General features: G+C 40.8%; 1 protein-coding gene across 1 annotated transcript; it reads right to left on the bottom strand.

Moving 5' to 3' along the window:
- Positions 1 to 13942: 13942 nt before the first annotated feature.
- On the bottom strand, positions 13943 to 31260 carry FBXO30 (F-box protein 30). Its single transcript, XM_037392360.1, has 3 exons — positions 31119 to 31260; positions 17703 to 19797; positions 13943 to 16848 (listed from the first exon to the last, which is right to left on the bottom strand). The coding sequence occupies exons 2-3, from the start codon at positions 19779 to 19781 to the stop codon at positions 16645 to 16647; spliced, it is 2283 nt and encodes a 760-aa protein (XP_037248257.1). The 5' UTR covers positions 19782 to 19797; positions 31119 to 31260; the 3' UTR covers positions 13943 to 16644.
- Between the last annotated feature and the right edge of the window lie 24557 nt (positions 31261 to 55817).

The following is a 55817-nucleotide window of genomic DNA, read 5'->3' as shown; positions in this document are numbered from 1 at the left end:
ATATATATATATATATATAAAAATTGTTTTCAGAAGTAACTAGGCAGCATAAATACGCAGTAACTTTGCAGTAAACATTACGTGAACACACACAGGAATAACTGTTCTGGTAGGTTTGTTTTTTTCAAAATCCAATAAAGCCATCTCCCATCCTTCCCAGCCTCAAATGTTGTGGGAGCTGGAGAAAGTCCCAGCATATTTCAGCAGAGGGCCCTTTCACTATGTTGTATCAGCCTCATCACTGCCCAGAGATCAACAAAGATCACAGACAAGCCCAGCACGTGGCTCCTGTCCTGTTTTAAAGTGACCGACACAGCTGTTGAAGGGACGCTCCAGGCCAGCCTCACAGATCTGTGAAGCATCTGCAGCAGGGTAATGTGTCCCTAAACAAACCCAGCGTTCTGGGAGCCCTAACAGTAATGGCTGTTCAGCCTGGCACAAAGGGACAGAAGAGAGGCCAAGGATTTACTGGGAGGGCTTGTGTAAACTCCTGTAGGAGAGTAAAGATATGATGATTGCAAAGTACCTTGAGCTTCTTGAGTGAAAAACAGTATGTAACAGTAAATTGTTAAAATGTCAACTCATTATAAGGTACATTGTTTGAAACCAGCCTTTTACCACCATGGTACATCAAGTTTCTCATTAAAATACCTACCTTGGAGGGGGAAAAAAGAAAAACAACAAAGAAAAAGTGTTTCAGCCCTTTTGAAACAAGGCACAGTGTAAAACCAAACACTTGATTTTATGGAATACCAAAACTTCTATTCCATTATTTAGGAAAGTGCAATCTGACCCAAAATTGATGTGCAGTATTGCAGTATGACAGATTAATTTTTTAAGTAGAAGAAGGTGCCTTTTTTTGTGCAGACTTACATAATCCTTCCACTTTCAAAAGCAGATGCACACAGAACCTAGTAACTGTGCTCCAGTCTAACGCACTATCTGTAGCAGCATGGTTCCAGTGTTCTTAGGATGCCCAGCAAATTACTGGTTGATAGAAAGTTCCTGTATGTTATACTCCTGTGACCTTTTTAAGAAAAAGTTACTGTTTCGTGTTCATTATGCAGACTTTCTTCTTGCAGGTGCTTCACGTATGACCAACAGTATTTCAGAAAGTCACACACAGTGTTAGAGGGCAAAACATTTGGCACAGTCTTTTAAGATCACAGCATCACTTACGTATTGTAAGTTACTCATAATTTGCTGTCTTCAGAATATAAATTAATAAATTATTGATCTTGAATTCAGGAACAATAAAAATCCAGTTGCTGTTGTGTAAAAGGTGAGAGAATGCACTTGTTTGTTTGCAAAGCAACCATGGGAAAGGTAAAAGAAGAACAGTTTCTTCTCGATGTGCTCTTAAGCAATACATTTCTAGCTCCAAAACTGACTGGAACTTAATGTACAGCATTAAAAAAATGGAAGCCTTGCAGAAAAGTCTTCTCACTAGATTTTTAAGGAATTCAGAAATAGAACCATTTAATTGTATAATAATTGAATGGCTTTGTTTAAAAAAGAAAGCAAACACAAACTGAGGGATGCTATCCCTCAAGCTGTGACCCATATAACAGAAGGGGGAACAGAGGATGAAATGTACAGAGATGATTATTAAGTATACAAATATATTTTCTTACACTGAAATTGGATTAAAAAAAATATCCAGAAGTTATCTTTAGATCAACAAATTATCTTTAAGGTCTAGGTAAAGTGGCAGCAGAAAGAAAAAAAAAAATCCAGAAACTACCCCGCTTCCTCACCTGACAGTCCCACCATGCACAAAAGACAGAAAGAGGTCTATCATCAGCCACATCTAATGAAGAAGTAGACATAATGTTCAAGTGTGTAATAGCGTACAGAGTATCCACTCTGTTATCTTCTTTCCTTGCACGAGTATGTTGCTGTATCACTGTATCAATCCAACAAACTGCTGCTGCTTCTTCATCTTCTTGTTTTCATGTATTTACCAATTTTTCAACTGTACATTTCTTGTTCCTCTTTTGAAGAAGAATCATCATTTCAGCTGATGTGGCAAGCTTCACTGAATTCACTTACCTGACACACAAATAATCCTTGCTGAGGAACAAACACTATTTTCATCCAGACACAAAGAAACCCTTGAAAATAGGAATTGCAGTCTAGGATGAGCGTGTAAGCAGCCTGAAAACTAGCAACCTTTCACAGGCCGTGGCAATAGCTTGCAGCCAAGAGCCAGAAGATGTGTATGACATACTTTGGAGACTAGATCATAGACGGGGAACTCCTACTACTTAATTTGGTGTGTGTATGTTGCTGTGTACCATGGTGACCTGTTTCCACTTGAGCTTGAGTTCTCCCTCCCACATATGCCTTCCCATCAGCACAGCCAGTCCCTCAAGGTAATCCCAACACGGAAGCCACAGCTGGCTACTCAAGAGCTGTATCCAGCGCTTAAGCCACCATCTGACCACTTCTTGTTTTGTTCTTCACCTGTTTTGAAGGAATAACAAGAGTTTGGAGATCAGCCCCAAAATAGATCAGTCGCGTTCAAGAACAAGATTACAATAACCTTTGAAGTACTGTATGTACTTCAAACACTCTCCTTGTAGAGTTACACTGGTATTACACATACAAATTATGTTGTCTTGAACAGCTGTGAGCACACTTCCATTCTCAAATGACGTCATCTTTTTCAGTACTTACTTTCTGCTCCTTACTGCATGAAAATTCAATTATACAAGCTGTCTGAATCTTTGTATTCTTCTCCCTGCAGAGTGGCTTTAAGCTTACTCAAAAATAGCACCTAGATCTAATTGTCCTACTTAAAGATTCCTTCTAGGTTTACTTCTATACATTAAGTCATCTGCACCCTTACATAGGCACAATATTCTCAAGCCAAGATCATTATGGAAGGCTTAGTGCTATATAAAATATCGTTGCCAAAAGCCTTAAAGCCTTTCCTATTCTGAGATAAACCTAAACAGAAAAGTTACTAGATTAATAGATTAGGAACAGGCACTAATTCAGCCAAAAGGGAGTAATTCTTGAGTATATCACTCACAACGTCAAATTCCAGGTAGCGTGGAATTATTTTCTTAAATTATCAGAATTAGGTTTTGCTTGATAGCCTCTTCCTTGTCTAGGAAACTTGTAGAATAAATCCTGATCTCATCTCTCCCTTTTCAGGTTCCTACCCATAAAACAATGAAATGGAGGTTTTAAAAATACATTTATATACAAACTGTTGGAACTGATGTTGCAAACTTCAAGCCCTCTTTAAGCTTCTGCCTGCCAATCAACTATTCTTCGTAGTGTCTAGTATTTCTTTAACACATGTAGTAAATACCATGTTCCTAGTTCTCAAGATCTTAATCGTGTTTAAAAAACAGTTCTTTACACTGCACACATTTATGATTATTTTTCATTTATTACTGATTACAGCTATCCCAATGGTTAAAATATTTTTAAGGAGGAAAAGGGAAAGGGAATAGAGCTATTAGACTGGTGTGATGGCCAGTCTGGATTGACAGGGACAGCACAGTGAAACACTTGATGAGCAGTCACTAGATTTCCTTTGTAAACATCCACATTTCAGATTACTTAACTGAAAGCAACAATGAAGCTCTGTATTTTCAGTTCTACTGTAAGTATGAATATACAAATAAAGTAAAATTTTTTGCCTTAGTGATCAATGATACTGATAGCATAAATATTCGCTATGCTGACTGCATTAAATGGCAAACAAAATAAACTTCAGCAATTTGAAAAGGTTTAGGTGTGATAACTCAATCTATTGCTTCCGTAATCTGAATGTCTGAGCGTATCAGTCCTGACTGAGTGAACGTGACCGGTGCTGCTGCACAGCTCCTCACCAGGAACAGCAGCATATCAAGCAAGGGACCGCCTGTGTGTTTCAAGTGTAACAAACCACATATTTTACCTTTGCTTTCCGATTACGTTTTTTTTCAGCTATACACCCATTTCCTTCTACATAGATTCTATCAATATATAATAATACACAAGCTAAAATAACTGGCAGTGTTTTCTTCAACTGTATTTCTAAGAAATGATTATGCACACAAAAGGCACATTTAATATTTGCATATTGATCTGCATGTTCCCTTAGCTAACTACAGATACTTGTTTGTCTGTACCTACCACAAGATGGAAGTAAACAGTCTGGCAAAGTTACCAATGCCAATACCTTTAAAAAAAAATCAAGCCTGCTGCTGCATGTGACCAGTAGAACAACCCATGCTACAGCACGCTCCAAGGCAAGCACTGCAGGGGAGATGGCAGCGGCCGACCTATCCACGTACACAACAACCATCTGCGGAGAACAACTTCAGTATTATTTTATTCCAGAAAGATCCTATACTGAACAAGCATGAGAATTTTTTATTTTTTTTTTTTACACTTAATACTGCAGAAGCTGAGCCCACCATTGTTTACGTGCCAAAGCAACTGAGCCAAGGTGGTGTATTCTGCTGGAACAACTAGATTAGATTATCTTCTAATGCTTTTTCTTTTAATATTTTTAAGGAGAGAGCACAAATCAGTATTCATACCATTCTAGTCTCCATGGCTTTGTAGGGAAAGTTAAACCAATCTGTCTTACCAGATGAGTCTCTCTGACATTTTAGACGCTAAATCTTAGAAGGCAGGTGTTTCTTTATTCATCTTTAAAAAGTGTAAAAAAAGAAAAAAACAAACATGCTGTCACTGCCTTCACTTACTAGTAGATTCAAAGGGACTCTAGCAAAAGCATTCCAATTTGGAAGCCTAAAGCTGAGACTTTAATTATTACAATTAGATTTAAATATTACAATTAAAATAAGACAAACCAGTACCCTCTATTGATTTTATCAACGCATGAAGTCCCTCTGGAAATACACCTTTCATTTTCTATGCTTTTAAGCCATCTATTTGGGTATTTAACAGTGCTGCAAGTTTCAACTTGAGACTTTATGAAATTGCAGTTTATAAAACTACTAAATAATGTTCTTCTACATATTTAGGCTAGTTGGACTGCAAATTAGGAGCCTCACTGTGGACAGTCAGTGGGATATTATTTTTAGAACAATGCAAGGAAAATAACAGAAATTAAGAAAAAAGGAATAGTGCAAGGAAACCGTTCACTGTTTGGACTTCATAGACTTGAGAGGCTAATCATTTTTCTGCTGCTGCTTTCAGGCATGCTTTTTGCAAAGCTCTGTGGATTTCATTACAGTTCACATACAATCAGCCCAGCATTTAAAGGGATTAATTAAACTTCAGCTACTGATTTGGATATTATATAATTTTTTTTGAACACTGCAATTCTTCTCTGCCTTTCAGAAATGCTTGCAAATATAACAACTTTTTCTTTGGGGACATGTCATCAACCAGAGAAATACAAAAGTGAAAGCTACTGAATTGTTACTTGGCAGCTGACTAGAGTGATGGATGAATTGCACATTATCAGCTAGAAGGGCTTATTTCAGACTTGGAGAACTAGTACTTTGTTTTAGAATTGAGACATATCATAAGCAGCAACCAGTATGACCTAGATTAGAACAGTTTGCAAATTGTGTGGAAGTCAATTGAATCCACTCATTTCCCCACAAACACATCTTTTATGTAAATTTAGTAATAGTGTTATCATATCCTAGAACATGACTATGTCCAGCACATATATCCCTGTAGCTAAAAACCTTAAGACTGTTCTACTGAAACCAAAAATACCACAAAATCTGTTAAAAAGTTTTATTTACATAACAAATCCAGCTGGCACCACTTTTCAGTCGAGTGCCTCTAGGTCAGATAAACAAGTTGCTGGTAGTCTTTCCTAAGTAAACCAGTTCTGTTTGGTTACTCTGCTAGAGAATGAGTGGGTTTGTATTATGCTTATTATTCTGTATTTATTAATATTTGTTTTGCTGTAGCACATCTTTGTTCAAACATCACTACCTACATAAATCAAGGAAATAGAAACAGACATGTTTGATATATTGATCCAACTAAGCATAAAATGAACTCTACATGAATTTCACAGAATTACTGCAGTCATAGCTTTAACATCTCATTTCATTTCAATGTGATTACATTTGTATGATCTGTAGAGAGCAATAAATAAAAAGTGATTTTTTTTCCCTCACCCAAGTTGCATTATGGATGAGTTTATGAGAACATCCCCTTGAAGCCTAGCAACTTTAAAGGTCTCTCATATAGGCGTCATTTTGAAAAATATCATTACTTCTACTGCTAATGTAAAAAAATCAATAGACTAGTATCTAATGCCACAGAGGGAAACAAGTGGCAGTAAATCTGCTGGGACAGTGCATTTGGCAATGATAGGATCACCGACAGTGCAGGCTAGATTTTGGCTTCTAGCATATCCCATGGCAATTCCTCCATCAAATTATTTGTGGAGTAATGTGTCATTAGCTGAGTTGTGGTAAATTAGTTCTCTCAATCTGCTCCAGCTGCAATCTGTAACACATCTGCTAACACTACCATGATGTCTCAGCTGATTAATGGGTAACTCGTTAGACTGCAGTAGCTTGCAATTACAAGCTATGTTGTCACATGCATCTGGGAGCAGGGAACTCCCTCACCATGGGTGACTCCCCAGATGTGCAGTTAGTAATGTTCCCAGTACTTTCTTTGGTCTCTCCTCAGGTTAGTTGCAGCTTGAGCACAACTGTAAAATTTTACCTCCATGGATGGAAGTAGTCACTCTAACTCAATATACTGCCTCAGACTTTGAAGAAAAACATTCTCCCATGATCTTCATATAACCATCAGGTACATGCTCAAGATCCAAAGTAGCAGAGCGTGCTTCAGTTAGCACTTGTTAACTTTTCCAAGCTCTGTTATGTCACCATAACTGCCAGGAATACTTAAACCACTTTATATGTTATTGTCAGTAACTACCATCATTAACACTAAGTTGCTCATCCAACTTCTGTCCAATTAGAGTTGCTTAAAGTTCAAACAGAATATTCCAAAGGCACGCTGTGCTCCAGCTCTCTCTAGAGCAGTGCTTCTCAAACCCACTTTTGCTGAGAGCCCACCTGTGGTCACAGCAAAAAAGAGACCAGTCACAATTTATCTTGACCAATTTTCAAAGCATAAATTATCCCATATTCTCCATCTATTTTGAAGATTTCTTACTGACATTTTATTTTCTCTATGGATATTCTGTCCAACCTTGTTTAACACACCTATATACAAGGTAACTAATTAATACAGGGTTTTCTGTGTTGCTCTGGGACTATTCAATGTAGTGGAATAATTTAACATAATTCACTCTATGAAGAGAGAAAGAGGAAAGCAAGGGAGAACTCAGAAGCAGCTCTCGCAGTGATTATGATGTGAGAAACAGCACCTTATTACTTAAAGTCCCCTCTCTGCTTGATTTGGAGACAAGACAACCTGAATCTTCCACATACCAAACGCCCTTCATTCAGCTGTTACAATGAGGATCTGCATCTTGCTTGCTTTCTTGACATAAACCATACCAAAAAGTTTGTGTTTCATTCCAAAGCAGAAGGAAAACATACTTTTTTTTTTCCTTACAAGGGAATTATAGCTTTCCAACTGAATGATATTGCTGAGTATCATTAAACCACACAACCTACTTTACTCCATCATTAACACTGCATCCCCGATGACAAATCTAATTAAGGCTTCAATGCCTTACTCTGGATCAAAACCCGTGAGTCAAAACTGTTCAACCACTTGAGTAAGAGGAAACAAGAAAAGTGGCTACTAAGAAGCAAAATCTTTCGAGTGGTGCTGCTGGTGCTAATTCATACTATGAGTACCTATGCATTCAATAATTTTAATCCAAGTACTCTTCAGTCTGAGCCAGGACCTTCATGACATGGTCAGGCCGTTCCTTCTCACATGGAGCAGGGGTGGTGCCCACCTACCTTGCTGAGCCACAGGACCTCAGAATCTCATTCTGGTGCAAAGCAACTCAGAAAGCCTTGTATCTCAGCCTCCCAAGCCCTTCCATGTTTCTTCCAGGTTCCAACCCCCACTGGAAATGGTACAAACATGCATAGGGATGATACATCTCAAGTAGCCTTCCAGTGACTGAAGAACAGGCCTTTTACTAGATGTGTAAGATTTTTCCTTTTGAGTGGAGACAACCACACCTGAGAAACAAATTGCCACAGAGACAAAAGAAGTGAAGTGCTTTCTAATGGGTTTTGTCCTTGGGTTTCATCTTGGCTGGCTGCCAGACACCCACCCTGCCACTCTTTCACTCTCCTTCTTCAACAGGATGGGGAGAAAATTAGATAGAAAAGCTTGTGGGTTGAGATAAGGACAGGGAAATCACTCACCAGTTACCATCACAGGCAAAAAAGAACTGACTTGGGGAAAATCAAATTTAATACCAACTAAAAATAGAGCAAGATGGTGGGAACCAAAGACAAAAACTGAAGACGTTTCCCCCCACCCCTCTCTTCTCAGGCTCAACTTCACTCCCAAATCTTCTATCTCCTTCCCCTGCAAAACTGCACAGGGGGATGGACAATGGGGGTTGTGATCTTGTGATCAGTCGTTAACAGCTCCTGCCTGCATCTCCTTCCTCCTTGCACTTTTCCCCTGCTCCAGAGCAGGATCCCTCCCATGGGATAGTCCTTCACAAGCTACTCCCGCGTAAGTCCCTCCCATGGGCTGCAGTTCAAAACCAGTTCAAAAGCGTGGGTCCTTTCCACAGGGTACAGTCCTTCAGGAACAGACTGCTCCGGCATGGTTACCCCATAGGATCACAGGTCCTGCCAGAAAGCCTGCTTCAGTGTGGGCTCCTTCCCATGGGCCACAGCTCTTGCCAGGAGCCTGTGCCTGTGGAGGCTCAACACAGGCTGCAGCTTCCCTCAAGGTACCTCCACCTGCTCTGATATGGGGTCCTCCATGGGCTGCAGCCAATACCTGCTCCTGTGTGAGCATCCACGGGCTGCAGAGGCACAGTCTGAGTCACCATAGTCTTCTCCACAGGCTGCAGGGGAATCTCTGATCCAGCACCTGCAGCACCTCCTCCTTCTCCTTCTTCACTGCCCTCTGGTGTCTGCAGGGCTGTTTCTCCCACATTTTTGTCACTCCTCTCACAGCTGCTGCACAGTGTTTTTTACCTTTTCTTAAATGTGTTTTCACAAAGGCACCACCAGCTTCATAGATGGTTTTAAGCTTTGGCCAGCAACGGGTCCACCGTAGAGCCATCTAGAACCAACTGTGTTTCGGCATGGGGCAGCCCCTAGCCTCTTCTCACAGAGGTCTCCCCCTCCCACCCTCACCTCCTGCTACCAAACCCTTGCCACATAAACCCAGTACAGTCCTGTTCAAGATGAAGCACGCTTTACACCCTTCAAGGAGGAGGGCCTCAGTCCTGGATACATACACCTCAGGGTGAATCAGGTAGAGTCATCTCCTGATCTCAGTGGCAGCAAGACACGATCCCAGGGAAGAAACTGAAGTACGCACACAGGGCAACATGGGGGAGGGAAGGTACCCTGCATGAACAGAATCTGCCATAAAGCCCGATTTTTCTAACACCATTCAGTGGAAATCATAGCCACCAAAAAGGCTATTAGCTTCCACGGAAGGAGGCACATGCTCAGAAGATATCCTCATGAAGAGACATTAACCTGGTGCTAATGAACAGTTTGCAAGCAGAAGCAGTACATTAAATCCTTGAGTAAATCTTCCTGTGACATGACATGACTGCAAAAACACAGAATGGCCCTTACTGGTGTGCAAAGGGCTACAGAATGCACTTTTACTAAACTTTGCAGAGCTTCCTATTCTCAGACCGTATCAGTAACCAAGAATCACAGGGACTGTGCCATACCTAACACTGAAGAGAAACTTTTCAACTTAAGCAAAGCAGACAAAGTTCCTAGTCTTTTGCCTCCATTTAATTCTTTTGGAAGAGAACTGGCATGCCTAACTCTTTGAACATGAGTTCACCTGCCATGACTCACTTTCCAAAGGACATGAGTGTAAAGAACAGTACCCACGGAACTTCTAATGGCTTAAATCAAGAAGCAGGACTACAGAAAGTTTTAAAAATAAGGCAGGTTTTTGTTTCCTCAGCCAGAATGAGAACTATTTTTTTAGTTGCAATTTGCCTCTCCCCCTACCACTTTGAAAAAAGAGACTTGCTTCAGATATCCTAATCAGGTGATCAGAAAACAAATGTAACGATCCAGAGATTTTTCCTTAGATGGAAAAGATAATGATTTTGATATTGGTTAACATTAATTTGTGATACTCATCTGGCACATGTTCCAAATTCCTTGAACTGTGAACATTCAAGCACAGGGACAATTACGTGTTCTGGCACCTTTTTGTGTCAAACTCCCTGCTAAGTATAAAGGCAGTTTTTCCTATGAAACCCACACAGTATTTGAAATTAAAAAGACATGAAGTACAAAACATTAAATAGATAAGCACTGACATGAGATAAGACTCTTTGTTCAATGTGACTCCTAGAAAACTGAAGAGCTTTAAGATGGTATGGAGGATATAGCTATTGTGAGAATTGTCCTTCTCCCCGATCTTCAATATAGGGTTGAAAAGATCATCCCCTTGCATCTGAGGTATACAATAATCACCAGAATCTTGCCAAAGACCCCCTACAATCATGACAAAGATCAATGATAGAATCCTGTACTTCAAACTGTCTGAGGCCATTAAAAACCTATAATAGTCCTGAGGGTTTTTTTCACCTATTTACATACTTGAATTAGTCAAAGAGAATAAAAACCATCTGGATGATAAAACTCGGATATCATTTAAGCTTCATTTGAAGATCAACGAGACAGTAAAAAGGTGACACTGCCAATCACACAGCTTTTTTTAAGTGCATTTGGTTTTGGTTTTCATTAAAATGATGCACTGTGTTATCTATATGCAGTAGATTTCATTTGAACAAAATACAGAAATTGAGTTTTCTATTTACTTGCCAGGCTGTCCTAACAAACATTAATGAACATTTTATATACAGAAAGAGGACAGAAATCCATCACTAAGAACTTTTCTAGCTGTTGGGGTGGGGTTTTTTGGTTGTGGGGTTTTTTTTTCTGGTTGGTTTATTTTGGTTTTTAACCTTGAACATAATGCTTCTATGTTTATCCAAAATGCCATCAGCTGAAAAATACGATTACAAGTTGCAACTCCAGTTAACTGAAGTCCAAGTCACAGGTCATTTAGACTGAACCTGTTTTATTACAAAATACAAAAGCCATTTTGTGTTGTGTGCAATGCCATCTGTTGAGAAGTTAAGTCTTACCGCACTGTTAACTCAAGAACATCTTACTCATCCACATATCAAAAGCCACGTGCACTGTAAGATACCATATAAAACTCTTCTTGCTTAGAAGTAAAGCCACCTTGCTTAGGCAACAGGGCATCCACTCATCCCTTACTCTTGAAACACATAATGATGTGAAACTCCAGACAGCTGATGCTCATAAACAGCTGCACAGTTCTGAACAGTCATATTTTATCTTAACCAAGGTTAAAATCTCATTAAGCAGCATATTATTTAGTGTTTGCTGCAAAGGCCTCCAGAATTACATGTGGAACACAACTATATAATTACAATGCTAAAGAGTACAAAATATTGGGATTACACAACAAGTAACGATCAAACATTAACACTTCTGAACAAAGTTCAACATATATTCATGCCAGGTCGTTGACCATTCATTTGCTAACCAGCCACATAATCAGATTAGGTTTATTCTGCAACCTACCCATTTGCTGGGAAGTTCATGTCAAAATACTAACACAACGCAACTTTCATCTTGCTAGAATTCTCTCCAATTAAATCCCAATAAGCTTGAAGATAGCTCTTTTGTTACATGCTTGAAAACATACCTTAGGGGGGAAAAAAGCAGATCTTAAATGAAAAATGTCTATTACAATCTATTTCTTGTGTTCCATGTTTTTATACTGCAAAATTCTCAGTTCGATACTACATTATGACTCTGTCAAACTGAAAAAATTTTGTAAGGTCATTGCAACTTCCCCTAGTACTTTTCTGCAGTTCATAATACGATTTAAAATAAGTAATGTCTGCACAGTTAAGGATGAAACTAAGCACCAGAACACTAAAATATCCTCAGGGTAGAACTCATTTTTCTGATTGATTCTACAAATTCAGCCTTATGTGAATTCTTACCTCGTGAAATTCTAACTTATTTTGTATACATTTTGCTACTACCTGAGGCTATAAAGTAGCCTGCATACCTACTACTGCATGTGTTACAGAACCCGGTTTGTCAAAATGGCAGAGGTGTGGACTTCTGCTGTCACATCTCATAGAGCATCAAACGATGATTAATAATGTTTTGTCGACTACCAGGCCATTGGCAAACTATACTGAATACTATCAAGTCTTCTTATTTTGCTCCTTGCATTGTCTAACACATTTTTGTTCCCTTTTTCTGGCAAATACAGAAGGAAACCAAGCAGATGAATTCTCTGTGTCTGAAGGACTTAGTTTTTCTATTATTCTTACCAAATATTGCCTCTGACATCACCAGCATGTAGAACCCATGCTGAATACATAACTTGCATTCAGTAGAGGACCGCATTCAATTTAATTAATACTTGATTGAGGAATGCAGGCAGCACTTGGAGACAGTTTATAACTAAAGTGTATTTGAGCTTAAACAGCAGCAGGGCAACTCCCACTATAATGGAAAGACCAATAAATCATCAGTAAAATACAGCTGAAGCATGCACAAATCAGAAGCTGCCAGCACTCTCACACACAGTCCTTCAGAAGACTCTGTATGCTGGGCCTTCATGTCTTTGTTATTTTAAGCCTACTTCTCCATTCAGTTTTCCTCTCCAGTTTGGATTCTTGCTATAATATTCTTCACATGCCCAACAGTCACACAATGAGAATCCCATTCGTCAAACTGACTCTGCTTTATAGGCCATAACTTTCTTACAAACACTATCTGAATGCTCTTTTTTCCTCAGTGCTGTAAACAACCACTAGATTTTGCTCATCTGAAGATGAGCAAAGATGCCTGAACAGCCATTCTGACTGAATTTAAATCGGCTTTCTGATATTACAGCATTGAATTCTCCACTGAACGTAAATCTCATTTTAGGAAAGTACATTCCACAGGTGAGAGCCTATGAAGATAGTTTTAGCAGTAGTATTCTCAGAAAAGGTAAGTCAAACATACAGGCAAATCCTTTAGCATACTTTAAGCATCAAGAAAGTCAAAGTGAGACAAAAAATATTTCTTTACACAGCAGAATACCATCCATTTATGGAGACAGGAAAACAAAATGTGGCCTGTCTAAAAAAATAAAACAGCCACAAGTTTGTAATGACTGAAATTAAACCATGAGCCACACCATGTTACTTGACACAGTTTATATTAATTTATTATGAGATTTCTGTAGTATAGGTACATTTTTATTTGTAAAGACTATTAGCATACTCATAGTAGCAAATGGCAGGGCAAAAGGTCAATTTCAGGGCAGTATTCTATTTTAATAAGGTTTTGGTTTATGTTTTGCCATTCCACAAACAGTCAGAACTAAAACTATTACCTAAAAACCACCCTAAATTTTTGCTCCTGCACTATTTTAAACAACTTTCTACAGAGACCTTTACTCATGAGATGACACACTGAAAACATTCTTCACAAACCGGTAGCATGTGTATCATATTGATCAGATAATCTTTCCATTATCATGATAGAGCAAAGCAATAAAAATGGGTATATAGTCTAAAAAGGAATGACCAATCCTCATGCTGAAGTGAACGTGAATACATATTACTCACTTCCAAACTATGCAATTTTAAATGTTTGTAAATAGATTTCTTTATGTAACTTGCTCTTCTGAGTACTTACTGTACTCGCTATAGACAGACATTGAGCACCAGTTTGAACACCAGCAGGCTGGAGATAAGCTTTAAAAAAAGTACAATCATACTAAAAGAGAAACTCCAAAAGTTTTATTAGGATTTCAACAGACATTGCAAAAAATATTGCATAATGATTGAAAACATAATATTTTAAACAAAGTAGCAATGTGGTATCAAGTAAAAGAAATACTGGAACAGCTGTCTATATATGCTGTAAGGAAAGAAGTACCAGCAAAGGGATATAACATTTTTAAAAATCAAGGGCAAATGTGAACAAGCCACATTTTGATAGACTGACTGTACACCGTAGATGTTTTACAAACTGCATAGCAGTGTAAAAAAAAAAAATTTATCCTAACTATATTGTATTCCTGCATTTGGAGCAGTTTACAAGGCAGAGATTTTGTTTACAACAATGGTATTTTAATAGCTCTGGATTCTCATAAAAAATAAACTAATTTAACAAAAAAGCCTGTATCTACATTTGAAAACAAAAGTGCATGTACTGAGAAATAGTGTTATTTCTGAAGAACCCCACCGAGTACTTAAAAAGTTCATATGAATAGATCAAAAAATGATGATACTTTAAATGTAGATCTGCGCTGTGCTACATGCGAGATTCTACCGACACCAGTTCCTCTAACTGAACACCCTCTTTTCCCAAGCGACCGAAACACATGCCTGCCTACCACACTTACCAGGGTTCTGGGTAGCTACAAAGAATGCCAAGTACCAAACCCACAACACTGCTGACTAAAAAATACCAGTAACCCAAGAGAGATGTTTTAAAGTAGGTTTAGCCATAAACGCAAGCATCAACTTCTTAACGTTCAGGGTCCTTCCAGGTACACAACTACATTTAAACACTGGAGAGCAGCAGCAAGGAGCCATTAGAGCTAGAAGACAAGAACTGATGAAAGTCTGTCTCCTACCTTGTACTGAAAATTTCTAGGTAATGAGCATTTCAATACACTCAGAGAACAGGGGTGGCGGTTTAAAACCCCTACCTAAAACCCAGTTGGTATAGTCGGATTTGTATATGAATCTAGATTCTCCTTTCCAGATAACTGTGGTAACACCTTAGAACAACCGCAAATACTACTAACTTCTGTAGAGGGTTTAATTCTTTCCTCTCTCCAAACAAAAAAAGAAAGAGAACATGTGGTTTGAAGATTCAGGCAGAACTTCCATTTGAGCTCTTGTAATTACAACTCATGGCACTGAAGAACTAGATTTATTTTTTTTCTGGGCACCTGTAGCACTTGGATAGAAAAAGGCAGCGAATGTTTAGCTGGACTGGACCCAGAATGGAAAATGCACAGATACTGAAGCTGTGCACTGCAGTCAGACTAGCCATAAACAAGTGTCCAGTACAGAAATTAAGAGTAATAAATTTAGCCATTTTTGTAAACATCTCCTCCTTACTAATCTCTTATTTTTTTCCTATAATGGAAATACGTACTGTATTTCTTTGTTCCAAGATCTGGTCTGTTTCTGTTTTAGCTTTGTGGCACAGTTGCTACGTGCAACAGGATAGAGACACCAACATTAATACAAACAAGTTGGAAAGTTGGTTCAAGTTATTACAGTTTTGCTATACCAGGCCATTTTTCATAGCATGGATCCTCTGTTCACAAATGCTTTGTAAGAGCTTTTATTATGGAAGACTGGAAGCAAATTGGAGCTGTTTATTTAACAGATGTGGTTGAACGTACGTTTCTGATATGCCTTATGCAATTAACAAATCATGTCTCATCTTATGAAGATGATACATTTGCTATACATACCAGTAATTTAAAATGCTCCTCAAAAAAGCAGCATTTTATAGACAAATTAACAGAAAATGAGACAATACATCTCACAATACCATAGAACAAGTAAAGCCCTTTCATTAGCTGCATTATAAATCCGTAACTGTCCATCACATACTTTCAATTTCTGACTGCTCAAGCAACTTAACCCTCAGCCAACTGCAGGACAAGGAAAAACATTTTAAACATTTTATATCGATGTCATTGTAGGTGCAAGAGTAAAAACCAGTATTCCATGTTTTCAGTTCCAAAAGTTTTGCTCCCAAAAGTGAAATAACTGTTAATAGTTCAGAAGAAAAATAATCATTGTTGACATGTCAAAAGAAAGTTATACTAAAAATTAAGCTGCTGTAAATCTGAGTTCGCTTAGATCATTCCTAAAAAAATTTTTTTAAAAAAAACCTGATCCTAGATCACCTGTTAACTAGGAAGAGCACTAGAACAATGATTTCATGAGAAAAGATGTGCTTAAAAGCTGCATTTGAGACATCTACTATAAAGTTTTGAATTTTTCCTTATCTTTCAAATATTTGGATTGTAATTTCTTAAAAAAAATAGACCAAATACAGAAAGTATATTTGGTCAGGATTTTCTCTCACTACAATTCAGTGTTTCCTATCTAAACGTGCACACCATTTAGAGGCCATTTTTGAAACATTATCAGTCAACAGCAACATGGGCACCAGTGAATCAGAAAACACACCTTAGGATTTTGTTCTTAAATTATATAAGTTAGATAAAACTACCCTGTCCAGCAAGTTCCGAATTTTTCAAACATTAAGGCAACTTTCATTACTTTCCAGCTAAACAGTATTATAAAAAATAAATGTCACTTCAAACCTTATATACACAGTGACAGAGTAGATTTAGCTAGAAAGTATCTTTAGTACATTAATAAAGTGTCACAATATTACCGAGGTTATATCAGGTGCTTGAGTGTATGTGCAATTGGAGTGGTTGCAATATTTAAAGTACTGGTTTCAAAACAGAGCGCAGTGAACGTCCTTCTTTAGTGAGTTCTCGTGTTACACACATACATGGCAGCGGAACAGCCTCCTCTCTTCTCTCTACAGCATTATAGCTACATTTCTTCAAGTGGTCAGCCATGCTTACGATGTCAGCAAACTTCCACTCATTCACAGTACAGAAGGCTGTACTGAAGCGCCAAACCTAAAAAATAAGTTGCACTTAGGTTCAAAATGTTTTAAGATACCTGAACTCAGAGCAGGAAAATAAATGTTTGTGTTATAATACTTCCAGGCAATGTTTTGCATCTACTATAAACCATACTAAAAATCAACATGACACAAGCATACAATGCTAAATTTTATATAGTCAGTCCCAGGCTGATTCAGATTCCAAGGCAACTCTGAACCCTGGGAAAATATTTTCTGTGTCTACAAAGTAGTTACAATCAGAAGTTAAATAAAGTATTGCATGACCAGTCACGAGAATCCATTTCTGAAACTATCAACTTCAATTCCAAATGATGGCTGAAGATACTCTGCAGTGGAGGGGGAAATGGCGAAAACTGCACTTTGCAAAGGTCACCCAAAGGTTTTAACAATTACTTACTTACTTAAGGCACTGAATATCACGGCAATAGATAGAATCTCAATAGGTTAGCAAAAAATAAAACTGCTGTAAACAGTATAAAGGCAAGAAAAGCAAACTTTGTAGGCAACTTTCCTACTTTCATGGAATATTGATACTAAAGAAAATAACAAAGTAATTATTTAATATTTTAAAATCTAGGGGAAAAAAAAGAGAGGCTAATTTATTTACATCAAGTATAAACTAGACAAACTACTTCAAATTCTACTACTTCAAGTGTGGAGAAGACTGAACCAACCTGCTAGCAATTTTCACTAATTATTATTCTATACAACAATCTGTTTCTTGGTGGGATATTCTATCAAAAAACAGCAATAACAATAGTGATCAGGGAAAATATGAAGGGAAAAAGCAAACACATGACCAATTTAATGCTTTCCCTTTCATCTTCAAAATAGAAAATAACTTACCTTTTCTTTTATCTGCCAAGAAGAACTTCCATCTGGGTACCTTCTCTTCTCCCAGAGCAGGATCACCATCCCACGTGCTTGAAGCAAGCTTCCACACACATCTCTCATTAAACGTGACACTCTTGAAAGCTGACATAAACTAAAGCCATCTAGAAATCTAGCAATGTGCTGCAGAACTTCAAAAGGTAGACTACTCAGATGGTCATTGTGCGGTCCAATTAAGCAGCTTTTTGCTGGTTCTACTAATACTGTGGATATACAAGGCTGAACTCCAAATGACCTTAAGTGGCGATCATGAATAATTTTTGCCCCTTGTGTTGAAGGACAAAACCTTCGTTGGGAATATGTACACCCATAATATGCCAAAGGACACCTCTGCTCCATCCAGCCATTAAGGCCAGCATGAATGTCACCATGCACATTCTTAAAATGCGATGAAAATTCATTCCTCCTAAACAACTGTCCACAAACAAATGTAAACATTGAACGCTGTTTTGTTTGGTATCTAGCCACATATTCCAATACCAAATCCAGTCCAAGGGTTTGGAATGGACTTGGATTTGAGAGCTGTGGGTTGGCATGATCACATGCAGAAGCTGAAGCTATTTCCCCCACCATTGTGTTTGTGGCCAATATAGCAGATGGGAGAGAAAACGTTTGGGTCCCAAAGTCAACGTGATACACATCGACAGTGCGACTTTCTGATATTCCCCTACCTCCAGGAGAGTCTCCTAGGCAAAACAACAGAGCTGCAGTGATAAGATCAATCCCCTGAAGACCCATAGGATCTTCTGTTATCTCCAAATCTGATGTATCAACAGCTTTGTCTTCTTTTGGTGCAGACCAATAGTGGCTAACAAGGAATTTGTATGACCGATGCCGTAAAACTGAAAACGCATCTACATTTCTCAGTCTCTCCTGCTCCACTTGTCTCTCTAACATTTCTTCTTCATTAGCACTACGGGGAAGTAGTACATGATTAACATTGCCATTAACTAAGTGATCATCTGATATTACTTCTTTAAGTTGTGCTGTTACAGGGAAGGAGCTGCAAGGCTGTAATTCTTCATCGTCACGAGATGCAGTACATTCACCATTTGCTACACTGGATGGTTTTGAATTAGACACACCAAGATCTTCATTCTGGTCCAACACCTTTGAACATTCATTTTCTACATGAAAGCCATTACACAAAAGTGAGGAGTTACTGAGGTTTAGATTTAAGTCATGTTTTTGCGTTACATCATAACAAATATCACTAGAACCATTTTGCTCCATTTGTGAATTTTGACTCAGACTATCAAAGTTAATTCCCCCAACTGCTCCTATGTTATCTTCATCTGGATATCCATGGTCAGACTTTTTATCCTGAATAATGCCATTACAAGCTTGTTCTTTAATCTCAGTATCTTCTTTCATTTCATGTGGCGAAATGCAGAGGCTTGAATTTAACATATTAATGTCCCTTGTAGCAGTGTTCAGGATATCCAGAGCAGCAGCTAAACTCCTTGTTGTTTCTACAGTAGCTTGATAAAGTGCACCATACGACTCTTCATCTACAGGCATCAAACCATTTGAATGCACTGTATCTGGGGCACTTGATTTGACAGAGGTTTGCTCTCTGGATTCTGGTATTTGATCACCTGCTTTTGACATCATAGTTGCTACTTTAAGTGATTCTAGTAACATGCGCTGGTCTTGAAGGGCTAAAGCCATGTCTAGCTGCTCCACTTCATCAACATCTTTACTCAGATTTTCGTAAGATTTTCGGTCTGCGTAACTGACTGGCCATCTATTCCATTCCATGGTACAACATACCACACTGGCAGGGCAAACTTCCAGATGATCAGCAATTTTATTTCGGGCTACTATGAAGGGACACCCAAAGCCACTGTTCAAACAAGGCACTCTTTCAAGTGGACATAACATGCGATGTTCCTCAGCTTTACATGAGTGAAAAACTGCTCCACAAACCAACGGGCAGCCAATCAAGTCACAAGAAATGCCAGGCTCTGGTCTGGTCATACAACGACGGCTGACACAGTTCACACAGTGTAAATGTTGCTGATGTTCCTCCATGACTGTAAATCCAGTTCTGAGTGAAGAGAAAGGAGAGAAAAGCATAGAATATTAACTCCATGTTGTTAATATTTACTATTATTTGCAGTTTTGCATCTTCTACATATACAGAGCAATATAGGTCAACACCATCTGAACTGATCAGTAGCCATTTTAAGAGAAAACGTGACATTTTATCTCAAAGAAATGGTGTTTAAAAGTTGCCCTGAAAATTAAGGATACACATTTGTATCAGAGTTCAAGACACACAACCTATGAAATTATTCACCCGGTATAATATATGCAGCTTAGGTAAAAACGTTGTATAATCCTTCCCTCTGAAATAGTTCTTTTCCCCTGCCCATTGCGAATAGATGATTCAATGAAAAACAAAGCATGATTGTTGACTGTGGCTTACTACCTGAAATCATAAACCATACAACTCTACACAGTAGGGAGACAAAATAAAGGAATCCAGGTTCATCCTCATCTCCAGTTCTCTAAATTAAAGTCAGGCAACCTATTCCCTGGGCTGATTGCTACCACCTAAGCTTCTGACACTCTATTCATGCAGGTCTGTTTAAGGCAATCTGCAGCCCTCAGCATGTAGCTCCATCCCCTGTCATGTCCCATTCTCCCCCACTCCATGCTTCCGACAGACAGCAGTCCTTTACAACAGCTCTTACTCTTCTTTTTTTCTTCATCTATAGCCTATAGCTCCTCTCTTGTTTTTATAGTAGCTGCTGCACAAGGGTAGCAATTATACTACACATTAAGTAAGTCCTTTTATTTCATTGAAAACTTTTACATAAAACTGTACTACCCCACATGGTCTTATCTATACGTCAAGTTCAACACACAAAAGGTAAATTTTAGTGCATCCTATGACCATCCTGATTACAATATTCAAAGTATAAGTTCAAAGTATAAGGGTATCACAATAATTTTCCATAACAAGGTCAAAGAGCAATAAAGTTTGAAATAAAATTAATTGCATAATCTATTGTAACACATTGACACAAAACATTCAACCCTTGTTGCAGGGGGGGGGGGGGGGTTTGCGGGAAGGGGCAGGGAAAGAAAGCAAACATTGCATCTTTGTACTGTACTTTGAGAAGCTCTAAAATCCCTCACTAGCTGGAGCGCAGCCCCATGCATGTGACCAAGCTCTCCCCTAAGCTCTAACAAACTCCCTCTCAGAAGTGATACCACCAGGGATTACAGTTAAGAGATACCAGAGAATGACTTGTAGAGAGCCAAATTTCAAAATACTGTGTCAAAAATACATTTCTCAGTTCCATCTTTTCCTTACTGCTCACCCTCCAGCAATTCTTTTGAAAAATAAAACGCTTACAGAATTTCTGATTAATAGAAATGGTTCTTTATCTAGCCAACAAGTGCACTCGTACATTGTCTTCAGACTAAACACTGCAGTTTTAATGCATTAAAACTTCTTAAATTAAAATTACTCTAAACTGTAAAAATAATACGGCTGAATATTATTCCTTTTGTTCAAACTGAAGGTAAGAGGAAACAAAGCTGCCTTTTGGACAATCCACTTCAAATAATTTAAAGCATTTAAATAGAAACCTATGTGACACTTCACTCACTTGTATTCTTTTAATGCTTTGAAATTCATGCCAACTTTAAGTAGCAATCAGTCCGCATCCCCTCATCCGTCGTAACTTGGATAACTCAAATATTTCAGCCACCCACTCTCCTGAACACTTCTAACAAAGAAGCATATGTGCTACACTTAGCAGGCAAAACACAGCTGAATTTTCCCCACCGTACCTTAGTATTTATATACTGAATAACAAGTAAGTTTTGAATTAATTATCAAGTGCATCAATCACTGAACTCAGGGACTGACTGACTCGCTAAACATTTTAGCAACCCTTTCCAGCACACAACCTGCTTTCAACTTGCATATTATGTCAGATAGCATCTACTGCAAAGAGCTTAAATATGTTCAGTAAAGAATGAAAAAAAAAATTATTTGACTTCTCTGAGATATTCTTAGTTCTTTCAGCAAAACCTTCTCTAAGTAATTCCTGCCAAATACAGCAGCCTACCTATTGCTAGACGAAAGAAAATTTCAATGTCTTGCGGCAATACTGAAATCAAACTTTAGTTTTCAAGTCAACAGGTGAGCAGAGATCAAAAGGAAACTCTCAGGTTATTTATCTATTTTGAAGCACTTAACACAAAATGGAAATAGCCCTGAAAAATACAATTGGTAGTTTATAATGCAAGAGCCCTCATAGAGCCCAGCCCGTGCTTCATGTATCTAAACACAGTCCTGCTCCCGTAAAATAAACAATCTGGTAGCAGTAAGGCTTAATTTAATCAATTACCCACAGTTACACATTAAAATAAATAATAAATAATTAAGGAAAAAAATTGTTTACCTACTTTGCAAGAAGCTATGCACCCTGCTCACTTTAAGATGGCCAGAAGCGAGCAACTTCTAGTGCAGAAGGCAGGTGCGTTAGCCAGTGCCCGCTGCTGTGCCTGCACCATTCTACTGCTCTAGGACAAGGTGGCCCACATGCAGACAGCTCAGAACACAGTCAAACCGAGCTCAAGTTTGCCTGCACCATTTGTGTAGACATACCCTAAATTAGTCAACCATCATTAAATACTAACTTTAGATAGCCTACATGAGCTTACACAGAAGAACATTCTATTAAGACAGTAAAATATCCTCATCCCTAGCACACTATCTTGGTCACAAGTCAGGTTGTGAAACCCAAGGTGCATGATGATACTGGCTTTTCTCAGGCTCCTGGACTCCTTTCACACACAACTAATATTCATCAAAACAATGATTCCATACAAGCAAATGAAATTTTGAAGTGTGTAAGGAGGAGACAAGACATGGTGAAAACACCAAATATCACTAACTCACAGCATATGCATGCCAGCGAAGACTCTAAAACACCACATTTTACCAAAGGTAGATGCTAGTTTAGTTCTATAACAGATGCTTGCAATCATTTTTATACAGAAGCAGTTACGCACACAATCAAATAAATAGCTGAAGTAACCTATTCTCTCAGTTCCTATAAATAACAAGTCTATTGGTCGCTAAGAAGTTTGATATTAGTTCCCATTTCTCTTAAAATTCAAATCCTTTTGCACCTTAACTAAATATATAGTTTAAAATCTCTTTGGACATCAGTAGACCATCAGCAGGACATTCACTAAAATTCCGTGTCCTGCTTACAAGCCTTAACTTCACAGCACCTGCTGCAGAATTTCAATTTAGTCAAAATGTCACATTTAATTTATAGGTTACTACAAAGTCTTTTTATTTATATTAAAGGTCCTTTTCTATATTTTTAATTTTAATACCTGGACTTCAAACTCAACAGCTGTTTGGGGCAGTCATGAGTTCCTGGACTGCTTAAACTAGTTAAGGCTTTTGATACAATTCAATTATCAAATTGCAAATTAAGTTCAAAGGCAAAAAACAAAATGACCCTACCAAACTGGTGAAATAAATGGGTAAGACCTCAAGAATTAGCACATTCATTAATCAACAAATGGTCATGACTCACGCTATTTTGTAAGCTAACATTGTGAACCACGGAACTTGGCACCTCTTTGATTCATTAAGAGGATCCACATATGAATCATTTTCCTTTAAAGAACTAAAATTAATATATCGCTAGTACTACACTAAGAACAAGAACCACCCTCTTCCCAAACACTGCCTTGTAAAGGAAAAAACTGTTGGGTAAAGGGGAGAGAAAGAAAACTCTTGCTGGAAGTAACAAAGTGCTTTAATTTCCTCTGATACAGAAAATTGAAAGGGTTAGCAAAGTGTCATTGCTGACCTGAAGAAAAATACCTGTCATTAAAACACATACCAACACTATTCACAGTGTTTATGTCCCACTGTGTTCCTTGCCATAATTTCGTGAGAAGACAGTGTCAGATCAATGGCCAGAGCAAGAACAAACAGCTGTCCTTTTCTGACAGTGTAGTGTCAGCAGCTAGCTTCAGTTCATATGAGATGCTGAAGTACACACACTTGACTGTTACTAGCAGAGAAACCTAAAAATACATCCCGTTCCACTGAGGTGACCACTGCTCTCAGAATTTGTGTAATCACTTGATGTTATTGTACATACTATACAGTCAGCTGACCAAATCAGCCAGAACATGCTTTGAAAATCTGTCATAATTAAAAGGATTAAGATTCCAGCTGCTACAGCCACATGCTTTTAAGTTGCTGTTGTAACACAAACATTAAAATAGCATAATAAGGGTTTCAGTCACCACCATACTTCAGCCGCATGTGAGAGCTCCCACTTCCTTCTACACCACAAAGTATAAGCAGCTGTACTTAGTATTATCAAGCTCAAAGTCTACTTACTTACTCTCCCCTATATGAGTTCTTTGGCGCCCATATGATAGGAAAACAGCAACTATTACTGCTGTTGGAACACTTGCTACTCAGCCACTTTCTATTCACCAAACCTATAAAGCTCAACTATCTTTGAGACTCTTCCTTCTATCAAATTTGACTAAATAGGCCAACGGGTTCTTAAATTACTGGTTCAAGGAAGTAGAAGAATAGAGACATACAAGCAGTACTACAGGTTTAAACTCCCAGGAGCATCCAAATTCACCCACAGGCAGCCAAATATATGCAAACCATTCTAAAAAAATCCCTTTTGCTTTGCAGATTGTGGAAGAGGCTGCCATATTTCTGAATCTTCCATTTTTACCCAGGTCCCTGGCTAAAAGAATGGCTAACGACTCTGGTAAGATGCAGAAACTTTCAGTGAGGAAATGACCAAGTTAGAGAAAGGTTTAAGTGATAGCTGGCTAAAAAAAAAAAAGAAAAAAAAAAAAAGGTAATGAAAAATAGAACAAGAGGCAGAGAGCAGTATAAAAATTAAAAAAAAAAAACCCAAACCAAAAACCAACCACAAAAAAAAAAGGGGGGGGAGAAAAAAGAGCTTTAGAATATTCTGCCAAAATAGAATTGGCAGCACTATAGATATTTATTTAACAAGCTATTTTATTTTTCTATATCCCACCATGCATGGCAGAATAATTTTCATTCGCCTTGACTAACAGGACTATCAAATGCTTTAAACAAGCTTTGCTGTCTTCTAGAAGGTAAGCTTTTCTTTACTTGTCATACCTATCCTGTGCAAAAAGTGTAGCAGTTTTTGTACCCAAAACTCAACACCTCAGTCTATTATTACAATAGCATGGCCACTTCAACTTTCTGTGTTATGCTCCCTTTTTGGGTTTGGGGGTGGTAGAGTTTGGGTTGGTTGGTTTGAAGTCTTTTTTAATTCATCAGTTTTCAAATAACCAATGAAAAACATGAACTGGAGGTTCAGCAAGGTGTCTCTAGCACCATTTCAACTGACGAATGGCAAGTGCCACCACTAGTTGCCATCCCTGCTTGAGGATGCTCTAACTCTACTCCTCAGGACTCCACAAAGTCTAAAGTTAAACAGTCCCATCCTGAGGCTCCTCCAAAGCCAGTACAGCCATTGTCCTCATATTAGGGAGCTGGGTACCTCAAATCCTGCTTAAATGTCTCTCCACAGCACTGGGAAGGCAGGAAACGGGGGCATACAAAAAAGTTAATCTAATGCTATACTAATTTCTAACGACTCTTTAAAATGGTAAATTCAAAAGAAAACAACATTACAAACTGCTAGTTATTAACATGAAATGGCATGACTAAGAGCTGACAAATGTAAAGGTATATGCTCCAGTTGCACAAGTAATAAGGTAGTACATGTGGCCATATTTTAGCATCTTATATACCAGGCAATTTTTCCTTTTGTATACATTTTTTCTGACTTGAAAGAGAAGCTACTAAATAGAACTTTGTGAAGCCTTGTATCTCTTCAAACTAGTTTACATCAGACATACTTTTAGGAAGCAGAATCCTTTTGGATGCCACACTTAAAATCTCAAACTTATGGGTCACAAATTACCATCTCCCACCCGCGAGTTCATCAGGACAAGCCTGGATTCTGTTACAACTGGGCAGAACAGGGAAGTTAAAGCTAGATTCAAAACATTTGGATAGACAAGTTTTCACTGCGTTCTCAAACAAAATTCATCCACAACAAAGAAGAGAGCATCTTCCCTGCCTGGTAGTGACTGCACATATTTGACACACTAGGATGAGTCTATTTTTTTTGTTGTTGTTGTTGTTAATCACTGCACACATGAGAAGGAGTTTAAATTACTAAAGCCCAAACTATTATACAAGTAGGATGCTACTTCTACCATTATCATCATTGTCCATACAATTTATATGAATTACACAAAAGAGGGAGAAAAAGGTCAGGCTCAAAACATGGCCTCTTCCTGCAAGAAAAAAACTTTAGGGGTTTCCATACTTCTGGAAAGATTCTAGTTTTATCAGTGATCTGCCTTTGAAGAAGTATGTACTAACTGCTTTTTGAAGCATAAATTAAAGTTATCCATCTACCTCAAAAACAAACCAGACCAAAACAAAAAGAACCTTCTAACTACAGCAAAAATAGTGAGCATTAGAATTCTAAGGAAGCGCAACTTTTTATTGTCAACCTTAAAAAGAAAAGCTTTTCCATGTCTACTCCTGCCTCAAGCATCTTATTACAGGAGCTGACCTGTACTTTGCATTCTTTTGAATAACACTTTAGGAGTTCCCCTCTCCCTAGTGGCAAACCACCTTCCTCCCATTCAGACAATTCAGTGAAGTATTTCCTCCCAAATCACTGTGGCCCAAAAAAACCAGAAATCAAGGGGAAAATGACCCAAAGCAAAACACTGCTTTGACTGAAGTGGACCCTCCACTGATGCCCCATGCATCTGGCTTTGTCCCATTTTAGAATAGAAGCCCTGATGGAATGATAGAACACCTTCTTCTATCACTATTAAACACTGGGAGTGTTAAAAATCAAAACCAAAACTACTAGGTTTTTCCTTAGAGTACTTTTGTGACAGATCTGCCATGCATTTTTTTCTCCTTGACACATTTCCCCAAAGAAGAAACCCAAAGGCCTTAACTTGCCTCTGGCCACACACTGACACAGGACAACCAAACTAGGAACACCTACACTTGCTGCATGGCTCAGGCACAAAAGCACTCTACCTGTTGAGATGGTGACAGGGCAGAATCAGCTAGAGAGCCAGTAGATTTCATGTGTAAAGCACTTCTGAACTTGAACTCAGTGTGACTTCTCGATTCCTGCAGACTCTGCAAGAACTGAGATCAGAAGGAAGGTTTCATTTCAGGTGTACATATTGCTTTCTATATGTACAATACTCTGAAAAGGTCATGTGCTTACACTATCTGGAGATACAAATTTTGAAATATTTTGCAGGTTTTATGGAAAAATAAACAAGCTTTTACAAACTTAGCAAGTGCAACCTACGTTTTGTCATTTTAGCTTATTGCTAGCTGTTAAGTCACGGTAGATGGTTACCTGTTTATATTTAAGGCTAGAAGATATTATTAAAAGTTATTATTCTGACCTACTTCACTCAATTCTTTGGTTTGGCCCAGCAGGAGCCACTTAAGGAAAAAAAAAACCCAAACCTGAATTAAAGATTGCAACAGCTGGAGAACTAAAAAAAAAAATAATTTAGTTTGCTTCTTTTATAAATGCATTTTAGTCTAGTTAGAATTTGTCCAGCGTCAGTCTTCAGACATGCGAACTTATTAAGCAGTTGCTTAATATTAAAAAGCTCTTTACTATTACAAGCTGCTTCTTCCATGTGTTCATGGAACATTAATAAATAATTCTTATTACATATTTTAATTTGTACATGTTGCCACAGAATTCCTGACCTCTATATATACAGAGATCAGGCCAAACATCTTGTTAATATACTGTTTCAGGTCTTAACCAGTTCCCATAGCAAAGTAAGAAAACAAACTTTAAAGTAAATGGAACACAAACACAACTTCTCTCCAAGATACTAGACTGAAATGTAGATTTCATGTACTCTGTATATATAAGGTTACTTTTCCTATTAAAAATACACCCTTGTTAGTAGACAATGGCCTGACCACCATACAGTAAAAACAGACAGCAGACATAAAAAACCTGACCCATGGAAATAGTAAAAAATACCCAGTTTTAAAAAAAACTTTTCTAAACAAAAACTCAATTATCTCAAACAGTTGATGACAGGTAGCTGGGAATATCTCTCATAATGAACATGTTATACCAGCTCTTTCAATATGCTTTTAACTGGAATGAAGAACTAGAAAACACAAAGATCTGCACTACAAGTTTGTGCACGGGTTTAGGATGTACAATGAGTCATCAACTTCTGATCTCTAGTATCATTTAAGCTGCCTTTTCCAAATGTCAGTGGGCTTGATGCTATTCTTTTTTCCCCCAAAGACCCCAGCTGAACATTCCCATCCAAACACATTCCACAGCCGATGACAAGTGACTTGGCCAAAACAAGGTTTTGTAAGAGCATTACAGCTATGTCAATAAAGGACACTCTTAAAAAGATCCTATTTGAAATGAATCTGTCACTCCAACAAATTTCTCTGTCACATAGGACTTTTGAAAAACTACATTTCTACTAGAGATGCTTCTAAATAAAGAAATACAAAGCTTAAACTTCAACAAACACCAACCACCTTCCGGCACCTATGTAACCAAGTCTGAACCACATGCCACTACCCAATGATCAGCCTGAAATCACTACCTTAAGTTTTATATGAAGAGCTGTAACTATGCCAATCAGAATTTTACCTCACCATGCCTCTCTTTCTCATGCCTTAAGTTTACACCTCTCAGTTGCTGGCTCAGAGGCCAACAACTACTCAATTAGATGTTCCACAGACAGTAAGGGCCTGCAGGGTATTGTAGATTCAAGTAGCATTAACAGATTAGAAGAAAATTAAAGTAAGACATGGTGTCACTTCAGAAACTATTAAAAACAGTAGCTTGCAAAGTAAATCAGAATCTAGAGGTCCCCTGCCATTTTAACTCGCCTGGTTTAGACCAGCTTGTATTATAAGATTTTTTCAGTTTCCTTCATTCAGTGTTGAGACTAGACACTGCCCAAACACTTCGGACAGCTTAGGTAGGATTTCTCTGTAACTCTCAGAAATGTAACTACCCATTTATTTGTGGTCTGTTCAGGAATACTTTCTCTTTATACAATCTAACCATCTCACCAACAAATACGCATGTAACCTTTATTCTTATTGTGCAGGTAAGGAAACTGAAAGAGAACTGTCATCAGTATAACGATCACTAGATAGATGATTCCCTACTCCCATCTCTATACCACTGGATCTCATTGCCAGAGGCAAACAGCATTTTCCTCATTTGAAACAAAACTCACCAAAGAAACAGGCCTATCAATATGAAGGTTTTATTATTTTTAGTTCAACTGGGCTGAATACAAAACAAAGGTTTGTTAGGAAGCTGCAATCCACAGCAGCTGCAGGACCTCCACTTGAAGACTAATAGAAATATGCTTTCTTTCTCACAAAGGTACTACAAGACACTCCTTACGACCTATGTCAAAAACTCAGCTGTCCAAAACATGCAGAAATCTTGCCCAGAAAGTTTCCAAGCAGGTATCGCTAGTTAAACTCTGCACTTGTTTTGCCCACGAGACTTCTAACAACAAAGTTGGAGGCAAGTGAAATATAATCCAAGTTTAAGAAGTTAATTGAGTAGAAGAAGAATTTAGTGTAAAAGAAAGAACATTCAAGAAGTAAAGTAAAACCACTGCTTTTGCGTAACCTTTGCCCATTCTGCTGGGATTCTCCTGTTCTCTAACACCCTCTAACTTTGGAAAACAACAACACAGAGACCCCAGAAAAAGTCTCAGCTTGCAATACAACCCCAATTCACCCTTTGAATCTATTTCTTCTCTGGATGAAACTTGACCACTATGAGGAAATTATGAACAGGTATTCACCTCCTATAGAGTGGAAAACAGATAAAAGTTGCCAAGTGTATTTTTCAGTCTTCCAGGTATTTAACTTGCTTACCAACAAAAGTTCTTTTAATAATAGTTTTGTACTTTTGGGAGAGGGGTACATCATAAATAAGTGTAATTAACATCCTCATCAGCAGGGATGCATGAACCTTAACCCTCCAGATCACAGCACAAGTCAAGGTGTATGACATTAACATGCAGCAGAAGGCAGCAGCTATCAGGGAAAGAATTTAACCATCAAGTGCTACACACCAATTCTAGAGAAAGCAGAGGAAGCTCTCTTGCCTGAGGTGCTAGCACAAGCAAGGTGATGATGATCTTGCTACAGCAGCACAGGCCGTATTGGATTAGTATGTTAACACACACTTATTCTGGCATATTAACGACATAATCAGCAAAAGGAAAACGAGGATTATGAAAAGCTTCTCAGCAAAATCCGAATAGAACTTTACAGGACAAAGGAAAGCCACCTCTCCAGCCCAAGGGTTTTTTCCCTGGAGAACTCAGACCTGCTGCAAACAACAGCGATGCTAGAACTTCTGGAAGTGAGGCCGCACGACTGTTTCAGCAAGTGTGCTGTTCAACAAGCTGCTGTCACCTCCCTGCACACTTCCGACGGCCGACCTGCGGGGTTACAGGAGTACAGCCACACAACTTTCTTTACCTTCATAAAGGAGGCAAGGAAGGGCTCCCACGCACATCAATAATAGCCATCAAGAAGATGGGAGAAGCGACAAACCACCGCCCCTTGCATGATGTGAGCACACCTACCGGCAACACCTGGGCAGGGGGGCTTAGCGCAGGCTCTCAGCAATACCTCCGGACGACTTGCTCGCTCTCCCTCTCCTTCCATGCAGACCGGAGATGCCCCGGCTGCGCCAGGCCGGCCGCGGCCCTGCCCGCTCCCCCGTGCCACCGCGGCGCGCCGGGCAGCGCTGCCAGCCCCGCGGGGTAAGAGGAAGCGGCAGCGCTGGCTCCGCCGCCGCCCGCTCCCGGCGACCGCGGCTCGCCGAGCGGCCTGCGGCGGGGGGGTACGGCCGCCCCCCACGGCACGTTACCGCCGGCTCACACGCAGGACTTCGGGCCCCGCGGGAGCCGGGCAGGGAGGAGGGGACGCCGGCGAAGCACGCACGCCGACCCCCCCGCGGTCCCCTCCGGGGGCTGCGGACAGCGCCGACCCCGCCTCCCGGCCGGGACCCGTCAGAGTCGGCGGGGAGCCGCGACCGAGCCGCCGCTGGGCCCCGGCCGCCCTCGCCCCGCAGCGACCCCGGCGCTCGCCCCCGCCGGGCCGCCATTTGTTTACCACCCGGCTGCCAGGCAGCCGCCGGCGGCCAGGAGCGGAGACGCAGCCCCGCCGGGGACGCCAGGCCCGGCCCGCCCCGCCGGTCGCGGACAGCTGTGGCTCACCCGTCCCCGTCGCTAGGCAGGCAGGAGGGCGCGGGAGACTGCGCGGCGCCTCGCCCCTGCTCCCGCCGCCGCGGCGCTCGCTTCGTCTCCCCCGGCCTGGCCTGGCCTGGCCTCGCCGCCCGCCGGGCTCCCGCGCGGCCCCGCTGCCGGCCGCGCCCCCAACGGCCGCGCGGACGGGCGGGCGCGCGCGCCAGGGCAACCGAGCGCGCGGGGCGGGGCTGGGCGGGGCGGCGGGCACGGGCCTCCCTCGCGCGGCCCAGGGGGCGGGGCAACGGGCGGAGGGCGCGCGCGGCGCCGGCGCGGCCAGGTTACCTCAGCGGCTGCGCGGCCGCCCGGGCGGGTGCCCGGATGTCCCCGTGTGCTCGTCCCCCCGGCAGGTCCGCGCTGGCGGCGGCGGGTAGGCGGCCCGGGTCCGTGTCCCCGCTGGGCACAGGGCCGCTGGCGTAGGGCGACAGGGAACGCGGGCCGGGCCGGCCTGCGAGGGAGCGGTGCCTTGGGGGCACCGGGGCCCGGCCCGGCCTGGCAGCCGGCCCGGCCCGGCAGTGGGGCTGCCGAGTGCGAGACTCCCCTGAGGCCGAGCGGGGCGGCCGCCGCCGCTGCCGGTGTGTGAGGCAGGGCCTGGGCAGAGCGCACAGCTGCCGCTTCGCGGCCCACCGGCCCCCTCGGCTCCCCCGGTGAACGCCATTACCTCGCTGAGGCCTCCCCTCGGCCACGTTTCCTGCCAGCCAGTTGGAAATGTACCTTCTGGTGTTACTGGCCGTGCTTGGCTAACACCTTTCCTGGTGCATGTTCGGCCTAGGGTCACCCTGGAGGCTCCTGGGGCAAGCACTCTGCAAGATGGGTCAGTTTTTTATCCAGAATCCTGAACTTGCTCGCAGAGGTGCAGGGTATAGAGGCAGCCTCTGCAGATTCTGCTCTTTGTGGAAACCAGCTGCTGAGGGGGCTGTAGCTAGGCAGGGATTATGTGGAGTGTAAGGGTCCTTAATCCTGATACACATGTCACGTTTTGAGGGGATGCAGTGCACCTTGTGGTCCTGAGAGAAAAGCTGTTTTATTTAGACCATACCCTTTGCTCAGAAGGAACAGACTAATGTAAAGATATTTTGTGGCTATGGAAGATCCAGATCGGTTTCTTGATTTGTGAGGCATAATGTACTTAACATTACACTTCCAGTTGAAAACCTTGTTTGTCTGCACCCAGCTTCCAGAGACCTCATTTCCTTGCAGCTCATGTAGATTTGTGTTTGAGAGAAGTTGTGGAGGTTTTAAAGCAAGCCAAATAGATTTTCTAAGTTTACCACTTAACCCAGGTTCGGTGGGAAGTAAGTGAAAGATACACGAAAAAGGTAGTTGCAAGTTTGGACATTCAGCGTCTTGGAAGATTCTTACCTTCTCTTACTCTAAAAATAAGAGAGCATGAAAGAAAGCTGTATGCCATCATTTTCATGTTAGGTATGCAAGACAAAGCATAAGATGACCTTAATGTGGGGCGTCGTTGCCAGCTCTTCCTATAATAAGCACTCTCAGGTATGCTCCACCCTTACACTACAGCCTTGATCTTTCTTGATCCTGAGGACAGGCCCTTTTTTTCCTTCATAGGTTTGATTATAGGATCAGGACATAATAATCTAGCCAAGTGAGCTCCAGAAGATGGTAGGGATTGGCTTCATGACTCAGAGAAGCCAAACAAAATCATTTCATCTGCTCAGCAGGCAATTATATAAATTGCTGGGCAGAAGCCATGTAGGCAGTCACTGGTTTCCACAACTGCTCTTATTGGAAATGTCTGTGAGACAGGTGAAGTTTGCTGTGCATCTTATTCTCATCAGAGTGGAATATACTCTGTGGCTGACTGACATCAACCTAGTGCAAAGGTATTAATTACATAGGGTGTTGCAGTGCTTTTTCTTCGGCTGACTGTGTGCTGGGAGTGGACTTCTATGACAGAAGTGGGCCTTTTTATTTTAATTGCTTCTTTTGAGTAAGGACAGTGAACTTCTGTGGCTTGGGCTTCTTTTCTCATACCTCAGCTGAGACTGCTCTGGCCACTCAGGGAAGAATCTGCTGCTTCTCTAATATTTTAGTGCATTTTCTTTTTCATGGTCCCAGAGCTATCCCCTTCTACCCCACCTGCCAATCATTATCTTTCTCATGAACTGCTATTTAAGGTAATTAGGCAAGTTGTAATCATATAATTTGTCTTAGTACCATTGATGTACAAGCCAGAAAGTCTTTGAGGATTCAGTGGGTGAACAACTGGAGAGGCTATTTTCTACTGGCTTAAATCCAAAATGAATGAAACTTCATTCTGGTTACTCATAAATGGAAAATGAGTGTCCATGTCTGGTCCACTGTTGTTCTGTACATGACACTGTCACTGAAGTCAAGAGGAGAGTGAAGTGTAAATTGATTCTTGAGTCAGTGTAATTTGGGTCTTTCCCCTTGATACAGATGGGAAAAAATTACAAATGTTTCCGAAATGCATTTGCAAGTAGATTTACTAATGCGTGAGCATTCGTATTTAGCAATGGGTAAAAATAAACAGCTGAGATCTGCCCACAAAGCCGCATATGCAATTTGCACTGCACAGCTTTGGGAGCAGGATGTTTCCAAACAACAGAGACCTCAGAAGAAGTTTTTTGCGCCTCCTGGGTTTGTATTTTCAATCTAGGCCCATCAAGAGATCTGACACTTACTTTAATGCCTTTACGTTTACTTTCCAAGCAAAGATACCTCTTCTGTCATTAAAAAAGCCTGCAGCTAGCCTAGAGACTTGAAGTAGCATAGTAATCAGATTCTCTTTTGTAAAGCTTTTTGATAGTAGCAACACTTGATCTTTTAGAACATGTGGAACATGAATTATAAAAGAAGCCACTAGAGACGCTCATGTGAATTTTACAGTTTGGTGGTGTTTTGTCATATTCAATATTTAACCTGAGAAGGGTTTTTTTGGGTAGGAAAATCCACCCTAACATCAGGTCAGATGCCTCAATGTCAGCATAACTGCCCACCTACTTAGTTACAACCATGAAAACTGTGGTGGGTGGGTGCCACGTAGGTTTTGTGGGACTTTTTGGTGTTCTATATATACCAGATACTGGGGCATAAATAGAACCAAATCAGTAAAGTTTTGATCCTGCCAAAGTGGACTCTCTTGGTTAGTTCTAGACCTATGAAGCAGCAAGATAAAAAGGATCAGTGCTTGCTTTCAGAGTGGAAAAAACTAATGTGCTATTTCATGGAAACTTGTAAGTCTTATGAGTGTATGTATTCCTGAATACTTTAGTATGTCATTATACTCTTTGAAACAATCCCATCAGTGTTTTGAATCACTGTCCCAGGACTTCAACAGTCATTCAGCATTGATTTCACACAAAAACACCCCTTTTTAAGGCAAAGGTGAAAACTCAGATAATGGTTATGATTGGAGTACTTTTTTGTAGGTAAAAATCCATACCACAATATACCTGTAATAAATTACAGTTTATATTTTATTTATGCTTAGTAAACTATACTGGTCTGAAAGGAAACATTAGTTCTCTGATATCTTCAACTATCTCAAAATGAAAACCATGAACTTAATGGTTAATTAGAGGTGGCACCCTCTGATCTGTTGTGATAGTAGACCAAAGACATTAAGAAATTACAGAGGAATCCACAGATGGTGAGGCTGTTTCTGAATTATGAAAATGTCATGGTCAGCTGCACTGGTGTAGAAGGGTTTGTGCTTCTTAGCTGAAATAGAAGTTCTCCGAAGATTCCAGTTATGATTAAAACTGCCATCAGTGCTCCCCCAAGAATTAAGCTTTCAACTAGCAGAAGTTTGGGTTTGCCTGGAGAGAAAATGATAGGCAGTGTTTTTTTACAGAAGAGGCTCTTGCAATGACATCTAACTGATAGTAAATTATGTTGGTATAGATGAGGTTTCCCCAATTCAAAAGTATTTATAAAAAAACATTTCTGAAGAGAAGTGACAGCACAGAAACAATGTGTACCAGTTTGTTTAACTTGGAGAAAGGGTAGGTACTGCGGCTGAAACTCTGAGGAAGCAGTTAGTAATATAGAACAGTGTGCAAACTGATGCAAAATTTATTTATTTGTGACTTACTGGGCTCTCTTCACTTTTACTTCCAATTCTCATTCAGGCAGGAGGAACAGAGCAGGATTGTTAAAGGAGCCAAGCAAGGGACAGCGGTGGTCTACATAAAAGATACCCAGAACACTTTTGTGCCATACACACGTGCAGGATACAATCATCTGGGATATGATAATGCCCCTTCAACTCAGGGGTTGCCTTTGTGAGAAGGAGGCTGTTTTCAGTCCTGTGGGTCTCCTGTTGTTTCACAGAGGCTTCATCCTCCGTGATGTAGCTGAGAGGATGAATTAGTCTCCAGTCTGAGGGGAAGACTCTGCACCACATGGTGCTGCATCTTCTATTATGGGTGGCAGCTAGGCTAGACAGCACTTCAGCACTGAATTCTTCCTTAAGTTGCCTAAGTTCTGTAACAGCGTAACAGTGAATCTGATGGAGTTGTGTCTGATTTGGAGTCGTGGGAAGAGGGAAGAGCTGGTCCCTCTGACTCCACATTTCTGAGTTCATGGCAGTGTCAAGGAGACGGTTCTGAGCTCACAGCAGGTTTGACTGGAAAGCTGCAGCCCTCAGGACAATCATTGTGCCTCCTGGGCTTAATAGCACAACATTGTTTTTTAGTGAGGATGGAGTTCCCCATTAGACAATAAAACCAACAATGATATAACACCTTTTATTGATTTCATTCTCTTTGGCACTCGCAAGTTCTTTGCATAGCTACGTTTCAGCAATTTTTATCTATTACTATTTTTATTTATTCCATATGTTGGGGGATATTTAGACAGCCTTGCCATACTGTTTTCAGTGGTTCCAAGGTGCATCATTTGTTTTAGAAATAAAGATGCTATTTGAGAGCTGTTGTATTTTAAAAGTAAAGCATCAGCTAGCATTGACTGGGGTGATTGGTTCAGAAGACTTAGCAAGATTCAGTCAGCCACAGGTGCTTTTCATTTTTCCCTTACAAAACTGAGTTGGTAGTGTTATAAATGCCACTTCAGTGTTTTATCTGAGGGGGAAAGGAGCTGAAGGTCAAGTGATAGAACAACATCAGATGATTGAACTTGGGAGTGCCATGGAGGGCTGCAAGGCAAAGCAAGGGTCAAAATATCATATACACACTACTGCCTGCTGTGCAACTGTAGCTTATTTCTGGCTTTGGCAGCATCATGATGGGGGGGAGAAGGAGAGCTGGGACTAACTGGAATGCTATCAGAGCTGGTTGGTTCCTAAGTCTACTATCAACCATATGTGCCTCAGAACAACTAGCTTTAGTTTTTATCACAACTTACTGACAAAAAAGGCACGGTAGTGTTGCGACGGAGGGAAGACACAGTCGCTCAATATGAGTGATCAGCAGACTTCGTTTATTGTCTCTTACAGTCACCTTTTATGCCTTCTTATAATTAGCTCATACATATTACAAAAGTTAAGCTCATTATTGGTTAGTTACCTAAATACCAAGCCCGCCCCTAGTTTCTCTTCTGTAGTTTTCTGTTCCCACCTGCAACATTCTTTTCCCACCGAAATCTTCCTGTTACTGTGTAACAAGGACAGCCAAAGACAGTGTATTTTGCTTTACTTCAGATAAGCTGAGAGCGATGTGCATTTTTGTCCAGCCAGCTGGACTATGTCTATGTGACCCTTTTCAGCTAGCCAGTTATCCACACGGTAGCTCCCAGTCATTAGGACTGATCAGAAAGCAGTGTATTCGTTAGTCATACAGGAACATCTGCTGGGGTTGTGCACGTACATGCTAATCCAAAAGAGTACACTGGCAAGGAAATCAAGCCCCTTTGTGATATGTGTGCATAAGTACAGTTAAGTTTTTTGCATTACAGTAGATTTCAGTTTTAATCTCCTCAAACAGTGATAAGAATCCAATTTCAAAGCAGTGTCACATTTTTGGCTTTGATAACATACTGGTGATTTGCACCAGACTACATAAAACTTTTTTATTTCTATTGAACCACTTTATGAATCATTTACTTGGAGTTGCTTCTCTCTTGTCTGTTAGCTTTTGCTTTATGGGACTGTAAGAGATTATGTGAGTGAGGAATGGAGTAGCATCTTTTCTTTCTGGTCATTCTGCCATAGCTGGTACAATTCTTGTAAAAGAAATGGCAAACTATCAGGCTTATATATGCTTCTCTAAAAAAAGTCAATTAATTTATGCACAACACTGCTTGCTTAGAAACAAAAGCTTACAAGTAGAGGAAGGAACAGCTCTACCAGCTCCGTGAGGCCCTGTATAGGAGCTATCTTCGTTCAGAAGAGGGCTCTGAGACCTATATATACAAACCAATGATACATCATGTACTCCAGAGACACAAGACACAGCTTGTCCTGCAGCCAAAGCAGGAGTATCTGCTACTCAGAGGTCTTGTAGTGGAACACTTTTTTTGTAGCCAAGCTCATTCAAAGTCATTTGAGGTCAACAGTAGCCTGAACCTGCAGACAAAGACCTGGAACTACAGGCAGCCTGGGGCAGCTTGCCCAAGTAGAGCTATACCAGATTTTATTTTCTGCCGTGGCAAATCAATGTAGTTCCTGCAAAAGGTGGTTTTGTTTTTACAAGAGTATCATTCACAAAGAGGTACTAGCAGCCTGTCTGAGAATTAATTCCTAACCACATATGCTTTTAATCATACGAAGGATACACTCAGCAACAAAAGCAATGGAAGTAAGTTAAGGGGGTTTAAACTTGGACATTTTACTCTTACACCATGGGTTTTTTATTGACTTCCCCCAACTGTATTTATGTTTCAGAGCTGTTACCACCAACTCTGGTCACATCCAAAATAGGAAAGCTTACTTGTATGTATGAGTGTGAAATTCTAGGATGATGGAAGACATACTAGAAAATACTTCAGGAATTGAGTTCAGGCTTGAAACATACCCTTTTACTTTGCGAGCCTGAAAGATTTCTGTTTCTTGATTTGCGGGTATGACAAGAGGAAATATCCATATTTGCTTATTTAGGCTTATATTTCCTATATACTTATACATCAATCATATAGGATATTATGTATAGTATCATTGTATATTATATTTCTGTATATAATATTGTATGTTACATTTCTATATTATATATAATTCTGTATGATTTCTATATATTGCATAGAAATGCAACTCTTTTCTTGTCAGCATTTACTCATGTGGCCAGATTTCCACATACATCAGAAATTCTGAGTTATGGCTTAAGTTTTGGTGACTGGCAGATGCAAGGACAACTACTGTGGCTGTTTCAAAAAATGGCGAGCACACTGTTGGTCTGAAAGATGTATCTTAAGCAGAAAAATTAGAGGCAGCTTTGGCATGGCAAGGAAAGACACAGGGCTGTCAATGTGATCTGGAAGGGAACAGTTCTAGTAGGAAGAGGGTGTAACCAGGAGAAATTGCAATGAATGCTCAGATTTAGAAGTATATGGCCAAGATGATATACAGCAACAGTGTATTTTTAAGCTATTGGTAAAACTGGCCTTTTATAGTAGTTCCCCTGTTTCTACTTTTTCTTCCCAAGCAGGCTGATCCAACCAAGACTCTCTGAAAACAGGAGATAGGCCACTCCTTCGTATTAAGTGCTTCTGTCTGGAATTACAGGTCAAATCTGGCATCAGGCACACTCCCTTTTTCCAAGGACAAAGCCTTCCCTCTCTCCAAGCCCTATATATAGTGACCAAGTTCTTGCAAATGATGCTGGGGAACTCCACTGAGCAATGCTAGTGAATCTCTCAGCATCTTGGTTGGAACGAGGAAGGGAATTCCCAAAGTGTTCAGTCATCTGGGGAAGGGTCTTGATATGTATGGCTTTGTCCTGGTCCAGTTCTCCAAAAAAAGAGTCAATTTCAAAAACAAGACTGAGGATTAAGGAAGAACTTTCACCATCCATAATGAAACAGATAAGGATTCAGAAATTCTACCCCTTTCACACCCTTGCAACATACCCAGAACTGAACATCCAGGTCAGCTGCAGAGACGAAAATAAAACCTTGCTTCACCGATTGGGCTCTCAGCCCATAATTCCCTCCAGTCACAGCTGTGCAGGGAAGTTACTAGGGCTGTAGCTATCTCTTCTCCTCCATAAACATATGCTGGAGCTTTGGGAATGTCCCATTAGAATGTCCCAATCTCCCCCACAAGATATTGTGCAATAGCAAAGAAAGAGGTCTGCAGAAGGAGTCAATAGGCAGGACTTCATTTGCAGCCATAAGATTTTGTTATGGCAGGCCAGTTTCTTACTGGAAGCAGGGTACTGCATCCTCTCAAATGTACAGACCGTAGATATCGTAAGCACTGACAATTGGGTAAGGCCAAGCTCTCTGCCTGTGTGTTAGAGTTGGAACTCAATGTCATTTTGTTCCAAAACCTAAAAAACCTACGTGGTGAAAGTCTACCTTACTCCAAAAAAAGAGAAAGTGGACCCAGCTGCAGTGAGCAGATGTCAGCATTATTAGTCTGCACATTTTGAAGATCTAAGGTTGGCCATGCATTTTAAGGCTTTCTTACTCTCCCCATCAGTTTTATTCATATAGATTGGTAAACGCAACACAGCTATCATTTATACTAATACATACAAAATACATGCAAAAGGAGATTCAATTAAGACAACCACTACTGAATGACCCTGTATGATCAAATCAAGAGCAACTCTGCAGATATATCCTGAGGTGTCTTTGTTTCTCACATTAGCAATGGTCAGTATGGAGTATGCCCTACTCTTCACGGTGCCATAATCTCCTTTTCTCCAGCACTAGATGTGTCTAGGTTAGGTCCTAGTAGAAAAAATAAAATAAACCTGGTGCAATGGTAAATTACTTATTTATGACCTTCAAAAGTATTTTATTAATATGATGACATTGGTTTGCTGAGGTTTTGAATCACAAGGTAAACTAAGCAGTGATTTAATAAGATCACATGTTGCTGGAGTTTTGGGGTTTTGTCTTTTTAAGGGAAGTTGATGCTGTTGTGTGGACAGCTTATGTAACAAAGTCTGAAGCAATAAATTATATTTATATCTGGAAGCAGAAGCAAACCCTAGTATTGTTTTTGTCAGACTTAGTTTGTTGAGTGCATTTGCAATCTTGTGACTTTCAGACCTAGCATCTGGTTCTGAGTCCGTTTCCAAAATGTCATACTGCCTTCTGCTTTGATTTCCTCCCTTGTTTAATGTCAGCATGGTGGCATTTCAGATACATCTTTAAAGAAACAGACTGGTTTGTAAAACCTTGTTGGCATGAGGCAGTTGCCATTAATATCTAAACCTCTACCACCTGAAACCTATCAAGTAGATATAGTTTTTTGTATCGTAGTATCTCGTAAGCACTGAGAATATGATATAACATATTCTCTTCCAATCTGCAAAATATTTCCCCTCTGGGCTTTGAATAATAAATCTTATTATTATCACAATGCTATAGGATTCCACAGTATAAAAGAATCTGTTCTTCTGGATGGAATATTACAGTGCTACCATTAGAAAACTCCTCTTCTATTTCAAGAGCCCATAATTCATTAGCTGAATGCTTTTGAATGTCACCTAGTTAAAACTCCTCTAGGAACAAGTAATACCACATGCTTTCCGGTACCACATTACATTGTCTGATCAGAGAGAGACAAATTCTTTGCTGTTTGTTTTCCTTCAGGACTACAATGTGTAATTTAAGCTGTAAACTACCATCAGTACAGATCTTTTTTTCTATGCACAACACCGGACAGGCTGCTCTAAAAATAATGCAAAGTATTATCAGTCCAAATGATGTAGACAAAACACAAATTGATTTTGATGGGACTTTTGCCTCTTTAATCATGGTTAAATAGTTTGCTATCTAGCTGCAAGTGTAAGGCTAAAATAAAATCCTTTGCAGATTGCTCCTCCGTTTAATTTCTGCTGAGTCATTGCACAGGCTTGCAGTAAGAACTATTATTCTTGTAAATGGGCATGCTAGAGCCCAGTGGCTGAACACTATCTTGGGGCTAAGCACCAGCTAAATGATGCAGTTGGGGTTCAGAAACTCCCATGTAAGGAATCTGATCTTGATGTTTTAGGTTGACCCAGCAGTAACACAACTTCAGCTTTATTCTCACATCACACACAGAAAACTTACGGGCTTGCAAAGAGCTGCAGTGCCGTGACAAATCTGAGTGTTGCAGTGCAGAAAAATGTAATTGTAAGAGACACCAACAAATCTGAACATCTGGATCCTAAACATTGCTTCCACTCTTCCTCCATCAGTATAGACAAGGTTTCATCCTTGGCAGCTTTGGGCAACTATATAAGATAAAAGATATGATGCAGTTAGATCCAGAGATCACAAGACTTTTAGGCTATGAAATGGATTGTACCAGATATTGAAGAGATTTAACTAAACAGCAGGATCCAGTGGGAAACTTGATATGATCCCACAAACTAATCTAAATTAGAACTAAAGGAATAAAAATCAGTGAGAAAGGCAGAAGTGAGAATTTGCTAAATTTTAATAATAAAATGGTTTCTTATTCAGAAGGCTGTAACATATATAACAAAATCCCAGTTTCCACTTCATTGTTAAATAGTAATTTTAAATTTTCTCATAACCGTTCAAAAAGCGAAGGACTGCAAGGAAATACATTTCTCTTATTCTTTTGTCTGCTCTTTCTTCTGTGGACGTTAGAATAAAACAGAGAAACAAAAGTAGAAAATTCCTGAAGCAGGGTCACAAAATCTTGTTTTAAAACAGGGAGGCATCTAAATATACACCAGCTCGGCCTCAGGAGGAGGCAGATGATCCTTTCTAAGTCTGACCTTTCAGGTGGAGCAACCAAAAGGAATTAAGTGCTAGTGCCCACCTGGGAAAGGGTGGCCTAAGGTAAATTAAGTAGTGGGATGTCAGAGTTAAGTCTGACACATGGAGCAGTGGACTGTCAGAGATGGGGGGCATAGCTAGATAAAAGATGGTTAGGGGAGGTGGCCTCTGTGGTACAGCATCCTTCCGATAGTGGTGGCCATTGGATGTCACACAGTCACTTTGTCTCAGGTGTGTTATTACAATACTTCTTGCCTCCCCTCACTTTGCCTGGTGTTTGCCTGGTGCTCAGAGGGCCCTCCCAGGCACCCGGCCTTCACTTCAGGGTGGGTGGCCAGGGGTTCTGCAGCAAGGGCTGGAGCAGGTCATCTCTGGGCTATCCTTCCTGAGGCTGTGCTGCTGAGAGTGATGCGATTTAACACTAGGAGTGAACGAAGATCTCAGAAGTGTTTTAATGCTTGTTAAAAAAAGGGTTCAAGGGAAACGCAAGTTCATTTCATCTGCAATCACTCTTTGTGTGACTTGTTGCAAATTTTTGACTTTATGGTGAGGCCTGTTTGACATCATTGCATACATTTATTGTATTTTAGAGAAGAATCTAATATTGCAAGCTCCCAGTATCAATGGGGGAAAAAAAAAGAAAAGGGTTTTCTTGTTAGGGCAGTTTGATGGTCACAAAAGAAAATAATAATTTCATGGAAGAGTATTGGCAAAATATTTTTTACATTTTTTTTTATTTGGCATACTATCAGAAGGTGGACTGCTGACAATATTGATACCTAATGGGAGATGTAGATCCAGTACCCTATATTTTTGATTCTCTGGCCACATTGAAGATTTTGTCATACCTTCCATATTCCAAAAAAATGCAGCTTAGCCAGAAAATCTTGTCTATAGAGGAGAAATGGATTGTAAACAAATTGTAACTCCAGGAAACATGGTGCCATCCTGAATCAAAATGTTTTGAATTTGAGGTTTTAGCATTTTTAATGAAATACGGACACAGCTAGTATACTTGGACAAGGGCAGGGAAGAGTGACTGTACTGTAAATACATTTGCCTCAAAGAAGTTTTTCAGTAGCTGAAAAGGTCAGTTTCTCGTTTCTTTTTCTTTATTTCAAGCCTGTACATGTGTTAGCTTTTCTGCACACTGTAAAATTTAATTTTCCCTTAAAGTGAAAGCTGTGGTGATCATCTTATTGAAAGATTTAACAGTAAAATTGCAAGACAGGCCACCCTAAAATTACTGGCATGCGTGTTTCTGGATGAATTTCAGAAAGTATTTGAGTGCTCCCAGCAAAAATTCCGTGAAGGGTTACATGCATCCAGCTGCAAGCCATAAGGGAAAGCGCCTGCCTTGTAAAGAAGCCTGTTGGAGGGGACAGTTTCTGCTAACTGGCCTTTGGTTTGGCTCATCAGTCAGTAACCTGCTTCTGCACAGTGGTCCACGTTAAGACCTGCTGCTATGTAAAATACTTGTTTCCCTTTGTAACTTAGAGCTTCAGCGGAACTGCTAAAATTGCAGAGATGAGGATTTGAGGAGAAAGATGTGGTGAGCAGCTGGGAGACAGCGATTTAGCAATGTCTTAACCTGGATCAAGAGCAGCTGATAATTTGTCAGACGGCAGCCCACGTCCCCATCCCCGCAGTCTGCAGCAGCAGCTATTGCTCATCCCTGGCTTGTCATTCCATTCATTACCGGCAGATAAACACATTAGTGTGGCGTTTCCGCTCAAATTATCATCAGAGAAAAGGCAATATCTTTAAATTAATATCAGTCTCCATTTTACTAGTTCATAGAGATGAACTGCAAGCTCCTTGCAGAAGTATGTGTTTTGTGCAGGTTTATGGAGATATCACAGTGAAAATCTACATTTACTTAACATGTTCTAAGTTTTCTTTCCCAGCTGCTTTAGCTAGTGACTATTTTAATGCATTCTTAAATTCAGGAATAAAATTACATGGGAACTTATTGTAATACAAAAATACGTGTGGCTGCGTGGTCAGACTGTACATATGGTTCAGCTGATGATCTTATAATGGAGTTGGTAAATATATAAAATTTCTCCTTTACAGTATATTCAGTACATACAAAGTACCACTTTGATTTTTCCTTGTGTCATGAGTTGAAAGGAAAAGTTAAATTTTCAAACTTCCTATGAAGGGAGAATTCAAGACAGTATTATTTGAAAGTTTCAAACAGGTCTTTTTGAAGTATTTAATCTCAGAAAGTAAGGACCTTTGTTTGGAACAGCTTCAGCCTTATTCAGAACCTATTAAGTCCAAACGAAGCACACTGAATTTCACCAAAGCAATAATTCTTTCCATTACTTTTTTTCTAAAAGTCAGTATATTCCTGTGGAAAAATACTCAATTTCACGGCATATTTTCTCTAACAAAAAATATGCTGTTCCGAAAAAATTCAGTCAACCCTAGTTTTTGAATAATGTTTGATGTATGATGTAGGAATACAAACCTTCTTCTGTAAAGGAGTACTGGACAGCATGGGAAGGTCTTTTGTTGGTATAGTCCAGCAGTTTTCAGTTTGAATTAATAAATGACCTGGAGCCTGAAGGGGACAGATAGAATTTTGTGATGATTATAAATCTTTAGCTCCAAAGTTAAAGGCGTCTTGGTTGTGCCTTCACCTCATTGGTACTTGTGACAGACTCAGAAGAGAGGATAGTTATTGTTAGGTGAAAATTCTTGTAATACTAACTGATTCAGACTTTCACTTGGTTTATATTTTTTTTTCAAAATATAACAGTACTTTACAATTAATTCTCTTCAAATATAGTTTGGAATGAAGCTGAACCTAACTCACTTCAGTTAAGTAACTAGTTTTGACTAAAAGGGAGAAGGGACATTGTTAAAATCTTTTCCCAACATTTTTTTCCAACACTTTTAAAATGAAAAGTTCTGACCCTCACATTTAAAGTAATACTTTTTTTCAGAAATCTAAATTTCACCGTAAGTTAGAAATGGTTTAATAACCTGAAGCTAACTAAAATATTTTAATCTAAAACAGATTTTTGGTTTGTTTTTTTTTTTCCCAATGGCTTCATCTTGCTTTGAGAGTAAGAAATCCACCACCAAAATGGATCAGCCTTTGAAAGGCGGATGCTACAGAGGCTGTGGCTGGAAACAAAGTTCCAGGGACAGAGGAGCAGTGAAAGTGCAGGGGCAATGTTGGCCATGTGTGGCCAGGGAGGGTAGAGGAGTGGGGCAGAGAAAACACACAGTGAGAAAGTACAAGGTACAGACACAAGACAGAAAAACTGAGGTCTTCTGTGTGGGAACAACTCTCACTCAGCGAGCAGGAGAACCAGGAGGAGAGCTCTAGAGACAGGAGAAAAGCCAACCCAGGAGGTAATGGATCACAAAAGCTGTGAAGATACTGTTTGGCCTGACTCCAGTACTGACTCATCGCAGCAAGGATACCTGCTCTGTTGGTTGGCCACGGCAGGTTTGTCAGATGAGGTTCTTCTGTTTCTCAGGCCTCCCGTTCTCTATGGTCTCCTCCCTTTACTGAAAGCTATGCATTATTTACTAGCTAGGTGAGGATACACCTGGTGAGTAGTTTACTCCCCATCTTGGCCTCCATCTGCCTTATGTCCATCATTATGGGGATACAACAAAGGGTGCCTTCCACTGACCTGCCCACGGAGAGATGTGGCCCATCAGGCTAGGAAGGTCGGAGAGCCCAATTCTGTTGCAAGTCACATCATCCAGTCACTCATTTTGCTCATCTGAAGCATGATCTGACTTTGTAATGGATCTTTCCTATGAAAAGACAAAACTGTAGGAACCAGAACGATGCATGAATAGGGGAGCATGAACAGGAGTTGAGACTTCTCTCTCGGGTTGAGACCTGGGACTGATGGCTTGGGCTAGTCATTGTGGTGGTCATCACTGGAACAGAAGGAAAACAGGACAGAGCTTTGCCTCCCAGAGGAGGCACACTCCATGAACTTCTCCAACACGAGCGCTTCCCACAGTCTACAGTTCTCCGTGTCCAGCGTGGGTCCCTCCCACAGGGTGCCATCCTTCAGGAACGGGCTGCCCCAGCGTGTGTCCCCGCGGGGTCACAGCCCGGCCAGCAGCCCTGCCCCGGCCTGGGCTCACCCCTCCGCGGGGCCACTGGCCCTGCCAGGAGCCGGCTCCAGCGCGGGCTGCCCACGGGGTCACAGCCTCCTGCGGGCATCCCCCTGCTCCGGCGTGGGGTCCCCAGGGGCTGCGGGGGGGATCTGCTCCACCGTGGGCTCCCGGGGCTGAGGGGACAGCCGGCCGCAGCCTGGGCTTCACCGCAGGCTTTACCCCACATTACCCCAGAGGTGTTGCCACCATGGCTGATGGGCTGAGCCTTGACCAGCAGTGGGTCCATCTTGCAGCCAGCTGGCATGGGCTCCATCAGACACGGGGGCAGGTTCTGGCAGCTTCTCACAGAAGCCACCCCTATAGCCCCCTGCTACCAAAACCCAATACAATCACATAACATATCAAATCGACTTCAACAAAAATGTTTTACAGAGTTAAAACGGGTGGTCTATATATCCTCAAACTTCAGATCTTTGTATAGCAGCACTGAGACAGAGAAATTCCCATCTTCTGTATTCAATGTGATTGTTCTGTAAACAGTTCGGATCAATCACATAGTTAGACTGAGACAGTGTGTGAACAGATCATAAGAAGCATGTCTGAACTGGAAAATCACTCTTTGCATGCTTTACAGCTATCCATATTTTGGTGCTTTAAATCTTAATTTTGAATTGTCTTTGAAGAGCCTCATAGTTTGAGAAACAGAATTACTGCTTTGAAATCACATGAACTAGCACATTTTCTAAACTATGATGGTGCCAGACGCACCGTGCTTCTGATGCCACCATTTGCCAGGCGATACATGAAGCTGAGTTTGCTCCAGAGCCCAGTTCAGCAAAGCCAGAAATTAAAACTCAAATCCTAATGAAGTCGGTAGGACACATGCACATTAACTGCAGCACGATTTCAGTGCTCTGCTGAACTGGGATCTGTGGTGTGAAAGGCTACATTGAACTTTTCAGAAAAATACGAAAGTTGGCCCAGACCTGCCCACACTGTCGGATCAAACACAGCACAGCCAGCTTACCCTGCTGCCCCGGGTGACTGCTCTGTGCAGCGCCTGGGTTCAGTGCTTCCAAAGCCCGCAGTCCATGCAAGCTTATGTCCTCTCGTTGCTGCAGGTGCAGGGTAGGTGTGACACAGCTGGGTGCCCCAGCATGGGCTGCACAGCAGCTTCGTGCATGTTCAGTGGCCATTTGTCCAGTGCGTGACCCAGAAATTCCTCACTCTAAACCACGGAGAAGGAGAAGTGGTGGGTCCTGTGAGGCTTTGAGTCAGTGTTCGTGGCAGAAACACCTAACCCAGGCTAACCAGCGTCTGTGGCCCAGCAGTGGGCAGTGCTTGTGTCTATTTCAACAGAAGCCACACTGAGGATGCACGGGAGGCTTTCAGCTGTGGGACTTGTCTGTCCTTCCCTGGGGGCGCACATCTGACCAGCTGCTTGTAGGTGTTTGCTGCAATCCCTGCAGCAAACTAAGGCACTAGCTCAAGAGCTTTCTGACTGCGAGACTTTGATCTGCAGGATCCCAGTAAATGTACTGGAAATTTATAGGGCTGCGTGGTCTGGAGAGAGGCCATGACTGAAGCTAAAACCCCACTGCAGTAAGTATTGTGCTTATGGAAATCGATCATGACATCTTACGGTTTGAAGCAGACTAAGGCAAATTCTGCTAGCCTCGTTCTTTATTACAGAAGTCATGTGAGAAGGCACGCTTACAAGGTGGGGAATTTCCCTAGACAAATTTGCTGGTTCTTCTAGTGGATCTTTAAACAGAGCAATTTATTAGCTCCAGTTAGGAGGAAAAATAAAATTACCTGAGGTCAACACCGGCTTTATTCTCCCCGTCAGGCTGTTGTTTCATGTAACGGGTAGGGTATTGGCAAGCAAATGTAATATTGACACAGGTTCTTGCAACTATTTTGGAGAAATCACCCTGTATTGTGTTTGTGAAGATAACACGTGCATCATTGGAAGTCTGAAAGTTAATAAATATCAGGAGACAGGAAGACTTGTCAGCAGTTGCTGTTTGTACAGACCTTCATAATGGGCACATTTCTATCATGCTGCACCACACAGCTCCATTAAAAACAACCGTCATTAATAACAATCGTGGTTATTTTGTTAACACTGAGATGTGAAGAGAGACCTCTGCTCCTCTGAGCCAGGTGCTACACCAACTGCAGGTGGGCTGCTCCGCTCTGGAGGGTTCCCAGCCTTAATGCCTGGCCTCGCCGCAGCTCTGCAGGCAGACTGCTTTTTGGGATGGGGTAACCTGAGGGGGGCCTTAGGCACATGCTCCAGGCTTGCTTTCGCTCTCACCCCAGGGCATCTGAGGGAGCACTTCTGTACGTTGCTGTGAGGCACGCAAAGACACAGACAGGAGCCATGGGAAATCAGTGTGGAGCACCAGCCCATCATCTACCTGCCAGCAGTCCTGGCAGCTTCTGAGGCTGCAGCCTGCCCTCAGCCATGTTTGCTACGGCGTCGTTCCCACGGGCAGTAAGGTTGCACACACATTGCGTGTAAAACTACACCCCGATGGAGAAGGGAAACCTTGCAAGTGCTGAGAGGGAGAAGGGTCTGTCCCTTCCCTTTCCCTCCCTGGATGTGGGCTGCTGGCACATGGGTCCAGCGAGCACAGCCCTGGCCCCAGGCTGCCTGGCTGTGGACCATGGTGGGGTGGGTGGTGAATGTGTGGGGGGATTGGTGAAGGACCAAAAGGGACATGTGGGAGAGCTAGGGGTCTGATTGTGCAAGTGTCTAGAGGAGGGAACACTTCAGGCTTGGCCTGATGAGGTCCTGGATAAGCACCACCTTTCAGCAGAAGCTGGGACCAGGTGGTCTCCGCGGTCCCTTCCAGCCCAGGGGTTCTGGGGCAGATTCTCTGAATGCTTGGCAGAAGGTAGCTCTAGAAAATCTGAAAGGAAACAAAACCTCGTGATGGAGGCATTGGCAGAGGCTGATGTTACGGCAGTGGAAGCAGGAGGTGACATGCAAATCTGTAAGGAGCCAAGCTTTGTTAGCTCTCAAAGTGGAGCAGCTTAAGAGGAGAAAATGAACATTCATTAAAGTAATTTCAAACTAACAGGTGGTGCCAGACATGATTAAACTCACACTGCATAAGGCAGTGGAGCCAAAAGTACATCCCCTTTTTGATGACAGGTGTTTAAAACCTAAAACTCAGGCGGTCTCACATGCCCCTTCCTTCTGCATGGAATGTCTGGGCTTCGGGCAAAGTGTTTCCCTCTTTTCACCAACGTGCACATGTGTTTATCCTAATTTTTTTCATCTTTCTTTAATTCATATTGCAAAATATAATTATGGCTATTAATTGAAGGTATGTAACTGGAGAAAGCTGCTGAGCCTTCTTTGATATTTTTTTTTCAAGTTACACCTATGATAAATCTGAATTTGGCCTTTTTATAGCTGTAAGATTATTTCTTTAATGTATATTCTGAAACCACACATATAGCAAGTTTTTGTTCTTGTCTATGCAAAGATCCATTCGCATGGACTTTGAGCAACATCAGCTTATTGCTTGGTGTCCATCAGTCTTTCAAAGAAAATGTAGTTTTGCAGAATAGGCATACTTGCTTTCATTGCCTAATGCTTCTAATATCTTACAAATGATATTAGTTATTCAAATGGTGCATTAAGTTTATACAAACTCTTCATGGTCATAAAATTTCTGGAGACATCAGCAGTCCTCACGGAAGTTTCAGTGAATAATAAGAAACTAGTGTAGGGCAGCAGCAGCAATGAAAGACACAGAAAATACAAAACTGTGTGCTTCATCGTCAAACACGTGTGCTATTCCGTAGCTTAAGCCACCCCAGCTGCAGCACCAGAACAAATAAACATGGCATTTAGGGAAAATAAGGTTTCTTTTCAACAGCAGATCATTGTGCATATTCCCACTCTGCTTCTGCAGTCTGTCAAATTGGTTTTAATGCTGAGTACATAAACCTTTCCCTTTTCCAGTACCATGGCATTTGGGGTCATTCAGGTGTAAATCAGAGATCTGCAATGAAATGATGATTTATAGCAGCATGTAATGTGCTAGCGTCAGCTCACTTTATAGCTAGGTGGTCATAACCTTATATACATACATTCCAGGCTCTGAAACAGAGCATTTCCTTTCTAAAGAATAAAATAAACAAGGAGCTATTAATTTTAACTGTGCAGTACAGCAGAAAGAACAGAGGTCCAAAGTGTTGAAATGGGAGTTTAGGTCTTTTCTTTGAATCAAACTCTCAACCACAGCATGGAGAACTCTGGCTTGCAGACCCGCGGGATGCACAGTTGATAGCTAGGGGCTGCACTGGTGGAGAATGCTCAGCAGCAGGAGATTTATGTCCCCATTTACCCAGAATTTCTTTGGCAGCTGAGTAGAGCTCCCATTTAGGCTCTGTACGCAGCCCTGGAGTAATGTAGGCAGAAACACTGGGATTTTTTCTTGCAGATTTTATATGTTGAATTGTGAGGGGCAAATCTCTTGTGTCTAATCACCTGCCTGGATCATCTGAGCTGGAAGGCAGCCACAACAAAATCCTCTGAGCTTGATTTAGGGAGCTCCAGTATAAACTTTGTTCCTCTTTTACTGTTTGGCTTATGCTGCAAAACAATTTTCTTACTGTGATGGTTTTGGCTGGGATAGAGTTAATCTTCCCCACAGTAGCTGGTGTAGGGCTATGTTTTGGATTTGTACTGGAAACAGCGTTGATTATACAGGGATGTTTTTGTTACTGCTGAGCAGGGCTCACACAGCACCAAGGCCTTTTCTGCTTCTCATCCCACCCCACCAGCGAGTAGGCTGGGGGTGCACAAGAAGCTGGGAGGGGACACAGCCGGGACAGCTGACCCCAACTGACCCAAGGGTTATTCCATACTGTATGGCACCATGCTCAGCATACAGAGCTGGGGGAAGGAGGAACGGGGGGACATTCAGCGTTATGGCGTTTGTCTTCCCAAGTAACCAGTATGCATGATGGAGCCCGGCTTTCCTGGAGATGGCTGAACCCCTGCCTGCCCATGGGAAGTGGTGAATGAATTCCGGTTTTGCTTTACTTGTGTGTGACTTTTGCTTTACCTGTTAAACTGTCTTTATCTCAGCCCATGAGTTTTCTCACTTTTACCCTTATGATTCTCTCCTCCATCCCACGAAGCATGAGGGAGGGAGAAGCTGGGTGGTGCTTAGTTGCTGGCTGGGGTTAAACCATGACACATAAAAGATGACATTTCTGATAACTTAAATGTTGTCAGCTTGTTTGTACAAATACAGACTTTTTTGAATCAATTGCCAAGAAAGAAGGAAAGAAAGAACAAAAAAAATTTCTTTCTTAAAAAAGAAAACAACCAGAAAAAAATTGTTTGGATAGAAATTAAATGTATTTTTATCTCTGATAAAACAAGGAGGCCAACAAAGAAGAATATTCTGAATCAATTCAGATGTTCACTTTTTCCCTTGGGTTAATTGCAAAATGAGAAATGTGATTTTAAAGCCAACTAACATATTTCTTCCTGAAGGCACTGAAAAATTTTATTTTCTTTTTACTTTTCCAACATTAAACAAGTCATTAAAATGTCAAAGCAAAGTATTCCAGTACTTTCATAATTGTCTTCTCCTTGGTATTGACTGGAGCACATTGAAAAATTCAGCCTAAAGTTATGTATTTCTGCCTTCCTTCTCATGATACAAAATTTCATTTTTCAACTATGTTTGGTTAATGGGCTGAGAGAATAATAAATTGCCCAGCACTAGGTAAGAGGTCAAAGAGCAGAAGTAAATACCGTGTAGGGACAGTAAACACCATGTAGGTGTTTACTATCCAGCTCCAGCAAAATTCATGCAAAGAACAGCTGGATGTTAACCATATTTGTGTTATTTTCCACATTATCTCTTCTTGCACCCTGAAATGCAAGTCACTGTGTGCTGTTGACTGTAGGCAGTCAACAAATAGGAACACAAGTCCCTTGCAACTGAGCAAAATATGTAGTAAAGTGGGAAAGCAGAGCCTTTTACTCACCATCACATTTTCATTCAACTCAAGTAGGTAGGACAAAAAAGGATTTTCACATGACAAACTGAGCTGTATGTAAATTTGTATCATTTGTAATATAGGATGTAAAGATTGTATCTGTTTATGTGAAAGTAAGAGAAAAGAGACCGGTGAAATACTCAAGTGCAAGAATTGCAAAGCAAACCTTTACTCTTTTAGAAATATTAATAGAACTACAATAGGGCCAGGGTTTTGTTGCAGGCTCTTCTGCATCTGAAGACCTGTGACTGTTTTTTAATGTTATCCATCAGAATTCATAGTGAATGAGGTTGAATTCCCAGCTGCTGCTGGAGGGGACAGTGACAAAGGCTGCTGGTTCCTCCTCTGTGCTTCAGAGACTGACTGAATGACAGGAATAACCTCACATCATTGATTCTGGAAAGAGCCATTACGGAAGATCTTCCTCATCTGACTTCTTTGGGCCTCTGCTGATTTATGTCAGGTGGGAAATGGGTCTCATTGTGTCATGTAAAGTCCTTGTGATGATCAGACAACACTGAGCCCAAGAGGTTTGCAGCTGAACTCAAGAAGTGATGGGATAGATGCTGTTTTGTCATTTTGGGTCTAACATGTTCTGGTCTTTCACCATGAAAGCCAAGTTGTCTCTGTGCTACCGCCACCAATTTCTATTTCCTCTACTGCTGAAAGGGGTGGGAAAATTAGAAGGATTTAAAGATAAAATAGTTTATTGTTTCTGCTCTTTCCTTTGCCACGAAGATATCTAGTGAGACATTTGAATTCAGATTAAAGTCTAGAGAGCCCACTGTCCTGCAGGTGCAGTTCCCCCATGACATCCACAGTCTTGTGTTATCTGTCTGTCCGAATTCAGTAAGTTTATCATTATTCCAGCAAGGCTGACTACAGGAATGTGTAATTGCCACTGAGATCAAAGGGAAAAAAACCACAGTTGAAGGCATAAAAATACCCTATTTGTTTAATGTGGATGAGTGCTTACTGGTGATTTCTTTTTCAGAAAAATAGGTGCTTGGAATCTCCACCTCAGTCAGGTCCCTGGTACAGACAAGAGTTTCATTGATTTCTGTATAAATATTAAAATTAAGCACTTGAGTTTATACAGTCTAGTCCAGTTTGATTCTTCATCATATTAAATCCTAATTCAGATTTAACAGAAACCCTTCCACCTGAAGATCAACAAAATCAACAAAAAAACCAACAAAATTTTTTGAATTTTTTGAATTTTTTGATGAAGAAATCAACAAAAGATTGCTGGACTGAAATTTATGTGGAAATACAACTATTCTGAGTTTCAGTCACAAAAAGTACAATGAAATAAGTACAGCTAAGGAAAAAAAAGTCAGTATGTCCATTTTTCATAATTTCCTAATACTTTGATATTAATCATCATCCTGAATCAGAAATAGTATCTTCTCTATTAAACAGAAGATTTTTGAACATGCTGATTCAAAAATGTAAAAATTTAAATACTTTGACATTTAAGAATGGCATTTTTTTAATTTCAGGTCAGTTTGACATAGAACTGTGCTTGAGTAAGTGGCCAGAGTGCCTTGGGAACATTTTTCTTCAGACCCTTCATGCTTCAACTCTATTCTTTAAGCTGTGCTTTCTTCCCTGCACTATACCTCCTGCCACTCATTGCAGCTTTCCCATAAATCCCGTGATGCACCATGAAGTAAAGAACTTGGTCCGTGTGATACATGAGGCATTTAGACTAGCACTCTCAAAGGGAAATGACTCAAGGAAAACTTTTACAGAAACTGGATATTGTATTTAAAGTATATTTTTCCTAGAAATCCCAGGTCAGCTATAGAAACAGGAGTAGAGTAACAACTCTGCTCTCAACTTACCAGTTATGCCTTACGAGCCCCTAACTATGTGTGATGCTGTATATAGTACAGAACAAGTCCAGCTCATATACAGGTTTTATTTTTAGGAAATGGTTTCTTCTCTTTGGATCATGTTTGGATCAGTCTCTGACCCCAAGGTTGGACTTCCATGAAGCGTTCTGTATTGTTCCGCATAGGAAAAAGGTATTTAAAATCTGCACGTGCCTAGCTGTAAGCGCTAGTGTAACACGCATCTTTTGAGGAAAGCAGTCAGCTGTTCATTGGGATGTTTCCTTGGGCCTGTTTTGCCAAATACTTGGCAGTCCTTGTCATTTTTGGAAACTAATGCAGTGGGACGGACATCTTGGGGGACAAAGCTTGGTTTGGAAGCTTTCATCCCTCATTGCTTGAGTGCGTGACTCAGCCCATCTTCATGAAATCTTACCATGCCCTAACCTAATTTAGCAGGTCCCTAACTCAGAGATCACTGAAAGAATGTGCCAGAAAAACAGTAATTACTGCCTCACACCTTATCACACCAGGGTGGTTAATGATCACTGAAATTAGGAACCAGCCCAGTGCTTTTTCCACTGCTTGTAATAGAGATACAATAAAGCTTTTACACATGATACCAAATGACTTCCATCATTAAAAAAGTTCTGAAACTTTATCTTTTTTCTTTAACATAGTCCAATTTTTAAGTTGTGAAATAGAGTGCAAACTTGAAAAAGCTTTCTTTGAGAGATCATTTAAGCTCCTTTTAGGGCCTTCTTTTTCCTTACCTAAGCCACCAACCAGCAAGTTCCTTAATAAATGATACCACGTTAAATAGCAGCAACGCAAACCTGTCCGCTGCCAATCCATTCATGAGAAGAACAACAGCCTGAGTGAAGACTGAGCAAGAAATCAAGCTTACCCCATGCTCCAATATTACCAATGCCACAGGTTCCTCTCTCTCAGCTTACCAAGGGGCCTCACAGCCACAGCACAGAGTTAAGGTTGAGACCAGCAGCCGACCAAGGAACGGCTCAGTTGTCATGTGGCCCTGGAATTCAAGTGAGGGAGCAACTGCAGCAGCCTGAGAAATGGTTAAAAGATAAAGAAAACAAAAATCTGTTCAGGGTAACCCAAGGTGTTTCTTTGCAGTTTCATTAGTACTGCTAAATATAGATTCTGGGGAACTGGAAATTGGCTTGTGGAGATCCAGAATGTTTCTGTCTTGTGTCCAGGAGTTGAAGATCCTCTTCCCTCACATCAGTGCCTAGCACAGGGACACAGTGTCCCTGGAGAAAAGGCAGGAATGGAAAGGAACATCCTTTGTTTTTCCCTGTCAAATGCAGGACCCTTCTGCTCAGATCTTAGCAAATGGTGCAATGAACAAATCCTAATGTGGAGTTCGTATTAGGGAAAATGTAGCTAATCTTTCAGGTTCTTCCTTGTAATGACCCTCCTGGTGCTGAAGGTAGTGTGTGCCACACACACAGAGCTGTTTTCAGTGCAAAGTCTGACTTGGGTATGTGCATAGATACCGAGACCAAAAAAGCTTTTAAGCACTGACATCTTTGGATGGTATAGGGAAGAGTGCAATGTTTGTCACAAACCGTGGTACTGAATCATAGAATCATTTAGGCTGGAAAACACCTTTGAGATCATCAAGCCCAACCATTAACCCAGCACTGCCAAGTCCGCCAATAAACCATGTCCCTAAGCATTGCATCTACACATTTTTTTACTGCCTCCAGGGATGGTGATTCCACCAGCCTCCCTAGGCAGCCTGCTCCAATGCTCTTGTCCAGCCTTTCAGTGAAGAATTTTTTCCTGATATCCAAACTAAACCTCCCCTTCTGCAACTTGAGGCCATTTG

Source organism: Falco rusticolus, chromosome 6 (genome assembly GCF_015220075.1).
Source record: "Falco rusticolus isolate bFalRus1 chromosome 6, bFalRus1.pri, whole genome shotgun sequence".
NCBI lineage: Eukaryota > Metazoa > Chordata > Aves > Falconiformes > Falconidae > Falco > Falco rusticolus.
The sequence above is the reverse complement of the archived record's forward strand: the minus strand, read 5'-3'. Positions and strand labels throughout refer to the sequence as shown.

What these genes read in the sequence shown, in the direction of transcription:
- FBXO30 (XM_037392360.1), bottom strand. Translation starts at nt 19,781, where the DNA reads ATGGAGGAACATCAGCAACATTTACACTGTGTGAACTGTGTCAGCCGT. An exon ending in CTTGGCAGATAAAAGAAAAG is followed by an intron (nt 16,849 to 17,702) that starts GTAAGTTATTTT and finishes CTTATTTTTTAG; the next exon opens with GTTTGGCGCTTCAGTACAGC.